The 72,089-nt window shown below is 41.7% G+C and overlaps 3 protein-coding genes across 9 annotated transcripts; 2 read left to right on the top strand and 1 right to left on the bottom strand.

Annotated features, from left to right (window-relative positions):
- Nucleotides 1–6,291: 6,291 nt before the first annotated feature.
- pdcb (phosducin b) lies at nt 6,292–8,112 on the top strand (the record flags this gene model as incomplete). Its single annotated transcript, XM_083766701.1, has 3 exons — nt 6,292–6,319; nt 7,172–7,299; nt 7,600–8,112. The coding sequence occupies 3 exons, from the start codon at nt 6,292–6,294 to the stop codon at nt 8,110–8,112; spliced, it is 669 nt and encodes a 222-aa protein (XP_083622827.1).
- Nucleotides 8,113–22,877: 14,765 nt separating this feature from the next.
- prg4b (proteoglycan 4b) lies at nt 22,878–32,921 on the top strand. Of its 5 annotated transcripts, none has more exons than XM_083766272.1 (16): nt 22,878–23,031; nt 23,175–23,274; nt 23,814–23,930; nt 24,334–24,456; nt 24,914–24,991; nt 25,102–25,173; nt 26,050–26,100; nt 26,335–26,646; nt 26,819–27,109; nt 27,335–27,919; nt 28,468–28,554; nt 29,246–29,382; nt 30,071–30,227; nt 30,594–30,713; nt 30,992–31,120; nt 32,429–32,921. In XM_083766272.1, the coding sequence occupies exons 2-16, from the start codon at nt 23,205–23,207 to the stop codon at nt 32,542–32,544; spliced, it is 2,445 nt and encodes an 814-aa protein (XP_083622398.1). In that variant the 5' UTR covers nt 22,878–23,031; nt 23,175–23,204; the 3' UTR covers nt 32,545–32,921. The 5 variants fall into 5 exon arrangements, with proteins under 5 accessions (XP_083622398.1, XP_083622396.1, XP_083622397.1 ...); XM_083766270.1 differs by having other exon boundaries at nt 24,911–24,991; XM_083766271.1 differs by having other exon boundaries at nt 22,879–23,031; nt 24,911–24,991; nt 26,338–26,646.
- tprb (translocated promoter region b, nuclear basket protein) lies at nt 32,678–66,434 on the bottom strand (the record flags this gene model as incomplete). Of its 3 annotated transcripts, none has more annotated exons than XM_083766267.1 (51): nt 32,678–32,817; nt 33,327–33,434; nt 34,201–34,322; nt 34,489–34,645; nt 35,554–35,652; nt 36,041–36,141; nt 36,399–36,487; nt 36,582–36,650; nt 38,166–38,326; nt 38,873–38,957; nt 40,695–40,844; nt 41,418–41,615; nt 41,742–41,822; nt 41,955–42,106; nt 42,543–42,821; nt 43,167–43,354; nt 43,458–43,534; nt 44,177–44,370; nt 45,081–45,279; nt 45,476–45,622; nt 45,747–45,957; nt 46,053–46,183; nt 46,365–46,496; nt 46,772–46,909; nt 47,360–47,507; nt 47,594–47,781; nt 48,246–48,449; nt 48,576–48,692; nt 48,893–49,045; nt 49,259–49,425; nt 55,295–55,466; nt 55,666–55,806; nt 56,134–56,268; nt 56,367–56,529; nt 58,414–58,562; nt 58,977–59,119; nt 59,246–59,409; nt 59,557–59,783; nt 60,981–61,088; nt 62,190–62,387; nt 62,634–62,737; nt 62,944–63,084; nt 63,277–63,364; nt 63,632–63,712; nt 64,090–64,182; nt 64,360–64,524; nt 64,704–64,807; nt 64,930–65,026; nt 65,301–65,374; nt 65,720–65,824; nt 66,284–66,434. In XM_083766267.1, the coding sequence occupies 51 exons, from the start codon at nt 66,432–66,434 to the stop codon at nt 32,768–32,770; spliced, it is 7,098 nt and encodes a 2,365-aa protein (XP_083622393.1). In that variant the 3' UTR covers nt 32,678–32,767. The 3 variants fall into 3 exon arrangements, with proteins under 3 accessions (XP_083622393.1, XP_083622394.1, XP_083622395.1); XM_083766268.1 differs by having other exon boundaries at nt 41,742–41,819; XM_083766269.1 differs by having other exon boundaries at nt 43,458–43,528.
- Between the last annotated feature and the right edge of the window lie 5,655 nt (nt 66,435–72,089).

Here is a 72,089-nt window from a genome sequence, read left to right as displayed (position 1 = left end):
CCAAAATGTAATTCCTGGAAATGCCACTGATCGTTACACCCCAAATAGGCAAGCAACGAGCTCAGAGAACAAGGTCACACCAGGCAGAATCAATAGGTCCTCAAGTTCAGTAAGCACATATAGATCATTATAATATATTTGCAGAGGTGGCTGGAAGATATGAGTCATGAGGAGAATGATACATGCGCAAGCACATTATCTATATAATCAAGTAGATAATGATAATCTTATGATAATATGAGGTTTGGGCCCTCACACCTATGTCGCCCTGCCAATCTGACTGATGTACTGTACCATTCCTGTCCCCTGATAGTATGGCTGAGTCATGGTGACAAGGTTCAAGGTTCAAGGTTTCTTTATTTTGTCTCCCAAGGGCGAAATTTGTCTTGGACCCCTAGGACCCGCCCTGCAGCATACAGATACAACGACGTGAGTGAGATACTGTAGGTTGGCCCGGCTGCCAGGCGGTCGGCCGGCCGGTCCTCCCTTAAGCCAAGGTTAGATTAAGTCAACATTTTGATCTTGTAGTATCTTGATAAAGCAGTGTAACAAATACGGTAAATATCCCATGAACAACGCACTGGCGTGTTTTGTTTCTTTCTACCACCTTAACTAGTCTCATATGTATATCATGCACAGCATACATCTGCTGCTATGCTCACGCACCTTTTTATATCTTATTTCAGGCACCATGTAAATATGTAGATATTTACACATATTTTTTCTTATTTGATCTCCACCCCCCCCCCCCCCTCTTCTGCTTCCTTTTCGTACTTCTACGAAATAAGGTTACGATGGGCACAAAAACAAATTTCACCCACGTTATCCTTACCGCTGTAAACCTGTGAAAAAGCTGATTCTGATTCTGAAAGATGTGAAAATACAGACAATTGCCAGCACTCACGGTCATGTCTGCCCGTGCCTTGTATATGTAAATTAAAGTACCAGAAGGACTTGTGAGAGCTGGCATTTCTTTGTTTTGTTGCCGTAAACCCAATAATATCTCTGCTGTCGGGGAAGAAACCACCTAACTCCAAAATGTTTTCAGGAAATATACACTTTTCAGGAAATTAAGAAAACAATGCAATACTGCCTCATCAAAGTTGGTGTTGTGACTTTATATAATGTCATTACTTGCATGAGAGGGGGGAGGTGGTGGAGTTAGTTGCTTTAGCACAGTTTGAGGGTCCAATGGAGTTAACGCTATATTACGTTTTTACAACATACCAATTGCTATGATTAGTATTACATATTTGTTTGTTGTTTATTTGACTGTCTCTGTGCCTAGATACATAAACACACATAGCATATCAAACATTACTACGTAATGTCTTTCTGCCACCACCAACGCCGTCATCTTAATGACTAATAGAATAAATATAAACATGGGGTTACAGACAAAGACAAGAGACACACCTTGTCAGCATACCTGTTGATATTCCCATTTACCATGTCACTACATATTTATTATTCTCTCTTCTAACCAAATCCTAGAGGAGACATATTTGCTGTGGAGGCTCATGGGGACAATCAAACATGTCAGACCAGATAATGTTCCGGTCAATCATGTTCAGGAGGTATCTCATCTCCTTAGTGGCACACCTTTCCCGTGTATCACTTTAAGGTTGTCCTATGGAAAAGGGGAGTAAAACTTCCTGTGTAAAACTATGCGAGGAATTCAAATAATTTCACCTGAAAGGCTGGTGAAAGGGGTTGTGTAATTGCCAAGCACAGAGCTGTGAGGCAAGACTGGAAAACAGAAAGCCGCGCAATCATTCAATTGTGATCCGAGAATCAACCAAATAGTAAAATTCACTGTTGTCAGCAAATGGTTTGTCACTTATATCTCAATGTGCCTGGGAAACATATGGAGACAAAAGCACTTTGCACGTTAGACTATAGGATCAAATACCTGTGTGATCCATATCACCTCCCCTTGATTGTATGTATTCTATGTATTATTTATTTATTTGTCAGCTGGCTTTATATCAGTTAATTTCTCAAGACGGGTTTAGCAGCAAAGGATGCAGATGAGTTCCCAGATTACATATCAGTAGAGAAAAGAACAAGACCCCCCTTTCCCATCATAGAACATTCAAAGGCAGCGATAGCTTGTTTGTTTCAATGCACTCCTGGCCATGATTAATAAATACCCAGTTACTTAGGAAGATACACAGTAAAATCCGAAGTGTTCATTTAACTTTGAAAGAGGAAAAATGGACCGGATCCAATGACAGAACATCTAAATTCCAGTGAAGCAGTATAGGTGTTGTGCAAAGTCATTGCAACAGGTGTTCGTGCAAATCTTTTGCAATAGATGTTAATGCAAATTTGTTGACTGTCTGTACACAGTTGTTGACCAAATTACAGTCAGAATATTTAAGTTAGGTACAGTCAGGGACTGACTGTCATGTTATTACAAAATTTAAGTTTACTGAGCACAAGACAAGGCACAAGACTGCCATCTAGTGCTAGAGTGCTATAGGGCTGGACACTGCACTGCTGCCTGCACACACCCACACGTGTGTGATGTGTGTGTGTGTGTGTGTACTGTGTGTGTGTGTGTGTGTGTGTGTGTGTGTGTGTGTGTGTGTGTGTGTGTGTGTGTGTCCAGACATGGACCCTCACAGTACAACAGGAAAAAGCCCTGGATGGAGTCTACACAAGAATGCTACGAATGGCACTAGGTTTCACATGGACCTGGACGGACTGCAGCAGAAATGTGGACCTCTATGGGGACCTACCACAGGTCACGGACAAAGTCAGAGAGAGAAGGATAAGGCTGGCAGGGCACTGCATCAGGCACCCAGAACTTGAGGCAAGTAAATTGACCCTGTGGGAGCAACAAAGGGCAAAGCCAGGAGGGGAAAGAAGCGTACCACCTATGTAGACATGCTGCGGCGCGACAGCTTGGCTGACAACACTGCAGAGCTCAATAACCTGATGTTGGATAGAACATTGTGGAGGGCAGCGATCCAGGAATCCCGAGTTGGTGTTGGCTAGACCTCACTCTCGCAGCAACTAACTAAATAATGAATGGTTATTATTAAAGATGAGTCTTACTTGAATTGGTCCCAAATCATCATCATCATACTATAATTAACCGAATGTCTGTGTGTCCGTGTGTGTCTGTCTGTGTGTGTCTGTCTGTCTGTCAGAAACAGTGCCGTAACTCCTTACTGCCTGCACCAATCACTCCCACTTTTCACACAGGCATTGACCATATGCATATGGAGGGCGTAACGAAGCCCTTTTACATTAATGATTATTAATTAATTTATTAGTCAATTACAAACGCACCCGGACGCAGTACCCTTCACGGCCACAAAGGGGGGTGGGGGGGGGGGGGGATATCTCACAACGGGTAAGGACTAGTAATTATAATTAATAAATGTAAAACATTTCCTCATGTATGTTTTGAACTGATACTCATCCATCTCTGCACTTCTTAGAATTGGAGAGGCCAGAATAGTTGCAGGAGGCTAATAATGGACCCTACAAGGTGCTACAGTAAATAATCTGCTGGATTCTGTAATCTATGTTCATTTAGAGCTTGAGCACAACCTTACTTGCATGCTTAGTCAGCCTTTATAAAAGGTTCACTAAGCCTTTACTAAGCCAATAAATACAGTACACCGAAAGATGGATAAAAGCACTTAGAAAAGTCAAACCCTTTCTATTTTCTCTGCAATGTTTCAACATGTTCAACAAAAAGAAACCTTAAAATGTGAGAATAAAAAGGAAAAGAAGAAGGATTACCAACATTTCTATGACTGTATGCAATGGAAATGTACAGGCTAAATGTGGTTAATGTGTACCTGCTATTTATTTATATATCTGGAACGTCATTCCATGTTAGAATAAAAGTCACGCTAAGAACATCCTCACAAAGAATTTGACTTGGACAGTTGCTTTCAAAGTTCAGACATAAATACAAAATAATTAAATTGTTTTAAAATACAAAATATAAAGAAAAAAAATCACTCTTGTGAAGTGAGGGATGCTCTTATCATATACTGTACATCACAATACATCACATTCCGTGCTCAGCCAAATCATATTTCCATGGTAGACCCAGACACACAAAGCTGGGCATAGGAGGCCCTCAAAAAAGGGAACTATATTAGTAAAGGATAAGAAATGTACAACTGAATTCATAGAGAGAAAATACAAAAGTATTTACAGAATCAAAAATCACACCCGTGTGAACTGTGAAGTGAGGGGCGCTCTTATCAACATACATCATATAGTCATATCACATTCTGTGCTCAACCAATCAAATCATTACAAATGGCAGGGCCGACCAATCACAATTTGAGTCCTCACTTTTCCATCTTCACTTTTGTCTTCAATGTTTGTGTTTACAGACTTCACCATGAACTGTCCCGTCTTCATTGCAACAAGAAGAGGCTAGTAAGAGGTAGAAGTGTCTAAACTTGAGCTGGGGGGGGGGGGGGTCAAATGAAATAATCATGGACTACAAGACAAAGCATCACCACACACACATTCCGTGCTTACAGAGTTTAGTGCTTTGAAATCTTCCAGCCGTGTGCTCGTTTCGTGTGAAGCCCAATGCCTGGGAGAACGTTTAATTCCACAAAAGAATGCTTTCATTTGAACAAAGTTCATCCAGGGGATATGCATGGGGCCCTTGCTTGAGTTGACTCCTTACACATTGCATTGTTTAGCAAGGTTAGGAATTTGATTACGATTTCCATCCAAGTCCTCAGTGGGTCCCAAACTTTTCAGGTCAAGACCCAAAAGAGACATTGTGAACCGCATTGTGAGATTGTAGATCGGCAATTTTACGTCTTTATTATTATTATTATTGTAAATAATAAATTCATAACATTTGTATTATTTTTTCATTAAAAACAATATTTTGAAATATAAATATATATTTTAAATGTAGAGTCGTGACCCATAAAAATTGATCTGTGACCCACAAATGGTTCCCGGCCCAGTGTTTGGGAAACAGTGTTCTATAGTACCTACTGGCACTGCTGTATATTGTGTAAAATAACACAAAATCACATATTTCTTACTATTGCTGGATAATAATTAGGTGTCCGAGTCGAAAGTATTGTATTTTTCACCTATGATTCTTTTGGACAGAGTCAAACCTAATACTTTCTATTTCTGAGCTCTCTTTATTTATGCCTCTCTCTCTCACTGGTGTGTAGTACTAGTTACGCCTTTGTGAAGCAGAGACCTCTAATTCTTGCACTTAAATCCTCTTAGGACCGATACGCTATTTTTGTTTGGTCCAACCGTGATGGCATAACACCTTTTTTAAATCTCCAACCGTCCAACCTCATTGGTTGGAAAAGACACACACATGCACACAAAAATACAAAGCATCTAAAACTAGATATCTCAGTTCAGTGTGCCGACAGTATTGACCAGTCCAAGGATTATTTGCACATACTGAAGAGCTCAACCTAACCACAGGAGGTAAGGAAACACAATGGAGTAGAGATACAGTAGCAACTATTGTTTGGGCTTGAAATACTATAGAGCTACTGTCTAGCTTCTGACTGTTTCTATTAATATGCTTACACCATCTGTAGTAATGGTTTAGCTTATTGGCTTACAAAGCTAAAAAGAAAACAATCTTGGTGTTAAATTTTGTCATTTGACACCATCTCATATTATTGCTGTATGTTTACATGATAAATATAAGTCTATTTATATGTGTGGAAACAAACAGACATATTAACCTATTCTCTCACAGTATACATAATAAAATAAAATCATCTATCAAATCAGAGATGGGGTTGCCACAAACTCAGAATTTGTCCAGTCCAGCATGAAGATTGAATGCACTAGTATCTATGTAATATATCCACATACATTTTAAAACACAATACTAAATCTGGTTGATTTAATGACATGTTGGCTCTATAGGCTACTTTATGTACCCTTGCATTTGCAAACACCGACATTAGCACAATAGACCAGTCTCTTTCAAATGTTAGCTAAAAGGGCCAACAATGTACAACTGATCTGGCAAGGCTGTAATCCTCTTAGAGCACCTTCATTTGATTAATTATCGTGGGACTATGCTCCTTTTATGTATTGGATACTATGGCGTGACATATGGGCAGTTCCTAAAACCTAATGAAAAACCTAAATGTGATGATGATCATAAAATGAGAATCATAAAAATGTAAACATACAGTAGTATTCACTATTAATCAGAATTCATGTAATCATGATATGGCATTTATGATGTTGATTATGTCTTTGATTTCTGACAGGTAACTCATAATGTCTGGCAACTTACTAGAAATGGATCAAGAGATCAAGGCACAAACAGGTAAGAAGCAGCGTATACACCCACTCCAATGTGGGGAAAAGCACCGCCTTCATCAATGCTTGTGCCAAGTTCAAAGGGTTGGGCCTGAGTTTAACGACTTTAACCCATCTATACTTAGTAAACCTGTCAACTAATACTTGGTTGACTGAAGTCGGCAGAGCTCTACCTCTTTTCTCTACAGCCGAAAATAGACAATTTCATGTGACAAAGATCATGTCACATCGGCAATTACAAATTGTTTCTATAAGAACAATGCTGCTAGAGTATGAATGCAATAACCAAGTCAACAGATCTATAGTGCTTAAGCAACACACACACACACACACACACACACACACACACACACACACACACACACACACACACACACACACACACACACACACACACACACACACACACACACACACACACACACACACACACACACACACACACACACACACACACACACACACACACACACACACTCTAATCTTCTTTCTGTACCAGCTCTTATACGTAGGTAACTGTAATGCAATTAATGTTGACAATTGTCGGCTGACTGTGGAATACTAAGCAGAATATAATGAAACATAATATAAATGAATAACCTAAAGGGCAGGCTGCTCACTCACAAAACATATTCATTATAGAGCCCGACCTTACATGATTGGTTTGGATATATCTGCCATTATTTGACTCTTTTGACGACTATGCACCCGATAAATATAGGTCAAAACATGAGTAATCAGTGGTCTAAGACTCTCCAAATTCAGGCTCGGCATCTGACCTAAAACAATCTACCATTGATCATGATCAAATCATTCAAATGTATTACATTTATATTCTAAATATGTTCCTCGTCCACAGGACCAAAAGGCGTGATCAATGACTGGAGGCGATTTAAGCTGGAAAGTATGGAGCACGAGAACTTGCCACCTGCCAAGAGGGAACTACTGAGGCAGATGTCCAGACCCGAGGAGAAAGGAGCCCGCAAGGTATGACACAGTGATAAAGATTATCACATCAACACATGGCGTCATGCTGCTTTTGATCAGCATGGCGCATGCCAGCCTGTCCTGCAGTGCTGTGCAGCATACATTGAGTGCTTCAAACATATTTCCGTAGGTGTCTTATAGCTACCTACTTTGGTCATCTTTATGAATGAAATAATTGTGTCCTACCTAACCCATACAGCTTTGAACAATTAACCAATAAGCATTACATTAGCAAAGTCAGCACACTATCTGATAGACAGTGGAAATTGTCAAATTGATTCTATCCTTTTTGTTTTTCAGGTGAGCGTCCAAGAGTATGAACTGCTCAAGGAGGACGACGAGTCAGGCCTTAAACACTACCGCAAAAAATGTATGGTGGAGATGCATGAAAAGCTCAGCTTTGGACCCAAGTTTGAAGGTGTGCATGACCTGGACAGTGGCGATGCCTTCCTGGAGGTCATTGAAAAGGAGCACCACAGTACGGTCGTGGTAGTCCATATCTATAAGGTCGGCGTGAAAGGTTGCGAGGAGCTTAACAACTGCCTCGACTGCCTGGCCCTGGAACATCCCACTGTCAAGTTCTGCAGGATTGATGCAGTGGCAACAGGTGCAAGTGAGAGGTTCTCAGATGAGCTGTTGCCCACATTGCTGGTGTACAAGGGAGGTGAACTGATAGGGAACTTTCTGGCCTGCACACAGCACCTAAATGGCGAGTTCTTTGCCACTGATGTGGAAGCCTTTCTCAATGGCTATGGATTGTTGCCAGAGAAAGAGCTGAAAGGGATGGATGAAGATGAGAACGAGGTTGAATGAACCATGTGGAAGATCTATGTGGCTGAAAGGGATGGTTTTGGAAGTAGTGAGGTAATTTGAAGAGCCGATTTTGGATCAATTGGCAGACAATTTGGGTATTGATTATAGTGAATGCAGAACATTGCTGCTAGTTCACAAGGGCTTGAGAATGAGCCGTAACATTATTTTACATTGAGTGAACTAAGAAATCGGAGTGCAATGTAAAACATCTGCATGGTCTCATTATTCTATGCCCAAACCAGCCTGTTCTTCAAGGGGAAATATGTTGTAATATAATGTAATGTAATAACATATATATTGGATTGCAATACATTTTATTTATTATTTATTATAGATGTATTTATGTTTCAGGAAAAAAAAGAATCTTTTAAGATTTTATTTAATAGGATGGAATCTTTCCAGGATCAGTTTTTAATTAAGGGTTTGTTCATCTGAATCTTATTTAATTCCATGTTGAACGAAGTATAATGTCAGCAGCTGAATATATTTACTGTGATTAACAAAGCAGTCCGTTTCTACTCTGGCTTATCAATTGAATCTTACCAGCACAGTGCGACGTGCATGTTGCATTGCATCTGGAACAGCTCTACACAAAACACTGACATAAATATTGTTATCAGACCTGAGTGATTCCATTTCCTGTGTATACTGCTGAGGAGGCGACAGACACTCATGGAAACATCCATTCCAAATAGGGTAGTTTGTGAGGCTTTGTTGGTCTCTATAACAATGAACAATACAAACGTGAAGCAAAACAGCGGCATCACCCGACTAAAATAAATACAAAAATGACAGTAATCAATGGTATGGTTGTGTGGTTTGTTTTTCATGTACAAAAAATTAACTCCCCCTTGCAGTCAAAACTGTAGATTCACTCCTCATTTCCCCCCTGCAGTGAAAACTCCCGGTCAAGGTGAGTTCACATCTTTTGTTATTTAGATTTGTTTGACCATGAAGGCTATTTGAATGTTGTTTAGACAGCACGGACATGCTCGGTTTGATAACCTGGTATCCCAGTTTCTTTGGAGAACTGCAGTGTTCTCTTTGCACAAAAATAGCATTCTACAGCATGCTGTAGAATGCCATTTATCTTGTATTTATTGAATAGGGATCGTGCCATTTACTCTGATTTCATTCTGGATAAGAACATGTTGCTGAATGCCTAAATGTTAACTGGATAAAACAAAGTACATCAATACATGTTTTGTTTCCTATAGAAAATGTGACTTAGAAGGAGATAGCAAACAATACAGAGGCAGGTATAGAAGAATACAGAAAAGGTCACCCTCCATTTCTACAATAGGCTGTGACATGTTAACCAACCTCAACCAATAGCCTGAAAACAGAGCAAATATGACTCCTCTGTGACCCTAATGAGGTTTGAACAGTTCAAACATAACAAAACCACGACACAGAAATATGTTTAGTACAGACCTATTAGCTACCCGCAATTTGAAGTGTCACAAATCAAATTAAGCTGCTTCCTGCTTACAGTTAGAATTGACAGACACTTAAGCGGTTAGGTGAATTGCGGCTTATGCTAGTAAACAGAGGCTGGTAGAGATTGGAGAGATTGGGACATTCTTTACAGAGGGTCTGTACTAGGGATGTGTAAAAGTGATGATGAAAAATTATAAATGTTACTATAATTCAATATTAACAATTAATAGATTAATCATAATGATAATTAAACCATAACTTGTATTCTGATATCCATCCACATAAATATAACCTCAATCAGGCTAATGATAACAGATACCATTATCATCAATACCAATAATGCAGGCACACTTTGGTAGACCTGTAGCCCTGTACTCAACATTGCACCATATTCAAGTCACCTGCAGTATAGCCTTCCAGTACAGACACAGACATGTAATGCCATACATCGTGGCCTTAGTTGCCATTGCTTTCCTGGAATAGACAGAAATTGAATCAGACAACGGTCAGGTTACATAATCCTGCATCAAAGAGTGCCATTCAGTGATGGACAGTCCTTGTCTTCACAGAAGACCAAATTGAGCTGATCAGGCCAATCCTCTTAAAAGCCGATTAAGGCTGGAGCTTTGGTGTCTGTGTGCTTCTATATCTGCACGGGCCTGAGAGACATAATAAAAAGGAAAACTTTTACATTTATTTCAATCCTCAGTAAAAGCAAGCTAAGGAACTCTAGTAATACATTTATATAATAATTAATGTATTTGTTTACTTATTTTGACCTAGCATAATTATATACTGATCAGTAGAGGCCTTGATCAGAGGCAAGGATAGAAGACTTTACAGAAAAGGTCACTCTCCATGTCTACAACAGGCTGTGACTCGTTAAGCATGAACCCTCAATCAATAGCCTGATAACAGAGCAAATCTGACTCCTCTGTGACCCTAATCAGGTTTGAACAGTTCAAGCATAACAAAAACCACAACACAGAAGCATGTTTAGTACAGTCAGACGCATATTATTTAGCCGCAATTTGATATCAATAAAACAAATTAAATTAATCTACTTCCTGTCTGTACTTCTGTTAGAATTGACAGAAAATGGGCGTCATTATGTTTTACTTGAAGCTGCCATGATCTTCTAAATCGTTCATCTTCATGGCAATGCTTCGTGGCATCTTTTTAATTCTTTACCTTATTTACCGTTGAGAATGTTCAAATAATCAGTTGACCCTATACCAAGTTGATCAGGGTTTGGACATTTACTCTGTCTGTATATCTTTCAAAAAATATGTTGTTTCTGAAATTCCCCCTACTGCAGACATCTTGTCTGCAATAAGGCCCTTGATTCATAGTACATTTATCTGAGAATCTGTTTTTGCACTGATACATTTGGCATCGCCTGCATAGCCCATAGCTGGAGATGACTTGGTGTGCTCAGAGTAGCGTGTCTAAGATATATCATAATTTCTGGGATACCTCCCACAAGAACCTTCCGTGCAACAAGGCTTTCCCAAGGTGCACAAACATGTCACAACAGTCTCACAAGGCTTTGCACCCAGACTAACAGTGCATGCCCTAGACAAAACATCACAAGGAGCTAAAATATTGCGTCTGGACTCTTCAGGCAGCACGGTACATGTTACTGCTGGCCTTCACATTTCAGGCCAACCAAAAGTGTTTCTACATGTATGTAGATAATGTGGGCTTGCACAGCATCACAGCCATGCATAATAATAAAGTTCAACATATCTGCCGTTCTGATCACAGGGGGTCAGAGTTCAACGAGTGCAGTGAAAGCCTCTGGCTAAGTGGCAGCAATAGAATGTTTCAATTCACGAGGGTTATGAAACAACTTACAACCAAACAAGGTGACTCAACTCTATTTAGAGGAGGCCCAAAAAGGAAAACAACCAACAGCATGCGATCAGAGGACATGTCATGCCTCAATATGCTATAACCAAACCCTGTCAGAAGCAGATGACTCACTGCTGCACCTCACATACAGTAAATATTTACGCCAAAGCACTGACCTTCTGATTCCTCTCATTTTGATCGTACAATTCTGTTGCTTTCCTAATTGGAGAGCTTTTGTTTAGTTTGTTGTTGGGCCCAGCTGCAATGCTCTAGTTCACCCACACAAAAGCCCAACTCACTGAGATGACATCATGGCACAGCAATACAGACCGTATCGGAGGCATCCCCTTCCGGTTACCCAAAATGGACGATGGGTGGGCTGGCACTGGAAAATCCTCAGTGTTCTATTTGTACAGTTATAATAATGGGATTTTAATGTTTATAGGCTTTTTCACAAATAACTTATGGGCCAATTTGTACACTTTCATTAAAGTGAGCCAAATCTCCAATACAATAATATTATATATTCTACGTATAGTGACTCATAGGAATAGACTATGTGACAACCGGGTCTGGGAATAGTCTGGTGACCACCGGAGAGACAGGTGACAGCCGGAATGTAGACGGCACCCGGGAGCAGTATGGGTTGGCGCCCCAGCCTGTGTCCTCCGTGAGGAGGAAGCCCAAAAAACCCACGGCGAGGCCCTTAGGAGCATAGATATTAAAAAGATATAGATGCATCACTGTCCGCTGCAGTTAATTGGAGCGACCTGTCTCCAACGGGAGGAGGAAGTCAAGTTTTTTTTACTACATTTATTATTATTTACTATAGTCCTAGACCCCAGGAAATTACATCTGGCCACAAAAGTTAACAGAATCTATTGAATGTGAAACTGACGTATTGAGCCTACGACACAGTATGGCAGCACCCTAGTATCCAGAGATATAGGGGGAGGGCATACTGCATAGTGATGCGGTCGGTAGAATGCATTGGCTTATTTGGACGCCATCTTGCTGCCTACATGTAGGATAGTAGGACGCTATAGGCTACTTGGCTGCCAGTCTGTAGTTCGTAAGTTTGCTTGTCAGTGACGCTGGTGTGTATACTGTCACTGCAGTACACCATCTTCCATCTCTTTACTAGCCTATCTTTGACATGGCACAACTCTTCTACTCTATGGCTCTGGATCGACGGTGGTATTACTATTATTCACCGTTAGAAAATGTTCGGGTGTTCTGATCTGATCTCCCCTCCCCTCACGTCAAAATAGTTCTCAATGTTTACATCTATCTTACTTGACGAGAAGACATGTGGACATATCCTTATGGAACCAGGGAGATGGGGGGAAAACACCACGAGAGTGTCGAGTGATCAGTCACTCAGATTACGTGTTCTCTCCGCAGTAAATAAATAATCTGTCTGTATGCGATCTGACCATTATTATTTTGATTACACTGTCATGCTTGTTTGAGGACAGGTAGAGAGCAGAGCATAGCCTACATGTGTTTGGGAAATTGGAATGTTGGGTTATGTTATTTTGTCAGCCAAATCCCAAATCAAAGAAACTATACAGCATGTATTTAATTATTTGATATCTCCGACAGTCAATGCACTGCAAGGCTACAATGGAAGCATAATTCTGACCGTGGCGGCCTGTAGTGGAATGCACAAGTTGGAGTATAAAAACGGACAGGGCAGACCCATTACTGTTGTGGATCAAGGTTATGTTATTTTGTCATCTGACCCCCAAACCATACAGTGTTTATTTAATTTTATATCTACAATGGTATATGTCTCCATAGTGAGGCATGTAGCCTCACTGTGTAGCCTAGCAGCCTACTACTATAGCCTAGTACTAGCCTACTGGTAGGCAGGAAAATGGCAACCAGAATAACCCGTTCTGAGTGAAACTCCTCCCTATGCACTGGCCCTATAGATCCTGTGATCATATAAATGCCATAATAAATAACATAATAAATTCCAGGAGGTTCTTTTTTAAGCAATTTTGTCATTGTTAATGACTGCATAAAGTTTTCCAGACAGGACACATGCACTACCAAAACAAAGGTTTGCTGAGCAATATGACAAAGGGGGAGGGAGGGTAAAGGATACATGCCATAGTACATAGTCACAGAAGTATAATTCGTGCAAAAAACTAATTAATGATAGTCCTGCTGCTACCCACACATTTCAGTCCTCTTTTAGGGCAGGTCTTATAAGAGAGGAGTTTGTCTGAAGAAGTAGTGATAGCTTACTGCTGTTTTTCACCAACATTACTGTGGGATGAATCATTCAGCCCATTCATGGATAGGTGTGTGGATGAATGGATGGGTGGGGGAGTAGATGAATAGGTGGACAGATGGATGGATGGATAGATGAATGAAGTGAATGGATACATGACACTGACAGATACAATAAACACTAAATCATTACATATTTCAGGCTTTTTCTGTATTCCTGATTGTTTTAGTACAATCATGAGGAATATGCAGGTCAGTGAAAAAGACAATATTGGTGATGGGTAATAGAAGATATGGCTGGGCCATATATCGATATTATTGATATCATGATGAGACTAGATATTGTGTGGGATTTTGGTCGGATATCATATGTCTTTTCCTGGTTTACTTACCGGTACTCAACATTTTTCAAAAATAGGCAATAAATAGAAAATGTATATTATTGTCACAATGTTGATATCGTGGCCCAGCCCTAATAGAAGAGTACAGGGCATGAGTCAGGTGGTCACAGGTCAGGTGCTACACCTGACTATTACCACACCTTTCTTAAACACTATGGAATGCAACATATGCGGCCACATTTGACACCCACGTATTTACTCTGGGTTTCACTTTTCTAACAAGTGTTGAAACATCTAAAGCAGTTTAAGTTTGCACAGCAAAGTTGAAGCTTCACTGTATCCAGGAGACAGACAAAAAGGAGTACTCTGGTGTTTGTTTGTCTAGACATGGTTATACTGTGTACAGTATGTGTCACAAGGGGCACCGGTGGTGTTGAAACTGAAACTGCGGAGGCGTTTACTTAATAAAGCATCCTCTTTGAGGAAAAAGCAGTAATCCAGGATAATGCAATAAATGCCCCGATCAATTATTAAGAATTAAGAAGTTGCCAGAGGAAGGGCTCAATCATTTTTCTCTGACTTTTTATTTCCAAGGAAATTAATTTTTCAAACTTGTCTCGCATAATTTCCTTGAAATGTGAATGAAGTGATAGTAATTGAGTGGTAGTTCTTATGATGGGGAAGATTGCCATTCAATTATTGTATATTATGTATACTGAATCCATATTTACTTACATTAGGTACTGTAGCCTATATTGTTTTAGGAATGATTAAGTATTGGAAACAATTGATTTCCAGATGTCACTGACTACTATTAACACCTGGCTTCCCTACTTTGAGTATTTAAGCTTGTAGATGGGCTATTTTAGCATGTTTCTTAAATAGGGCTTAAGTGGTTAACGATTGACCTTTAAGCTTTGAGCTTGGTTGGCAACTTGACCTTGCTGGTCTCATTCCTGTGTAGTTCTCATAATGCTAAACACAAGGCCAACAATATCATAATTTACAATATGAAGCTAAAAAAGACCTGTACAAAAAAACAAAAAAAAAACAATTGTCCGGCAATAAGAACAGAAGAAATTTGATAGTATTTAAGTGGTAGTTATTTTGATGGGAAATTATCATATTACAGTATATTGCATCTCTATTTGATCATAATAATAATCATCATCAGCAGAATGTTTAAAAGTGCTATACAAATAAAATGTATATTATTATTATTATTAAGTATTAATTTAATTTAATTAATTAATTTTAACAGTAAAATTATTGACTATATTTTTGAGTGCAGTATGAACATTGCAGTTCGCAGATTAGTCACCATTGGCTGCTGTTTGATACGTACATGGATTGGACACACATTGGTATGACTAGTCCACTTTGTCCTCCATCCTCAGTTCAAACTGCAGTGCTTAACACAATTAGCAGGCGCAGGAACTAATTTGCGTGCCTAAGACTGTCTGTTGACTGTGTCGAGTCAATGAGGCTGTAAGAGAAAACCAGGGATTATCCTTGAAATAGTTTATCCGCAACAATTCCGTGCATCTACATTGCTTTTAATCCTCTTAAAATGTGATTTGGACCTAAAGTCTTTTACAGCTAGTAGCCTTTGATACAATCTGTTTAGGATTTTCCCTGTCTCAGAGTCTTCTATTTCAAGCGGCATTGTACTGTGTTGTGTTGTTGCCATTTTGTGTTGTACCTTGATGTGGTAGATTTGTGATTAGTAGCTACTGTTGTCTCACAGCAAATATGACACAATTATTCTGTTGATACAGGTGCATTGATACAAATAGTTTTGACTGTTCAGTGTTCAAGATCTCGCGTAGCCATTACTCTCGACAATTACACAGCAACAACACCTCTCCACATCCTGTCATCCCTTCACAATGAAGTGTCTCCCCTTTACCTCCCAATGCTGCACATTTTACCCAGGTTATTAACAGTAAATAAGTGTAACTTAACATTGTGGGAGAGAGTAAGGCAGCGAGTGAGCGAGAGAGAGAGGGCCAAGGGTGGCAGGGGTTGACTGACCTGATGGTCAGTCGGAGCTTGGAGGCCCCCCCCTGAGGGTGGAGGCCCGTTTCAATTGAAACTGGTGAAACATAGAAAAGGCCTCCTATGAGTATAGGCCCAGACACTGGTCTCGTCTGGCCTTGCTGAAAACTATAGGTCCCTGGAGTTGCTCAGTGATACTTCTGCTCCTGATACTAAGGCTATCAGGAGAACTGATCGGAAAAAACACGTACATTTTAGAACCCATTTCTAATCACTGCATGAACAATGCGTGATACAAATTGTACCCAATCAAGAGAGAGAACCAGGACCCCAAGAAGATAATCTATCAGTTTCAGTTTTTCAGTTCCAATTTTGTCTGCTCTCTCTCTCTCTCTCTCTCTCTTTTGTTTTCATAAATTCAAATTACACCTGTATTCTGTATAAATTCTGTCCCTGATTGGATTGAAGAGTTGAGACAAAGAACCATTTAAGTCCATATACTAATTGTCAATCATTTATAAATTATGGATAAATAATGGCAATCAACTCTTAGCCCAACTTGAAAATGTATTTTCTGTTTGCTAAAGAGCTGTACGACCCTGAGGCTGTTACTGAACAAAAACAATGGCAATTATTGCAATATAGAACTATGCAACGCTTATTTTAAACAAATAAAAATATCATACCACTTTATTTGCTGAATACTGATTGAATTGATTGCGGGTTGAAATGAAATCGCAGCGCTCCGCTTTTCCAAAGTTATGCATTATCGCCATCTTCTGGGGGAAATGAATAGGTCTACCAAACGACTAGCCTACCTGTGGCTACCTGGGAAATAGCCAAGTGTAAATAATCAGTGCACTGCATAGTCTATATACTATACCTGATTAAATTATGGACAGTTGCACCACCATTCAGTTCAAACTTAGCATGTCCTCAAAGCGAGTTGAAACTAATTTAGTTTAGTTTAGTTTATTTGATCATCCTTCAGTTTCAAATACAATATTTAAAGACAATGAATGTAAGCCGTTATGAAAACAGAACAAAACCGAAAACATGAAGATGATCAAAAGGAGTAGGCAGAAGCTAAAAGCTTATAAATGCCTATCCTACTTACAGAACATGAAACATAATACTCATTACATTAACGAGAATTTCACCCTACACCAAACCCCCCCCCCCCAGTGTCACCGTAGAGATAGCATTACATGACCGTTAGATTACACATTATAATTGTTGTTATTATCCCTATTCACGTTACCCTCATTGCCAATGATCATTATCATTTATGTTGTTGCTGAGTAATGTCATTTGGTTCACACATTTTTTTATGTTACCATAAATACAATAATATTAGTTAATTAATTATTAATAATGACAGCACTAATTACTTACACAAAAACCTGTACAAAAAAGTATCAGTTGATCATACAATAACGTCAACATCCACCATATACATAATTTCCCTATAGTATGCTGTATTTGGCCAAAAGGATTCGCTTGAGCAATTTTTTAAATTTTGAAAAGTCACTACTGTGTTTGACTTCCTCTGGTAGGGCATTCCAGATCTTAACCCCTCGGACAGAGATACACATACTCTTCCGAGTGGTCTTGGCACTGGGTTGTTGGAAATTTAAGTCTCCTCTTAACTCATACCCCCCTTCCCTATCCTTGAAGTATGACAAGATAGTTTTAGGAATTAGTCTATTTCTTACTTTATAAATAATAAGAGCTGTTTTATGTTCAACTAAATCAATAAACTTCAATGTATTTGACCTTAAAAACAGTTCATTAGTATGATCGTAATACCCTACCTTATGCACTAATCTTATGGCTCTCTTTTGTATGATGACAAGTGGCTGGAGGTTTCCTTTGTAATTATTTCCCCAGACCTCCACACAATAGGATAGATATGGTAATATTAGCGTATTGTATAATGTGAGTAGTGACTTATAGTTTAATAAATACCTTGCTTTGCCAAGAACACCAACACTTCTTGCTATTTTGGACCGGATATACTTTATATGGGGTTTCCAAGTGAATTTGTGGTCAATTATTACTCCTAAAAAGGTGTTCTCATAAACTCTTTCCAATTTTACATTATTAATCTTTAATTCAACTAATGTGTTAGAATGTATTTTTTTATTTCCAAAGATCATGAATTTAGTTTTTTTCAGATTGAGTGATAATTTATTAGTGTCAAACCACATTTTCAGTTTCTCTAGTTCTGCAGAGACAACCTCCAATAGTTGTTGGAGGTTCTCCCCAGCACAAAAGATGTTGGTGTCGTCGGCAAAAACAACATACTGCAGAATGTTTGAAACTTTGCATATGTCATTAATATATAATATAAATAGTTTAGGACCTAAAATAGAGCCCTGCGGTACCCCACAGGTGATGGGTGAGCTGCTTGACTTATATTCGCCCATCTGAACATACTGTTGTCTGTTTGTGATGTAGCTTTTAATCCAATTAAACCCTACCCCTCTAATCCCATATCGTTCCAGTTTATGTAATAATATTTCATGATTTATTGTGTCGAATGCCTTTTTTAAGTCTATAAAAATACCTAGTGCATATTTGTTATTGTCAATTGATGAAGTCAATTCTTCGGTTAACTCCATCAATGCCATTGTTGTTGACCGTCCAGATCTGACTCCATATTGGCTATCCATTAATAAATTATGTTTATCTATAAAACTGTCTAACCTTATAGAGAATATCTTTTCCAGGATTTTTGAGAACTGTGACAGAAGGGAGATAGGCCGGTAATTTGTGAAGAGATGTTTATCACCAGCTATGTGTATTGGGATCACCTTAGCTGTTTTCATTTGACTGGGGAAGAAGCCTGTCTTAAGTGATAAATTACAGATGTATGTTAAGGGGTCAGCCACAGCACTAATAACATTTTTTAGAACTAACATATCAATACCATCGACATCAGTAGAAGTGTTATTGTTTAACTTGTGAACAATGTCAAGTATTTCTTCTTTGTTGGTACTTTGTAAAAAAATTGTGGCAGGGTTCCTTTCATCTGACAGTTGATCAACACCACCCCCCGGAGGGGGTGGAGTTATTTCCGCTGCCAAGTCAGGACCCACACTCACAAAGAATTTATTGAACTCTTCTACCACCTCATGCATATTATTGATTGTCCTGTCATTATCAATAAATTGGTCTGTATAATTAGAGTTAGTTCTGTTCCTGATAATAGTGTTTAATATTTTCCATGTACCTTTGATGTTATTTTTATTTTTGTCAAATAGTTTATTAAAATATTCTTTCTTACCTCTCCTAATAATATCCACTAATTTATTTTTTATATATTTTATATTTAGTTTCTTTGTCAATGGTTCTATGTTTCATAAAGTCTATATAGTTTATTCTTTTTTTTACAGGCATTGGCCAGTCCCCTTGTCATCCATGGCTTGTCAACAGTATTATTATTATTTTTATATTCGAGTAATGGACAGTTTTTATCATATAATAATAGAAATATTTCTAGGAACTTATCATTATGCTATATCAACCTCTTCAGCTTCCAAAATATTTTTCCAGTCTTGAGATGTTAAGTCTCTCTTGAATGCATTAAGAGCTTCCTCTGTCCTCACTCTCCTGTATGACGTTGTTGTATGATCGTTTTTAACAAAGTTGTAATTACAATCATAGGCCTAGATCGCAAAGACCGGCAGATGGTCACTGATGTCATTTATAAGTATGCCGCTCACTATATTATTCTCCATATTGTTAGTAAATATATTGTCAATTAGGGTTGCAGAATTAGATGTGATTCTGGTTGGCTTCGTTATGATAGGATATAAACTCATGCTATACATTACAGCCGTAAATTCATCAATTAATCTAGTGCGGCAGTGCCACTGCACTGTGGCTTTGCTGAACGATTTTTTCTGCAAGGGAAACTGTAAACTGCATAGCATAGGCTACAGTATAAGTAGGCCTATCTGCATTCCAGCCAGTATCTCACATGGAAGTTAAAAACCATACTCGCAAACGAGCGTTTCTTCTCACTAGGGAATGCTGTTATATTGTGATATTTGTCTAGCTTCACCTGATTAAGATTTGGTGTCTCCAGGATCCTGGACTCTGGTGGAGGGGCCTCTGCAGCTGCTGTAGCCCTCCAAGCAGAACCCAAATGCTACTGAAGTTTCTGACATTTGTTCGACCCAGTGCATTGGGTCCTGTTCCTCGTCGTCCATGCCACCTGATTAAAACATTTACTGGCTCTGTTTACATGTTAAAACGCCTCCCCGCGGCATGTGACGCCATTATTTTCCTTGAGTTATTCTGAATTCGGTAACTTTAAGTAGCTATACATCCCGGTGCGAATATCTCCTGTGGCGCGGAAGCCGTTAAGTATTTTTAATATATGTTTGCCCGATTTGGAAGCTTGGATTCTTCTTGTTTATTGACACCTCATTGTACCGCCTATCTGGCTAGCTAGTGGCGCTATAGCTATGACACAGCAGATCAGAGGCAGGGACGTAGCCTCACAAGCCAACCGCACACCGGGAGGCGGTACAATAAACGGTAAACAAACAAGAAGAAATAAAGCGACCAAATCGGTCAAACAAAGATTAAAAATACTTAACGGCTTCCGCGCCACAGGAGATATTCGCACCGGGATGTATAGCTACTTAAAGTTACCGAATAAAGAATAACTCAAGGAAAATAATGGCGTCACATGCCGCGGGGAGGCGTTTTAGAGAGAATCTCCACATCCGCATTTAGGAATTTCCATACGAAAATACACTAGCGAGCAGGGACCCAACGTAAAACTAAACAAAATATCAAAAAAGTTTTACGTAGGGTCCCGAAAGGGGCTACAGCTGCTGCATGGACCGCTGGCATAGAGTTTGGTCCAAACATGGTTTGAATTTCCCGTGGCCATGCTGCCTGCATCACAACGTCAGGTGTGTTAAATCAAAACAAATCCTTCGGTGCAGTACCAGTGTAGCCTTTATTATTGAATTTTCATACATTTTGAGTTTAGACTACAATGGCTGGTTAATTTGTCAAACTATCGTGTCGTACTCTCTTTATAGGCTATAATAATATTTATTTCAGACAGAGTAGGCCTACAATAGTGAAATAAAGTAGCATAGCCTACTATACACTTGCTAAAGTTGCTACGCTACCTAATCAGCAGCAGGCTGCAGTGCTGAGCCATGTTTGCGCAGCCTGGACGTGACCTATAACCTCGCGTCTCCAGGCTTTCCACAGACGTGACCCACCTCTATGATGATGCTGTTGTTAGACGCGTCCAGCCAGAGCCAGGCGTTGCATAAAATTGTACATCAGTTGGCAGTTTGGCACACCAACAGAAGTAAACAACTCTGTCTGACTGGCACTGTGACACCCGCCACCTTAACGCTTATGCCACCTAGAATTTAGAAATGAAGAAGTAGGCGGCAGGGAAGCGGCAGGCCTAATCTCATGCATTATTTTAACTCTGTAGTAAGAGGACCATAGTGACCACATGGTGGCGTGTTTGCACTGATTGATTGATTGATTGAAATATTTATTAACAGTTTGTAGAATTTACAGTACATTTTAAGCACAAACTCAATACAAAGACTGTCAACTGTGAGTGGACGACCCAATTAAGCATTACACTTGTTTACAACAGGGTCCACATTGTTCAATTCATCAAAACATTTAAAGACATACAAACATTTAGAGACATACAAATAGACATTTCTATGTAGCTAAATTCATCATATGGGAAGCAAAAAAGGGAAAAGATACAATATACAGTGAGGGAAAATGGGGTGGGGGGGATTCAGATTTTACAGAGGCCAGTTTCGAATTGCAGCCATCCGTAGGTGCCCTTTGAGAGCGGTTTTGAAGGAGTCAAGGGATTCACATGTCTTAACGACTGTTGGTAGGGCGTTCCACATTTTGGTGGCATAGGAGCGAAAAGAATTTAGTCCCTTGTTTGTGCCAAATCTGGGTTGTACATGGTTTGTTGCACTACCTTCGAAACTTTAATAGCTGGAAGACTTCTTGTGAGGGCGTAGGCATAGTCAGTTCTGTTTAAGAGACATCGGATAAGTGTTTCAATTCAAACCAACGTGATAAGGGCTTGTCTATATGCTACTTCCTATTCGCGCCAGCCAATTACTTCCATTAAAGGGTAATTGTTATAGGGTTATTCTTATTTCCCCGGTGGTCAATCAGATCCTGTTTTCTCGAATGAAATGTCATCATGCACCAACGGGCCAACCAACACTAGTCCACTAATGAGCTAATTTCCTGTAAAACCTATACTGACATGATGAGTAAAAACCACAGACATGCTACCATCTCCAACCACAAGCCACAAATAATACAGGCCAAACCTTACAATGAAAACAAAATGGCCATGGGATGACAATTAGGCATATTTGCCTTAAAGAGCACCCCACCTAAAATAACTGTGATTGTATTAGAGGATTTTGAAGATTTATTTTCCTAAGCTTAATATTCCTTAAAGAACAAACTGTGGCCTATACTATTGCTTATGTCTGCCTGAGTTTGACCATGGGTAGCCTCGATACCCAGGCTTTCATTTCGTCTGCGCGAAACCATGGGTAAAGAGTCAACTGAATGGCTATTCTGAACAGTGTAGGCTACATCAAATCAATTGAAATTGCATTTTTTTTTAAGAAAAGTAACTTTAATACAATTAACTTTGTTTTTCAGTGATCTAGCTGTCAGTCACATCTTAACCGTAGTTTTTATTATTATTGCTATTCCAACTTCCAAGACTGAAGACTGTGATGTCACCAATCTGGCACATACGCCTATAGCTATTAGGCTGCATGCGTTGATGTGCTTCCAAAGAAACATTTGTGTGGAAACATATGTAGTCTGTCCTAGCTGAAGGGTGATCCTCCCCACCCAGACTTGCGTGGGACGTCTGTGAACTCATCATTTCACTTGCCCCGATCCTCCAATTAGCGTTAACGGGAATTCGCAGCCGGCCTAGCCCTTTAAAAGGTAACGCCATCAGACATTCATCAGGACTTGGACAGCGGCTGTCTGGGTGAGAGCAGTTTCTTGTCTACTCTTCTTTAGCAGGACACGTTCTTTCTGTGTTTCTCTGAGTGTAGCCTATTATGTGATTAAATATAACTGGAATTTTTCAGTAGGCTATTCGTTAATTTATTTCTGTTATATCATGTTCAGTTTTATAGGGTCGTCGTACAATCTCTAAAGATGTCTCCAACTGCACTTTTCGCGGCTATTTGTATGGCTTGTGCCTTTACATGCAGTGCTGCTGCCCAGGGTGAGTAAAGGCTATTCTAACCTGGATCATTCATAATTATGGAATGTCATAGGACTATTTATAAGTGTGAATTTACACAATGTCAATAGTAGCCTAATGAAATACAGCAAATATTTGTATAATGTATTTTAGAGCGCATTTTAAACATTTAAACTGACCAAAGTCAAGTGCTATATAGGGCTATACACAAAGGATATTACAATATTAAATGCAAATGAAGATGTAGTAGGCTAATCAATATAAATGTGTATTAAATTAAATGCTTTTCCTGGGGGTTAGGCTACCAAACTTTGCTGTGCTCACACTCATTTCTTATTTGCTTCGTTACAAATTATTTACTGAGAGATAAAACATGTATGCACTTATACTTCACCATGAACATTACTATGTTAGTAGTGAAATTTATATTTTATTATTAGGCCTATCTCTAGTTGCAGATAAAGGTTCACTCCCCTGAACAATTATGATTTATGTTCCCCATGTGCTTAGTCGGCTTATGTTTTAGGACTTTCCATGTGCAAAATGTGTTTTAATTACAGCAAGCTGCAGAGGACGGTGTGGTGGTGAATACTACAGAGGTAGTCCGTGTCAGTGTGACTATGAGTGCATAGGTCATGAAGAGTGCTGCAAAGACTACGAATCCCAGTGTACTACAAGTAAGGCCTTTCCCTGGGAATTTGTTGTGGCTTATGACATATACTCCTTACCTGAGTCGTAATGACATAGGCCTAAAGTTGCTTTAACTGTAGAATTGTTTTCTTTTATGCGAGAATATATATAGGCAACATAAAGCTGCACTGCCTGCACAAAGCAACAGTAGGCCTACATTTCCATTAAACCACTGTTCCTTACAGATATCTGATGATGCTATTAATACACATTTCTTTAATGGCATTTGTCATTTAAATTATGTATGTATCATGAATATATGGCATCAATTTTGGGAATCTGCATGTAGCCCTACTGATGCTCTGTGACCTGAATTCTGCTCTCTGTCTGTCTGTCTGTCTCTGCGTGCGTGCGTGTGCGCGCGTGTGCGCGCGCGTGTGTGTGACACAGGAGATTCGTGTTTGGGGCGGTGTGGAGAGCCCTTCAAGAGAGGCAGGCAGTGTACCTGTGATAGTGACTGCTTTAAGTACAACCAGTGCTGTGCAGATTACCAGAACACCTGTGGCACAGATGGTAAGACTTCCAGTCAAACTTTGATATATATCCATCCATCTATAACGAAGACATTATACCATATCATAAATTAACTTCATCATTACACTTGAATGCAAGCATGGGTAAATCATGGCCTGCATGTTAGCCTCAGCTATAGCACCCATGTATTAATCATGGATCATCTTATTAGAGATCTTATTTCATGGTTATGGCGATTTGGAATTAGATGCATGTTAACTATTGGTGATTCCAATTGGGGTAATGGTAGGCCCTACTGTATATTATTATGGCCCATGTTGTTTGTGCATTGGCTTGGCAGTGTACCATTTTGTCCAGAAGAAGAGAGTACCCTCGCATGACAGTCATCCATGGCAGCATGCATGTGCAATATGTGGTACATGAAGTAATCTGCATAAATGCATCAGGTCATACAGTAGCTGACAATCTCTTCTGTCTTGGTAATTTATCACAGAAGCAATGAATGGACCAGACAGTAATACGACTCCGGGGGTGACTAGCTCATGCGATAATGTAAATAATAACAAACCCAAAGGTATATTATTTCATCAAACTAAAGCTTGGATTGGATAGCTATAATAGATGCATTTTAGGGGAAATTATTTTCATCATAGGGCTACCCTAATTCTCAGTTTTATTTCACAGAACCCACTGTGGTTGAACAATCTGAGGATCCAGATGTGACCCCATCCACATTCAGTGAGGGAGATTACCCAGGTGCGTAGACACCATAAGAACATATGAGCATCACTGTAAATGAGAACCTCGATTAACTTGCCTAGTTAAATGAAGGCTAAATCAAATATACATACATACGCATGCACGCACGCACACACACACACACACACACACACACACACACACACACACACACACACACACACACATACATATACATACAAGAATACTGTACATACATACTGTTACATAAATACGTAAGTTAATTATTTGATTTCTTCAGTACAAAATAATAGGATCTGAGAGCAACGTTTCTTTTGAACAGTGATTGAACAGGGAAAAAAATCGGTAATGGCACACGATAGAAAGATGTATCCTATGGGGAGATGTTTTTTAGTTTTTTAGTTGGCTGTGTCACACAGTGGTTCTGTCGCTGGGACATGTTTTGAGGACAAGGTCTTGCCAAGAGCTTTAAGGTCTCAGTGGCCAAGACAAACACAGGGAACATGTGTTGTTGTGATTGGACCATGTGGAGGAGGTTTATGGGCACAAGCCCAGTCACACAAAGTCAAGAGAGGGAAGCACACAAACAAGGCTAATAATGAATGACTGTATGTTTTGACGTTTTTAATGAATTACAAGCTTGGTCTGGGACAGTTTACCGAATTCAGTGCAGGAGACACGCTGCCATCCACATCATTCATCTCCCAGGAGGCTGACATGCCATGACATTTCCTCCCGTCAGCTAATGTCCACGTGCTTGGCATAAGTTGGCAATCACTGAAGCTGAGAAAATAATAGATAAATGTGGAAGGAATATAAATGAAACATAACTGATCAAAATAATAATAAATAAATAATGCCAATTGTAAAGTATTTGCAATTAATGTCTAATTTTACTTCATCTGTTAACAGATGACTATATGCCGCTGGGCGCTCCAGACCCACAAGATGATATTGGAGATGGTGAGAGAGATGGATTGTTTGTTTAACCACATTAATCTTGGCGTCCCTATTTTGGGCAAATTTTACATTTTCACAATAAAATAATAAATAGTGAAAATATCAGATCTACAATGGCTATGCATGTACAGTATATTGGCTATTTTCACTATTTGTCATACGATTAAGTATAGAGCTTGGGCTGATGTTTCACTAATTAAGTAAATGTACTTTTCCTCACTATATGACATACACTAGCAGATGTGCTTGGGCAGACCTTTCCTAATAACGCAGATTCGTATTCTGAGACTGGACTACAGGAGCCAGAGCCAATCCCAGACCTGCCTGAACCTCCAACTGACCTGCCTGAACCTATGACCTCTGACCCTTCCCTGCCAAACTCAGAGGATGACTCTCAGCTGGAGGTGACACCAGAGGAAACGTTCACACACCTCCCTCCAACTGATGAGGCCCCTGGGGAACCTTCAGATAACAGGCCAACACAGCAGGCCAACACCAATCTCTTGCCCTCTGACCAAGCCGATTTAGAAGGTCCCACTGAGAGTACAGGTATGCCAGAGCCAAGAATAACTTGGCAATACTACGTGCTATGTGCTGATAGCACTGTTCTGGGAAATTACAGCATTTAATTACGGTATGTGTTACTCATTGTCACGTCCGTTATTTGGATTCCTGATGATTAAGCTGTTTTTAATCATCTTTTTTAATCATGTTTTTCTAGTGGCAGACGCCAGCAATCCTGAGGAACAGTCTGATCCCACCCATACATCTGAACCAGGAACAACTTCCCCTCAGCTTACTCCAACCTCCGCTGTATCCTCCCAGGTCTCCACTCAGTCTACCCCAAATTCAGAGTCTTATACTGGATCCCCTACATCCAGCACCCCAGAAATCCAGCCTGAAGGCCAGGATGAATTAAAGCCTGAAGGCAGTGAAGCGATACCTGATGATGAACTACTTCCAGAGGGGCAGACTGTAGACCAAAGTACATCCACTACTCTTCAGCCTGAAGGCAGTGAAGCGATACCCGATGATGAACTGGGACAGACTGTAGACCAAAGTACATCCACTACTCTTCAGCCTGAAGGCAGTGAAGCGATACCCGATGATGAACTGGGACAGACTGTAGACCAAAGTACATCCACTACTCTTCAGCCTGAAGGCAGTGAAGCGATACCTGATGATGAACTGGGACAGACTGTAGACCAAAGTACATCCACTACTCTTCAGCCTGAAGACCCGCCTTCTGAGCCAGAAGATGAAGACTCACCAAATGCAGACTTGAACCAGTCATCTATCACAACTATAAATCCAAGCCTGGCCACAACCACAGCCTCCACTGTAACCTCTAAACCCACAACAACAGGTCTGGTATCTACTGGACTCACAGATGGCTCCTCACCATCCCCAGGCAATCCAGAACCAACGTCTGGCTCTTCAGTGCCTCTGACCCCCTCCACAACAACCCCTGACTCCTCTCCTTCAGACACCCAGGATCGCGATACCACCATTTCCCAGGCTGACAATGGGCCAGAGCCAGGATCTGAGTCTGGGCTCGGGGTCAGAAGGGACAATCCGGATAGTTGGAATGGGCCTGGACCATCACCCACAGACCCAGCACAGGACCAGAGAGTGGATGATGCAACACCAGCCCCAACCAGTGTCATGCAATCGAATCCTACGTCCAAACCCCACAGCAAACCCGACCAAACCAAACCACCTCCAAAAAAGCCAGGCCAAGTCAAACCTACATCTAAACCCAAGCCCAAGCCTGTAGAAATAGCACCTCCAAACATAGACAACACTAGAGACTATCAAGCAGGTGAGTCATGCTAGGACTTTAATCCTGTTATTTGAACACTATTGCAAAGATGCAGTTTCTCTTCCACATGTATTACAGTGGTTCTCAAACAGTGTGCTGGGATTGCAGTATATGCAATTATATGTAATCTTTAATTTATCAGTACACTTTATGCTTACAATTCGTTAAAAGAGTTTGTAGTTTGTAGATTTTCACTATGAATAGAGTTTGAAAACCACTGTTCTACTACACTAACTCGTTTCTCTCTCTCTCTCTCTCTCTCTCTTTACGAGCTGGTGTTTATTATGCCTCTGGGTGAACAAGCTTCAAAGTTTCTCCACAAGATATTAAGTGACATGAGCAGTGACCTTTTTCCTCCACCCCAAATTAGTTTGGAAATAGAACTCAGTTATTTTAAATAGTGGAACATAACAGAGTTCGCAGTGTAGGAGAATGCAGGCAGGCAGCTCCGGGAAAAAAGCTATTTCACCAATTAAAATACTTTTTTAAAATTATTATATATATTTATCCTATTAGGGCTCCTTAGTAAAATGCTTATTTTTCTCTAGATGACAACAACGATACCAACCTCTGTAGCGGACGGCCAACCAGTGGAATCACCACCCTGAGGAACGGGACAATGGTTGTTTTCCGAGGTTGGTGCCAGACCGTTGCTGCAGGGCCAGCCTGACCCCACCTACATGACTGACATTGAACATTGAACATGGCTCTCTTGCACGTCCCCCACAGTCAAGTAATATTGCATTATTATGGCTTAAAGCTGCTATAAGCATTAAGCAATAATATGTCAACATTTTAATGACCTTTTTATTTTTTGGTATTCAGACAACCAGCAATGGGTAGAACGCTCCCAATTGTTTTTGTCTCTGTGACACATCTAGGGGCCGCAATCTGCATTCAAAGATTTGGTCCTGATTGGTTATTTCGTGGTTTTTTCGACCAATGACAAAGCTTCAAGGAACATCTTTGAATGCAGATTGCGGCCCCTAGATGTGTCACAGAGATTACATTTTGGGGGGGGGGGGAGCGTTCTACCCATTGCTGGCTGTCTGAATAATAAAAAGGTCATTCAAATTTTGACATATTATTGCTTATAGCAGCTTTAACGAAAACACCTGCCATTTTGTTTGTGTACAGGAGAACACATACAAAGGGACAAAGCAATTAGTTATCATACGCATATATTATGCAAAAGGAAACAAAATATATATTTCAGAATTGCAATTCTTTTTTTTAAAGAATTAATCAAAATCTAAATTATATTTAGAGTAATGAGATTACGATGTAGATGGAGCAGCATTCCAAAAGGATGTTATTTTGTTATAGGACACTACTTCTGGGTCCTGGATGGAAACAGAGTGCCAGGTCCTGCCCGTGGCATCACAGAGACTTGGGGTGTCCCCTCTCCTGTTGACACTGTTTTCACCCGCTGCAACTGCCAAGGCAAAACATACATCTTCAAGGTAAGCCCCCTGTATACAATGAGCAGGATGTTTCTGTCAAGTACTCAGCGGTGGAAAAAGTACTCAATTGTATTACTTAAGTAAAATTATCAATACTGCAATGTACTGTAGAACTACTCCGTTACAAGTAAAAGTCCAGAATTCAAAATGTACTTGAGTAAAAGTACCAAAGTATTGGTTTCAAAATGTACTTAAAGTACCAAAAGTATAAAGTACTCATTATGCAGTTTACAAATGTATTAAAATATTTTGAAAATAGAGTACAAGCTCACAATGTGTTGCATCGCAATGCATTGTGAGCTTGTAGATCGTCTATTTTCACAGAAGACAATGGTGTGTAGGGAAAAACGATGGAACCAGGTATAGACCCCTGGGGAACCTCGGTCAATCAAATATTCATAGGATTATTGTGCCAGTTAATCACTTTCAACCTGGGGTCCCTATTTTGGATGTTATGCATGCCATTATTGTCAAAAGTTTGGTTAAAGGTTCCATTTTCTTTATGAATGTGTTTGTGAGCATGAGTTAAAGTCCGTTGCTCTCCCCAGGTTGGCGGAGGGTGTGTAGAGCCCAGGATCACATTAGATAATTGTCACAGGGGTGAAAAATGGGTTACAAAATCGTGGGATAAAAATTATAAAAATAAAAAAAAAGAATGTGTTTGTGACATAATGTGTGACCCTGACAGGGAGCACAGTACTGGAGGTATAACAACGACATGGTGGACCCTGGTTACCCCAAAGCCGTCTCCACAGGCTTTGACGGGCTGCGGGGCCACATCACAGCTGCTCTGTCAGTGCCGGAGTACAGGCAGAGGAAGGAATCTGTGTACTTCTTCAAGAGAGGTGATTGTCCACAACAGTGGTTTTCAGTTTCAGCATCACTAATTTTGGCATGTCATTATTGTCAAACATTGTAGATTGCCTATTTGCCTATTTGGGGGGGCCAGACAGAGTCTAAATGGCTATTTGGGAGTCCTTGGCATAGAACGTTTTTGGAACCCCCGGTCCAGTCAGTTTTACTGGTATTTACCGTTGCAAAATGTGATAAAGATTAATATAAACTATCTTTAGGACAAAGTCAATATCAATGATAGCTTATGATCATATATATCTTTCCTTTTGTGAGCTCTAATTAATTTCAAATGCAGTACATCTTCAGTGGTGATGGTCTGAGTTTAGACATTGATGTCCTTGTTTGGTTCTGCCCAGGGGGTCAGGTCCAGAAATATTCATACCAGTTTGGCACCCGGCCAACATGTGGGAGGAAGGTCCAGTATGCTGTCCAGTACACTGTCCACACTCGAACGGCCCGCCAAGCACCGCAAGCAGGTGCACTCATTGAAACTGCATATTTGCCTGACCTTGAGAATCCTTTGAGAAATGAGTCATCCAATGGTTGTTGTTGACTGTAAAATGTGGGGGTTGGTTAAAGACATAGGTCCATGGCATGGCATGTGCAAGTAGTGCAGAGAAACAGTCCACATCCTGTTTATATGTGTAACTGCACAAACAGTATAGCCATTTTTTAAATTATATTCAAATCAGTAATCAGAAGACCCGTCTTATCCGAATTTCATCCTATTATTCCATTGCTTTTTTGTTTCCAGCATCTAGCCTCGGATCCCCCATCAACATCCGGGTGTCCTGGAGAGGTTTCCCCACGGCTGTGACATCTGCTGTGTCAGTCCCCACCCGCGGTATCCTGGATGGATACAAGTACTACGTCTTCTCCAGATGTAAGTTTTATCAACGTTTTAAGGCCTAATTTTGCTTAATCGTACAGCTACAATCCATACACTTTACATTTGTTGCCTCTACTGGAGTACAGACGTAACTGCAACAATATCCTAACTACAATAATTTGTGTCCAATCTGGTGCAGTGTCTGCTTCAAGTAACTGACATGGTCAACAAACAGGACTGAAATGTCTTAAGGGAAGAGTAGGGAAATCATCTCCAACTCCTGCAGATGTGCAACCTATATTGTATTAATAGTCATGACAGACAGAATACACGAGCTACATTTAAAAATATGTGGATGCCATTCCTGGTAGTGCTTATAGTACAATAGTGGAGTATTTTACATTGTATATATGGCTGCTATGGTGCAACCGTGCATCTTTTTAACTATCCCTGCTTTCTCATCGGTCACCAATCCCACCCATCTGTCCCCTTTTTTGTCTTGTGTATGTATCGTTACGTTGACTTTTCTGTCATTTGATGTTTAGTATTGTGTGTCTTGTATTTGACAAAAAAATTATATATATTTTTAATCTACCATCTAGATTGGTTAAAATACCACTATGAATTAAAATAAGTCTCAGATAATAGCTTTAAGAGCTTTCACAGATGGACGTGTAAAACTGTTGCATTTATGGTTTAGTAGCTAAAGCCCTCTTTACGTCCCACACATAATTCCTCTGGCCTCAATATAAAAACTTTATTTGAATTGCCTACTCTTGAAAAAAACAAAACACTCTCGCACCTGTCTGCAGTCAGACACGTGTTGTTACCATTACCCACATCATGTCTGACAAAAACCATGTGTGTTTGGGTGGGGTGGTTAGGCAGACCAAGATGAGAAGATTGGGTTCATTCACCAAGTGTGAGAACATTTATCATCCAATGAATAAAGTAGCCTGCCCTACAGGGTCCAAAATAACTATACTACAAAATAAGGGATCCACAAAAGCAATCGTGACATTTAGGTAAAAAGATATATTCTCACAAAAAAAACATTTTCTTTACAGGTTTAGGCTCTTAATGGAATTAATGGAATTTAGTTGGCAGGGGTGGGCTACTGTCCATCTAGTTATGTCACTGAAGCAACATAGTAAACATGACACCTCTTAAATCTCATGGTCAGCCTCGTTTGTGCCCACCAGGCACGTTGAAGAAGCTGCATGTGCTTTTTCCTGTTTCAGTGCTAGTGCCCTAGACTAGATACTGTAAATTGCATGTATTGAAAAAACTAAATGTAATTTCATGGACAACTTTAAAAAGTCCAAAACAATGATCAACTAACCACCCATCTTCCTCTTTTAGCCAAATACTACAACGTAAGAATGGACGCTGAGCAGCCAGTCATTGCAACACCTCAGTCCACTACACCACAGAAGAACTCAGCCAAAGACTTTTTCAAGTGCCCCAAGGAGGTCTGATCAGAAAACACTCACTTATTCACTCACTTTTGTCTCCCTTTGAAAACTTTATTATCTTATAATAAAACAATGCTTCAGCATGGACTGCTTAACATAAAAAATAGGCGACAACACCAAATGAACATGAACTACATCAAACACAGGTGGGAGATTTCACTATAAAATGTTTTTAGTCAGGAATTAATCTTGTATTGTGTCACGGTTGAAACTGTGGATCAGTGCTTCATCTTGCAAATCGTCTCCCATGCATACCTCGAGAAGGGAATGGATGCCCTGGTTTCAAAGAAAAGTTATGTTAGAAAAAGCCTGCTATATTGATGTAAAAAGTATAAATGTGTATACATGTGCTATTTTGTATTAAAAAAAAGATAATCTCAGATGCAGTTTGTCTTTTGATTGTTTTGTTTTACCAATATTAAAATGATAACGTACACACATTGAGTGGTGTGCTGTGTGTAAGATTATCCACAATGCTATTTATCGGTTGCTGGGAACTTGTGGGAAGATATTATATACTCGCTACAATCTAGTGCAGGGTATTGCACATCAACTTTCAACTGCAATTACACTGTCAACTGTTTTTAGATACAAATATGAATATTATAGTCCTCAAATTGCCATATATGTGATCAATACGGAATCAATAGTCAATTTCAATGCATGTGAACCATATGGAAGCTATAGTTATATTGTAATATGTGATAAACATGGAAGCTATAGTTATATAATATACTGTACAGCATGCGAGTATCACTCAATGAGAGAAAAAAAGCGTGCGTTACCTCCTCTCTTCATACGGCCACCACGGCCCTCTGGCCAGCGCTGCAGCTGTCTGCTGGGGGCAGGTCTGCTGGGTGAAGGTCTAGGTTTCGCTGGAATACTGCTGGTATCTAGACAAAGACAAGATGAATATCACAATTTACAAAATGTTAGTGACCGTAGTGCAGTGGTTTTAAACAATTTTCATATCAAGGGCAAGGCCCAATATTGTTTTGGCATTTGAGCCACAGACAACAGTTTGATGACATTTAGCTTAGCAGACCCAAAACGAAAGAATATTTCCACAATTCCATGCTGTACTGATGTGGTACCATTAGGAGAGATAACGGGCTAAAGGAACAAAATAACAACTCTTCTACATTCTCTAAATGTGTAGACTTCTTGTAAATGCAGAAAGAAGTCTTATGATGTAATGTAAGTAATGCAGATGTTTAACAGAAATGTAACTCTTGAGTGTAAAATGAAACCAAATGGACCCACACTCAAAACTAGGCATAGGAAACGGTAGCAAAACAATGTTTGTGTTTACACAATCCCTCAAAGCTGGACATAGGGGGGACTAGTGCATAGTGAACTTAAAAAAGAATGTGCACAATGAAAGTCAAGTTGCTGAGCAGAGTTGGCTGGAGACATACTGAACGTAATGTGTGGTTTTGGTAGCAAAAATCACAAAAGCTAAAACCTCAAAGCTATGCAAACTCTTTGGTGGGATTCTACTGTGGCTGCAGAGCGGTAGTTTACAGACTTTGTGAATAAGAGTCTTTTAATAAACACCAAAAAGTTACTTAATAAACACCAAAGAGTTACTTAATGCTATCAAATCACAAACCCAGGAGATGTGTAACTGAAGCCGACTTGAAAATGCTTCTACTGTACCTGCAGAGCTGGAAGAAGGCTCCTGGCTGGTGGAGGGGAGGCTTGCCTCATCAGAGGGCTGGTTAGGCTCCCCATTGTCCCCCTGGGACACCACAGGATCCACCGAGGCCTCTGCACTGAGCCTGGAACACACAAACAATGATAGTACCAACCCCAAAAAGATAGGACTTGATTCAGAGGATAATAATAATTCAGGCTGCATGAAACATAAGGTTAAGCATTGAAACAAAGCTTTGAATAAACCCAGAAGACCCTAAGTTAGACCCTCTATCAGAAGCATTAACAGACCTGTCTCCATCCGGCTCCAGGAAGTCGTCATCCCTCTCCTCTCCTGGACTGGCTCCTCCTGGTACCACCAGGCCTGGCGTGGAGGTGCTCACCATGGGCACCGACTGGGAGACGTGGTCTGTACAGTCAGAAGAAAGCACCTCTGAGAAGACCGTTACTGTGGGAGTATAAAATGGAAAATTAATTTGACAGGCATCCAATTTTGAATCTACAAGGATCATATGATCTGTGCACTGATCATGTGTGCTGAGCCAAAAGGCACCCCTGACTCCACTGTTACAGCAATGGAGTGCGCCATCTTGAACTGCGCACGCACCCGCACCCACTGTATCCTTTTATTTTGATCGCCTTTATCTCCAATTCCATGTCCCACATGGCATTTCCGGTCAAAACAAGGTTTATTCGACGGCCGATGCTGTAATAGCCACGGTCAGCCATTCTGATCGTCGAGCAGTAGATCCAGATATGGTCCGAAGTAAGTAATAAATGTAACATCGGGTCGCAGGTTTTGGTTCTTCAAAATGAGGGTAAAACGGGTGAAAATCCTGGAGTGAATTACAGCAAATGTATTAATTAATCTTGGCGGCCAAACGGTTTAACAATACAAGAGCTCAGAGTTCTTGGTGAAAAGGTTGTACTTTTGAACCATTACTATATTGAACTATGTAATTAACCTGATACAGCTATAGTCAGGACATTAGTGAGACAGAAAGAGGACCTGGGTGGTACCTGGTGACATTAGTGAGACAGAAAGAGGACCTGGGTGGTACCTGGTGACATTAGTGAGACAGAAAGAGGACCTGGGTGGTACCTGGTGACATTAGTGAGACAGAAAGAGGACCTGGGTGGTAACTGGTGACATTAGTGAGACAGAAAGAGGACCTGGGCGGTACCTGGTGAGACATTAGTGAGACAGAAAGAGGACCTGGGCGGTACCTGGTGAGACATTAGTGAGACAGAAAGAGGACCTGGGTGGTACCTGGTGAGACATTAGTGAGACAGAAAGAGGACCTGGGCGGTACCTGGTGAGACATTAGTGAGACAGAAAGTGGACCTGGGCGGTACCTGGTGCCGCTACTTGTAAAGGTGTGGTTGGAACAGTGCGTCCACCAGACTCCTCTTCGTGAGATACTAGGAACAGAGGGCTTTCATACATCCCCAGACCTGCAACACACACGAACACACACACACACACACACACACACACACACACACACACACACACACACACACACACTTACTAACTGGTTCCTATTGAGATACATCAAATTATGAGACAACAGAATACATAAATTGCCCATAGATTCAAGTCTGCATTGAATAGACTATACTGCAGCAGTGGTGAAAAACAAGACCATTGTACATACATTTGGGAGAGGATCATCCTGCTAATGCTCTACCATTTAACTTGAAGGGGTTAGAGGCACTGCCACCCCACCTATAAGTCTTTCATTATTAGCACATAGGAGGTTTTGTGTTGTATTGTATAATATTTCCCAGAGACCTTTCCAACATGAACATAAAAATACCACACTTCACTACGGTGACGTACCTCCTTGTGATGCAAGCTGTCCCAGATCTGAGTGGGAGGAAGAACTGGCCTCCTCTGGAGGGCCAAACCTGAACCGAGGAACACCTGCCACCTGAGGGGAACTGGTGTGCACACACACACACACACACACACACACACACACACACACACACACACACACACACAGAGGAAAAAGTCAAGAACAATACAAACTCGAGTGGTGTGTTCGTGTGTGTGTGTGTGTGAGAGAGAGAAAGAGAGATACCATAATAATGGTGGTAGTGGCAGAAGTCATATCATAGCAAGGGAAAAATATATATTAAAAAAATCTGCTTTTCATTCGCGATGTCATACTGCGCATGTATCCAGTTTGACTTACTGGATTGCCTGATCAAATCCATCAGAACGGTGAACCACCAGAGTAGGGGTGCTAGGAACCATCCGGTCATCATCATCAAAAAAGTGCTGCTGCAGACAGACAAAGTGATGTGGAAAAACATTAGCACACCTACATAATACAGTAGAACATGTCGGTATGTAATATTGGTGAACTGATACTTACTGCACTGCTGGCCATCCCAGGTGTAAGCTGAGGGACTCTGGGGACAGACTGCCGACGAACGGGGATACGCTGCAAGACAAAATTGTTTGTCAACAACACAGATCTGCAAGTGTTTGGCCACACCAAAGACGCTCTACCAAGGCTACAACGACACCAATATGTTTTAGTTTTAATAACACACATTTTGCACCCAATATCCACACTATACTAGTCAAAACGTACATTTTCTTCCAGAAAAGGATCATGTAATAGGGACATGAGGAGGGAAGGTCATTACATAAGAATCAAACATGGGTGCCTCCCTCATTGTCAAGTCTTTGTTTGTGCCGTCTACCCTAAAATGTATTGGCACGAGTTTTCATACAAAAAAAAATGGTGCCAATGTGTTAAGTTTCCGTTTTGAAAACTGTTACTCAACATGGACAGCGAAACAGACATTACTGACCTTTGTTGTCTATGCTACCAGCTGTTGTGCAGTTAAATTCTATTTATACTGCCATTACCGACTACATGTGCAGGAGGAAAGCTATTTGACTATGTCCCATGCCTGTGGACGTACTTATCAAGATAGCATGCAGTATACGTTGTATTACTAGGGTGATGAGGGAAGACTCACTACTGCATTGATATTATAGAAGTTTCATATTTTGTCAGAAGATATTTTACCTGGCTGACACAGCGGGTACAGGCTTTAGTTCCGACATACTATTGATCCGAAACCTCAATCCCTAACCTAACCATAACCGCAAGCACGGGAGCAGCGTATGTCGGACCATCGCATTCCTTTTTTTTATATGCTTTTGCGGTTTTCGCCTTTATTTTATATTTCTTATAGAGAGACAGAATGTCAGATACAGAATACCAATTCTGCTGACTTTTGCCCACACTGAGCAGTGAGCACCCTTATTACTTGTTCATTACATACCTCCCCCAGTGCTTTCAAGGCTACCCCCACCTTGATAGGAGGAAATCAGGCAAAATTACGGATTTTATTTTTGACCAAACTCAGAGTTTAAGACTTGGATGAATGGAGCAGAAATGCGCATCTCAATTCACAAAACTTGAGTATTATAAGGTTATAAGGAATTTGTTCTTTGGTACGACTACAATGTTCACATGTTTAGAAACGTGTGTGGGAAGTTGTTAAGCTGACACAGCTTCTACTTAGAGAATTGTTCCATTCTTTAAAAGCAACTGCTGAGAAGAAAAAGAAATAAATAAAAGCACACAAACACAAACCAAAACTATCCAGACCGCAAAAAGTCACATTTTATAACCAATCCTGCACGCAACGTAAAATTTACTTGGCCTGACATATCTAGTATTGTATGGACAGAGTGTCAATAGCTGGTCATTTTAAAACAAAAGCAAAAACATATTGGTGTAGATGTAGCCTAAGAAATATATAACCAAGTACCATTATCAGGTGAAAAAGAAAACAATTTATTTCATTCATTTATAAATTTGATTTTATTTAATACAAAATGGCAAAAAAGATAAAACGATAAAAGCAGGGAAACAGACAAAATGGGTGTTGTCAAGGGTCAACTGTGTGGCTAAGGGTTACATTTCTATGCTTTATACCTGGACCTGGGCTGGGGGCCCCAGCTCCTGTGTCTGGGAGGGGTGGATGTTTAGGCGGGGGGGCAGTTGGTGTGGTGGTCTCCGTGGTGACTGGGACATGCGTGAACCGGAACTCGTGATTGGTTGCTCTGTGGAGAAGGCTTCCATCGTGCTTCCTTCAACTGAGAAAAAGGAGCAAGATTTAACAGATCTCAACACCCAAGACGGGTCATGGGTCAATGTCTGGTAGGGCCAACCAGTAAAGTGGTTAACAGTATGTTTTAATATGTCTGGGTCGCAATATCACTGTATCTGCTCAATTTGGGTCTGAGCCCCCAAATGTTTCTGAAAGTGTATACACCACATACATTACAGGGCTATAAAATAATGCAAAGACTGTAAAAAAAAAAAAAATCTTTGCATGCAAGTCATTCAACATCAAACTAAACCAACCAAATAACATTTAAAATAAATTCTCCATAGCACCAATAGGTCTGCCACTCTCTGCCCCAGACAGACAATAACATATTACAGCTTTCTCCGTCATCACAAAGTGGTCAGATAACTAATTCTACGTCGGGACAAGAGAGAGTGTGAGTGTGTGCGCGTCTGTGGGGTGAGGGATACATTGGGGTGTGAGCGTCTGTCTGTGAATGTACGTGTGGAGAGACTGGGGGCGGGTGTATGTGTGCATGCATGCTTTTTGTCAGCGTTTTCCTGGATCTTACAGCTGGAGTCGGCCGGCCGCTGGGTGGAGTCAGTCGCTCCCAGGCTTTCCTCAGTCTCCGTGCCTGGATCAGTCGCATCAGCTCCCTGGTAATGGAGACAAAGAGAGGTGTGTCAAAGTCATAAAAATGAAAGCAGGAAATCCCAATGAGAAAGACAGAAAAGGGTGAAAAATGAAAGAAAAGTAAAGGCGGTGGATGGGTGGGAGGGTGTACACTGTACAGGACACTGAGGACAGTTCCCACACACCATGGCTGCTGCCAGGCCATATTGGCAGGTCCCCAGAAATCCATTATGATTCATTTCCCACTACCCTGGAAAAACAGCAGCCATATGCATGCACGCATATGAAATATAATACAAACAGGGGCTAGGGGCTAAAGTGTAAAAAAACAGTGGCCTCAGACTGTTTGTGACCAAAAATATTTTCCCTGGCTTTTCTTTTGAGGACAGGGAAGTTATGACAGGCTCATTCTTTGATCCACGTATTGACTGATCTAAGTGAAGACCATCTTCATTTCATTTGACCTCTTGGTGAAAAAACCCAAAGAAGCGACAGCAGCCCATGGTACAATTTTACGTCTGTCTCATGTCCATTTAAAACGTTTTAAATATATTATATATAAAAGTTTAAATATATTTTCACATAACATGCTGAAATCATAGGACAATGTATAGTATTATTTGAGAGCATATTAGCTAATTATACAATATGGATTATTCTATACATTTATTGGTTGGTTTTATATCAAAGTTAAATAAAACTGTACTGGTGTGTAAAAAGACTGGTAGTCGTCTATGATGTATCATTGTATCTATGACTTATGACTCCATATTTGGGCAAGTTTTCAGTCTCGTTCCACCGCCACTCACTTCCTTATTGACGGCATGGCTCTGGAAGAGTCTAGCCGATGATGTCACTGGTCAATCGGATCCTATTTTACTTCCATAGTTCCATTCTAAGTGAATAAAAGTAAAAATGTAATATATAATAATAATACTTGTGTGAAGTGAGAGGCGCCCACTGTATTTATCGGCCATACGATGTCTTACGTCGTCATTTAGTGACAAACAAACATTAAAGTCCATAGACGTAGCTGCCATATGACGTATTCTTCAAAAAACAATTTATGTCAGAAAGGCTCTAAAACAAACATTAAAAACCCTAGACGTAGCTGCCATATGACGTATTCTTCAAAAGCCATGCATTGGAGTGGCTAGCGCCCCTCAAAAAATGTAATGTAAACTAAAATGGAATAGTCATACTGGGATTCCACTTAAGCCTAGTGAAAGTGTGCACAAGAAATGTGGCGCTGATTGGTCTAGTGGTTTGCAAGATTCGCTATGGACACAAGAGAGACAGACATTTTTCAGACCCACACAGTTAAAAAGGGGGCAAAAAGCCTCGAGTTGGAACTGGGGAATCCATTCCAATAATTACTGCCATTGCAGATTATGTGTACAAGTAAGGCCACGGTCGCTTTAGTATTCATCTAGACACTGATTCATCCTGTTAAACGTGCGCACGCACGCACACACACACACACACACACACACACACACACACACACAGAAGTAAAGGTAAATAGCTCAAGTCAACACACCGTGTACACAGACGGACATAGTTATGACAAGAGGCATAACAACACACATGTGGCAGGGGGATGAGTGTGTGGAAAAACTGAGTGGGTGTGCAGAGGAGGGTGTGTGTGCATGTTTGCATAACAGACTGTGTGGAAGGGATTCTGGGATATGGGAAATAATAGCTTCGTGGGTGAGGGCAGTAACTCTGGGTGTGTATGCATGTGTGCGTGGTGATCGAACCTCTGTGTCGTCTCCCTCGTAGGCCTCGTTGCCGTCCCCGCTCCCGTCATTGCTGTCCTCCCCTTCCTCTCCCATCGCACCGTCATCCTCATCATCATCTTCCTCCTCATCCTCATCATCATCTTCCTCCTCATCCTCATCATCATAGTCCTACAGTAGCCATGAAAGCTGGTATTTACAGACAATATCGTACAGATTATAGCACTGGGTCTAAAAGTGGGGTCTGGGGAGGGTACAGGCTTTAGTTACTTCATAATATTGGTCCGACAGTCAGACCGACAACCTAACCATAACCGCACGCACGGAGCAGCACATGTCAGATCAACACATGTTTGGGAGCGATGGGTGATTTCCACACATTTTTTAAAAGTCAATGACATGAACAAGACTCAACCACTCGATTACAGTATCCATGCCATTTCATACGCTGCTCGATCAACCTTTCCTTGATTGTATACATTCATCGATTGTATACATCTCAATAATAATAATAAGGTTGAACATGTTATAATTACTGTACTGCAAGTCCAAAGTGTAACAGATTTAAAGTTATGTTGAATGTTTTATAGCTACTTCCATCAACGTGGTCAATACAGACATTTCACTTCCTCAAAATGAAGTACCAGGAATCGTTTTCTTATACAGTACATTGTCAACATCTGCTTTGTTCGCATGTTTTGCAATGTGAGCTCTCTTCACAGCTTCCAGTGGAAGATACTGTACCTGCTCATCGTCTTCCTCATCCTCCTCTTCGTCCTCCTCCTGGTCATCCTCACTCTCCGTGTCAGTTAGTATGACGATAACGTCGTGCTGGGGCTGGTCAGGGGTGTCGGGCTGTGTCATAGTGGCGATGTCCAGCTCCACAGGGACAGACTGGGAGGCTCCCTCCAATTCACCCTCCTCCAATACCTGAAACTCTCCCTGTACGATCACATACAATGTTCAATATATCCATGTCTCTAGGTTTTTAACTGGCCTTAGTCATTAATTAAGAAAAAATAAAATCCTGAAATCATGCATCGATATGATTGAAAATAAATGGTTGACCTGATGTCCATCTGGGCCTTCCTGGCTGTCTGTTGGCACCACTCCCTCTGCCTCAGTACTGTCCTCAGCCAGCACCTCCTCCTGAGGGAGAACCCACAACACTTAAGCCTCACACAATAACCATGATCAGATTACTGGAACCACCAATTACCTTCCAATACTGTTGAATGCTATAAAGGTAAATGGGTAGATTAGAGGTAATTCTTCCCTCACCTCAGGGTCCACCCTCTGAATGATGCGTAACTTTTTGGGAACGGGGAACTCAGAGGGGTCCTCCTGCTCTGTGTCGGTGACCATCGACGAACTGTCTTGCTCCTCCTCACGAGGCCTCTTCGACATGGAGGAGGTGCCTGGTGTAGCTGAAACTAATTTTAGAAACAGATGGTACAGAGATAACATTTTAACTTTTTTTTTTTTGCGGCTTACGCCTTTTATTGGTTTTTTGAAGGGACAGCCAGTAGGCTGACAGGAAACGGGAGAGAGATGGGGGAAGACATGCAGTAAAGGCCGTGTCGGGCTCGAGAGTCGAACCCGCGGCACACTGCGACTGGATTACCAGTCGGGTGCCCAGACTGTTACGCCACAGCCTGGGCCAACATTTTAACTTTTAACATAACTTTTCTCACAGCTATAATAGAAATGATTACCGTATGCCAATTGAATTATTAACCACTTACATACATACCGGGGTACCCCAATCGTCTGTACCTGACTCTCCCCTCCCCCCCCCCCCCCCCCCCCCCCCCAAATGGTTATATTATAACCATTTGTTTCTCTCTTCATAACATGAATGAGTCTCACCGGTGCCGAACACAGCCGAGGACGTGGAAGGTCTCTCCACCTGTGAGCTGGGTGCTGCCTCCATCACCATGGACTGTGGTTCCTGGGTGGCTGGTTCGGTGTGGGTCTGCTGCTGTGTTGGTTGAACAAACGCGGTGGTCTGCGTCTGTGTCTGCTGCACAGTCAGCATGGGGCCAGCCAGTGTGGTCTGGACGTTGGGGCTGGTGGAACGCACAGAGCCGCTGGCACTGCCGTACACGGTCACATGCTCCACCGGAGGACCCTCACTGGACTGCATGGCTGAAGAAAGGGGAAAAGAAAGTGTACTTCTATCACACACCTGTGGTAGAAGTTAACCCATTTAGGCCCGACGTCGAAATTAAAAAAATGTCTTCTAGGGGGCACGGTGGCACAGTCGGTAGTGCTGTCGCCTCAGCTAGAAGGTCCTGGGTTCGATTCCCACTGGGGACGCTGGCGGCGTGTCCTATCCTCGGTGTCATCAGTGCCCATACGTGAGGCAGGGTTGGTGAAAGGGCCTTTCTGTTCAGAGTTTGCATGTTCTCCCCGTGCCCCCTAAGGTAGGTACCCTCACAAATAACATGCAGTAATCCTGGTCTCTAACTGCCTCCCCCTGGCCAGACTTACCTTCCTGGTTCTCCACCTGTGTAGTGGGCATGACAGTGGCTGTGGGTGTTGGGGTGTTTGGAGTGACCATGGGTCGGATGCTAGCCCTTGGGGTGGGCTTGTTGCCTGGGTTGACAGGCTGCTTGCCGCCTGTAGCAGGAACTGGGGTCGGCTTAATGTTGGCGGTCGGAGTCTCTGACGTACTGGCACTGAGAAAACAAAACATCACGCCAAGTAATGTCATGGATGAAGTAAGCAAACCTTTTGTAATGAATGACAAATATACAGTATATACTCTGAATGAGAACATACCTGCCCCTGTCTGCAGCTTGGGTGGTCTTTAGACTGCTATGTCGTTGCTCCGTATTCCTTTGCTGTTCCGACTGTGTCTAACATTAAGACAGGTGGATAATGATCACATACTCCACACAATCAACGTCACAACTACATGGATTATTGCAGAAATAATAGTAGTTTCAGATTGGTAGTAAAAACCCATAGTGGATGAAGTCTGAGCATTTTGTAATCACACATGTAGTTAAAGTTAAAAAAAACAAAACATAATGGCTACACATTTCATGGTTGAGATATTAAAGGGTATACCGGTAATGTATTACATTTTATGCTAAACCTATGATACGTTGATACAACAGAAGAAAAAAAAACATTTAACCCATTCTAGACGGGAACCCCTTTTGGTGTTTTAACAAAGCATTATGTTATTGAAAAATACCAGATCTACAAGCTCATAGCACGCCACCGAGCTTGTAGGTCTGCTATTTTATTTTATTATTTTTTTCTTTTCAGAAGACTTTTTAATATTTTTATTTCGACATCAGGCCTAAATGGCCTAAAGTTTGTGAGGGAACACACTGATAACTCACTTTGGGGTATTATAACTAGCAACTGTAGCAGTCTTTTCCCTTACTTTAATATTATTTTATTATTAATAACTAGTGGTTGTACAAAGATAATATTTAGGTTGATTCCCGTGTGTCCATTCTGTGCTAAATTTCCAGCACTCAGCTCACCTTGCTGGGGCCCGCCTCAGGGGGCTCATCCCTCTGTTCCTGTCTCTCCTGCTGACCCCGGAGCTCCCGGATCTCTCTCTCCTGTCGGTTCAGACGGCCCTCGTACTGGGATTTGAGCGCGCTCACTCGCACCTCCAGCTCCTCGCGCTGCTGCTTCAGCTCCTCGTTTTCCTTCTGTAGAACGTCCTTAGTGGCTGGAGAAAAACAAACAAGTAAGCATTATAATTAGGAACATGGCTGTGACTAATTGCCTAGCAATGCTGGATCAATCAATTGCTGGTAGTTTTCACCATTTATCCGACACTCACTAATTATTGTTGACATAAATTGCCAATTTGTTCTATTTCAAAGGGCAAAATATTGCTCAGTTAAAATGTTACGTTTTTGAATGTCTGAATAAATGGACAATTTTGAGTTTGTGTAAACACAAACACTGAAGATGAAGGTGAGGACGCAAATTCTGATTTCCCGGAATGAGATGATGTATGAAAAGAGCGCCCCTCACTTCACACAGGTGTGAAGATATATTTTTTTTTTATAGCAAATCAATATATAGAGCTCAAGTGGTTAAAATAGTGAATTAACCACTTATAAATCATCTATGCTTTGTTGAGCAGTGTCCCCAGGAGTTTCATCTCCTTCTTTTTCCCTTGACACAAAATCTTTCCTTCAAAATTGTCGATCGACAATGTCACAACGTGTCGCAACACATGTTGTGATCTTGTAGCTATGGTATTTTAACATTATGTTTGTCTATTTTCACCAAATGTTTGCCTATTATGACATGATGCTAAGGTTCAAGTCGTTAGACACATGCTACAAGTGGATATGGCCAGGGATCTAAGATGAGCACTTCAATGCCTGGCTCATATAGGAGGCTTCCACGATTTGAAATCTCCCTTACCGGCAAGCTGGTTGATCTTCTGCTTTGCACCCACAAAAGCTTTCCTGGTCTTTTCCTCCTTGTCTGCCATCTGCTGCTTCAGCGAGTCCTCCTGGGTAGCCTTGTCATGCAATTCCTGCCTCATCCTGCCCATCTCTACCTGCAACCTGGATGACTGATCCTGGGTCGCACGCACCTCTGCATCACGCTCCCCGAGCACCTGGCGTGTGGCAGGCAGACACAGTCATGGTTCATACTTCGATAATATATAATTTTGGCAGATACCAACAGATACTTAATAATCATGAAAATCACATTTTTGCTACTACTCCTCACAAATCGGTACACATCATCTCTGGGGTCATGAGATCAAGATTCAAATAAATAGATATCAAAAGCGTGTCATGGTCTCTGACCGTGTTGAGGTTCTCCAACTGTGCCTCCAGATCTCTGGTTCTGGTTTCTGCCTGGGCCAGGGAATCTCTCAGGCCCTGAAGCTCATGGACTGAGGCTTGATGCGCCTCCTGGTCCTGGGATGGTCCTGCTGCTGCCTCTGCCACAATCTGGAGGAACCACGGCAAATATGTACATCGGTGGAAGTGCACCCATTATTAAACTGAACTCTGTTTCAAATATTTGTGAGGAACTTGGTTAGTACACCAGTGTGAACTGGCTAAGCCCCCACACCTTGTCATGATCCATCTTGAGCTCATCATACTGGGTCTTGTAGCGTCGGCCGATCTTCTTGACCTGGGTGATTGTGCGAAACTTCTCCTGCAGATCCTGGTTCTTGACCTCCACCTCCCTCCTCAGGTTGTTCCTCTCCTCAGTGACCTTGATCATGTTCTCACGCAGGTTCTGCAGCTGACTCTGCAGGGAAGTCACTGACCCACCGGTCCTGTAGACAGATATGATAAGACAATAAGAATGGACAGGAGGAGGAGATTTGGGGACCTGTGTGAGCCATGAGCAAGTTAAAGGTCCCTTCATCACCTGGACACCTCTGCTTTGAGGCGGCTGTTCTCCTCGATGAGCTGCTGGATGCGTTTGAGGTGAATCTCCTTCTCTGAATGCATGCGCTTGTATTCTTCTGGATCGGTGTCTTTCTGCTGGCTCACCAAGGCCTGGTGAAACACATGGGACAAACTTAATATATTGCTACAATCATTGAAAGAAAGTTAAAACTAAATATTTGCATTATCCGTCTTTCAACAAGATACAAATGTGACCAAACAATACTTTGCCAACTTGAAAACGTGACATTTTCCTCCAGTTATAGTGTTCTAGTCTAGGTGTCCAGCTGACCTGAGTGCGGTTCTTCCAGCGTTTGATCTCTTCTTCCAGAATCTTTTTCTCAGCCTGCAGCATGCTGCTCTTCTCACTCAACTCCGAGTTCGCCTGCTGCATCGGCATGATGTCAGACTCCAGCTTACGCACCTGAATGACGCAGGGGGAGAAAGGGTTAAAGTTAACCCCAACCTCCAAGTATAATAAGTGATTAAGTTTCTATAGTTTGAAAAATATAAGTATTCTTATTGATAAAGCTCAGTGTTCCCTCCTCCTCAACAAACTACAACACTACACTAATACTTTCTTTATTTTATTGTTTGAGTGAACTCTATCTCGGTTTCATACCTCAATGAGACTCTCTTAGGTTACATGCATACAAACAATCAACAGGATCCTTTCAATGAACACAGCTCTTACAGTACCTTGGCCTGGGTCTGCTGAAGCTCCTGATCCACCCTGTCCTTCTCCTCTCTCAGCATCTTGTTGGTCTCCATCAGGACACTCATGGTGTCCGTCTTCTTCATCAGCTCGTCGTGCTGAGCCAGCGTCTTGGCTGTCACCTAGTCAGACGACAAAGTTTAACACACCAACACTTGGACGTGGTAGAAGAAAGAGAAATATCTACTTCTAAATGACATGTCTAAAAGGATACAGGAAGGGGAGCAGGCGTCTCAGGCACCCGAGTCACTCATGCTAAATGTGCAAAAGACTTCCACGACACACCACATGTTTGAGCATGCCCGATCGCACCGTGCAGCACATGCGACTTGCACGTGCTGCACGTTTCGGAAATCAACATGCGATTGAGCGAGTGTCACCTCAGCCCCCTGGAGCGAGGAGCAGCTCCCCCCCCCCCCCCCCCCCCCCGCTCCACTCCCTACGATCGTATGCTCTGCGTAGGGCTGAACCTCTAGTTATTTAAAAAGGAACAACTGATAGTAGAATGTTCAGTTTTTACCACGTTTAATGTATATAGGTCAGGGGACCTATACACCTACAGTAACGCTGACCTGCATTCTCTCCCTCACTGCGTTCAGGCTGTCCTGAGCCTCCTTCAGCTCTCGCTCTAGGTGTTGCACCCTCAGACGGTGACGCAGGCTCTCCCCCTGGGCCACTTCGAAACGAGACTCTGAAATCTCCTTCTCCCGACGCACAAACCTGGGAGAGCACAGGGGCACAATTTAGCTTTGAGTTAGCACTTCAATGTTTCTTTCTTGTTATTTTTTTACAGAATTTCTTTTCACCTGAGTATCTCCAGGACTTGGTCTTGAGATTTTCCCTCCTCGGTGAGAGAAATGTTCATCGGGCTCTCGTTGGCAGCACGTTGCAGATTAGCAGCCATCTTGCTGCTCATGGTTTGGATCTGCTCATGAAGCAGTGTGTTCTGTCTCTGCAGCTCCTCAGAGCGGGTCTCCAGTTTTAACATCTCTTCCTGGAAGGCATTCGTAATTAATTATATAATATATACAAGTGATTTTATCACGGTATACATTTATTTTGTTGACCTTTACATCCAGGCTTTTGCAGCATCCAAACTAAAACTTTTTTCGACTCGGCAAATCAGTAGCAAAATGGCAGTGCAGGGACAAGATTTGTCTGGCAGAATCCCTGGGATAGGCATGCATTCCCAAGGCTTGTACCCATTTATAAATAACCCATAGATTGTAATATCTAACATCATTAGTGCTGTGGTAATGAGTACGGCACACTCCAACAACGGGTGGTTGTTGGAGTACAGGTTCAACGGGTATTGCATAACCAGGTGGGCTATGCATTCCAGACTTGCATGGCCAGTGTTGGTATACATAATAATGCCAATATTGTACCATTGGCTGGTATGAGTTATTTCTATAATATTGACCAATCCATTTATCCACTCATCTTTTTGGTACCAACCTTGAAGATCCCCTCTTGCGTCTCCCAAGACACCCTGGCCTCCAGTAGCTGTGCACTGGCTCTCTGTGCCCTCTCCTCCAGCTGGTGCTTGAACTCAGCAGCCTGCAGGGCCTGGGCCTTGGATGCTTGGAGGGCTTCCACATCAGCCGCATGAAGCATCATCTCCCGCTCATATTTATCCTGGGCTTCAGCCGCCAGCTTAGCCTGGGGAACAGAAAATAATAATAATAATAATAAATTTAAGAAAAGTAAGAAACTGTATCAGTAAAGACATGTTAGTCAAACTGCACCAAGTGGTGTTTACAAGCTGTATCAGTTCATGTTCCTGACCTGCTCCTGGCTGTCCAATACAGCCTGCTTCTGCTGGGCCTCAGCCACGGCTGCTTTCTGCAACGCCTCCTTGTGGTTTGCCTGGACACTGCTCAGACTTGTCCTCAGCTCGTTCATCTAACACACACACAGCGATATAATAAAATGCATTTCAATATTCTTGTTGCACATCCCTCTAAGAGGAGATTTAGAGGAGTCCAGAAATGTCAAAGTGAATACTGCAACAATTTTGCCCATGCAAGCTAAAATGAGCTGCACAAGCTAATATGCAGTACAATACTGTGTTGATTAACTGCATTTGTCATTCTTTGCTATACCTGCTCCTCAACAGAGACCAGGGCTCTCCTCTTCTCCTCCTCCACCTCCTGCTTTGCCTTCTCTGCCTCTAGAAGCTTTTTCTCCAGCTGCATGAGCTGCTCCGCGGCCTCCTTCACACGGCCTTCAATAGAGGTGCGCACCTGCTCCGTCACCTAGACCCAGACCACAGGACAAAGTACCATGAAGACATGCAGGCTATAACCCCCCTCCCCATGACAATATCTATAATTTGCATGCATCTCAATGTGATCCTGTAACTTTATTTGTGGTGAATAGGCATACCTGTATGTTTAAGTGGTGGTAAAGTAATGTGGCTTGTTGGGATTGCGTTATCCCCAACAAACATCACAGTATACTAGACCCACCTGCTTCTCTTTGTTCAATGACTCCTCCAGACTCTGAGCCATGGCTCTGTACTGCTCCATGCTGGAGCTAGCCCCCTTCAGGCGCTCTGCCAGGTCCTCCACCCGGGTCTCTGCCTGCTGCAGGCGACCACGCAGGTCCTCGCTGTCCTGATCCGACACCTGAACACCTGCAGGTGATAGGTGGGAGGGGTGTGATGTCACAGCACAGTGAGCAGTGCATAGTTTACATTGGATGGTTGGATGACGTTGCTGTCTGCCAGAAAGCTTGCATCTCCATATTTCCCCTTTGTTTATTTCTGTATTTAATACTACTTTGTTGTATGTCCTACAAAGTAGCAAAAAAAAGAACTGTATGTTTACAATTTAGAAAAAATACAGACACCAGGTTGAAACTGGGTTTGTTTCTACAATGAAAAGTATTAACGAGAACTTGTGCCTAAATAACTACATTGGATCCATTGGAACTGTCTGGAACACAGGTCCTTTTTTCCATTTCCTGAAAAGTCATGGTTTTGGATTTACAAGGCTTCTGCCTAACAGTAACAATGAGGTCAAAGTAAAGGAGTGATAGAGAGCAATACGAACTACGACTAATAAAACTACCATTTTAGTTCTAATTGTGCTTAACCAACCACAACATTTTCAAAGCCGACTGCTTAAATATTTCATTGGGGTCTTTTTCTATGTTTTGCCTCAATAGTCCAGGCATTCTAGCTCATTTTGGACCTAAAATCAAAAGTAATTGTAACAAAAGATTTTTTTTCACAGACCATTTCTATGAGGTCTCCAGAACAACATACTAAAAGTCCCAAGAAATCCCAGTTGGGGAAATATGTTTAATTGGCATCAATCCAAGATGTCCGCCGATAAGACTATTCTCAGAAACTGCATAGACAATTACCAATCTTGGAATAAATTCCTTACCAATAAGTAATTGAAACAGATTTTTTTTTCACAGACCATTTCTATGAAGTCTCCAGAACAACATATCAAAAGTCCCAAGAAATCGTAGTTGCAGAAATAGGTTAAATTGACATCAATCCAAAATAGCCACCAACTGGGACTATTATGAGAAAAATGGCCAATCTTGGAATAAATTTCGGACCAAGAGTTAATTGTAACAGATTTTTTTTCTTCACAGACCATTTCTATGAAGTCTCCTGGACAACATACTAAAAGTCCCAAGAAATACTAGTTGCGGAAATATGTTTCATTGGCATCAATACAATATGTCCACCAATAAGATATTCTCAAAAGAATGCATGGCCAATTACCAATATTGGAATAAATTCCTTACCAATAAGTAATTGAAACTGTTTTTTTTCACAGACCATTTCTATGAAGTCTCCAGAACACAAAGTCCCAAGAAGTCGTAGTTGTAGAAATATGTTAAATTGGCATCAATCCAAAATGGCCACTAACTGGGACTATTATCAGGAAAAAATGCCATATACCAAGAGGTCATCATTTCCTTCTTCACAGACCATTTCTATGAAGTCATCAGAACACCATACTAAAAGTCCTAGGAAATCCTAGCTGTGGAAATATGTTTAATTGGCGTCAATCCATGCAGGATGTCTGCCAATTAGTGGCTCAGCAGCAGAGGCTCAGAGGTAGTGTGGCCGAATGGGAACCGCAAGTTTCCAAGTTCGAACCTGGGCTCCCCCAGAGTTAGTGACAAAGTGTCCTTGAGCAAGACGCTGAACCCCTGATTGCATCTGCAGGTTGGTGCCTTGCATGGTTCCCTCCACCATCTGTGTGTGAATTGGTGAATGTAATGCACAATCTATGTAAAACGCCTATGTAAAACGCGCTAATATTTACCCAAATTATGACGGGCACAATTTTCATTCGTCTGAGATTTCAATTGACTTCCAAATATATTTTGAGCTGAGGATATTCAGATACAATACTGTGTATTTTAGCCATTTTGAACCAATATAACTGAAGGCTGTTATTATCATGTTCTATCTAGACTATAGAACACGCTGCCATCAGTAGGCCTATACACGATCATCATTTTGTTTAGCACTTTGTTCGTTATAAGCTAACAAGCCAAATGGGCATTACATTTATAACTAACATTAATGTTAGATTAAAGGTATATTCAGTGATTTCACTCAAAAAACCTTAGGTTTCGTTTTTGGCTGTGGGACCCAGCCTTTCATCCAATCAGGATAGAGAGTCAAAAACGAAACCTAAGGTTTTTTGACCCCCAGGGGTTAACTGGGGACAGGAAGGAACTCCTTATATGGTCAACACACTCTATAGTAGAGAGGATTATCACAACAAAACAAAAAAATAAGTGATATTTGAATTAAGTGAAATCACTGAATATACCTTTAATGTTAGATTAATAATGTTAGATTAATAATCGTTATCATTTTTCCAGAAACACAAACAATTTAGTTGCCACTCACCTATTAATTACTTTCCAAAACTGAAACTAAATAAGAATAGTTACAAATATAATGATAATAATAATAGTAATAATAGTAATAATAATAATAATAATACTCAGTTCTATTGACTTCAAAGGCATTTGACTCGAGACGACATACCAAAGTAGTCCTGACAGACTGTTGTCCGCACAGACTAGACTAGGCTATGCGGACAACATCAGCCTGCTCTCCGACAACGTGGAACAAGCACACCTTTTTTCCAACAGTACTCCTACAGATGTTGTCCAAAAAACATGCAAATGACATCAAAAACAGCCGATCTACGAGGTCATGCTGCAAAACTGTGTGCACCAAAAACAGCCGATCTACAAGATCACGCTGCTATAGGAGGTTATCACCTATAACATCTCACCAGAACATCCACCTCTGACAACAACAGGAGGCACTGTGCTGAAGGAAGTCAAGGACTTCAAGTAACTGGGCTCATGGGTCAACTGAACGGAGCAAGATCTGAAAGTGAGGAAGGCACTTGCATGGAGGTCCCTGAACGGCATGGTCAGTGTATGGATCTCCCTCCAACCTCCCCTGTGAGATCAAACTCAGCTTCTTCTATGCAACGGTGGAGTCTGTTCCTCTATGGCAGTGAATGCTGGACCCTGAAGCCAACCCTGCAGAAGTCTCTAGACGGGTGCTACACCAGAATGGACCCTGAAGCCAACCCTGCAGAAGGTTCTAGACGGGTGCTACACCAGAATGGACCCTGAAGCCAACCCTGCAGAAGGTTTTAGACGGGTGCTACACCAGAATGGACCCTGAAGCCAACCCTGCAGAAGGTTTTAGACGGGTGCTACACCAGAATGGACCCTGAAGCCAACCCTGCAGAAGGTTTTAGACGGGTGCTACACCAGAATGGACCCTGAAGCCAACCCTGCAGAAGGTTTTAGACGGGTGCTACACCAGAATGGACCCTGAAGCCAACCCTGCAGAAGGTTCTAGACGGGTGCTACACCAGAATGGACCCTGAAGCCAACCCTGCAGAAGGTTTTAGACGGGTGCTACACCAGAATGGACCCTGAAGCCAACCCTGCAGAAGGTTTTAGACGGGTGCTACACCAGAATGGACCCTGAAGCCAACCCTGCAGAAGGTTTTAGACGGGTGCTACACCAGAATGGACCCTGAAGCCAACCCTGCAGAAGGTTCTAGACGGGTGCTACACCAGAATGGACCCTGAAGCCAACCCTGTTGAAGGTTTTAGACGGGTGCTACACCAGAATGGACCCTGAAGCCAACCCTCCAGAAGGTTCTAGACGGGTGCTACACCAGAATGGACCCTGAAGCCAACCCTGCAGAAGGTTCTAGACGGGTGCTACACCAGAATGGACCCTGAAGCCAACCCTGCAGAAGGTTCTAGACGGGTGCTACACCAGAATGGACCCTGAAGCCAACCCTGCAGAAGGTTCTAGACGGGTGCTACACCAGAATGGACCCTGAAGCCAACCCTGCAGAAGGTTCTAGACGGGTGCTACACCAGAATGGACCCTGAAGCCAACCCTGTTGAAGGTTTTAGACGGGTGCTACACCAGAATGGACCCTGAAGCCAACCCTCCAGAAGGTTCTAGACGGGTGCTACACCAGAATGGACCCTGAAGCCAACCCTCCAGAAGGTTCTAGACGGGTGCTACACCAGAATGGACCCTGAAGTCAACCCTGCAGAAGTCTCTCAACATGTTACCAACAAGATTCTGTAGCCAGTCGACTAAAGAGCCATGGCCCAATGGGCGAGTAGTAACGCAGCACTGTATAGCCTACAGTTGTCCGCCCCACCTGGAAGCGCGTCCACGCGTGCCAGCCAGGAGCTAGGCTCGACTGACTGGGGGACCTCCACCCCAGGGAGACTGACAGAGCTGCCGACTACTATAAAGGTCTGTGTCGCCTGCGGGAACATACTTGTAGAGGTTAACCATACACACCGCTGCCACCAATGTAGCCACGGCCGGGGCGGGAGATGAACCCGGGTTCCCCATTCCACAGGCACATACGTTACAAGTCATGGACGAATGAGCCATGGCCCAATGGGCGAATAGTAACACAGCACTGTATAGCCTACAATTCAGTATGAGGGGATACCACCCTGAGCCAGACAATGTCAGCCAGGAGAATGAGACTATACCTGTAGCAGGACATTGGCATCAAGAACTGCCAGCCAGCAAATTGGTGCTGTGGGAACCAATACACAGGCATTGATCACAAGGACGTCCCACACTAACATATGTGGATGTACAAAATAACTACTCAGGAGCGCAAAGTACCAACACCGGGACAATGGAGTCTGAGGAGATGTTCCCCGGTTCCCCCGTTAGTCTAGTCTCTAGACTTGATAGCACTTTAGTTGGTAGGTGGTATAGTTGCCAGGTTCTAATTTGTTTCCAATTTTATACAGAGGATTTACTCTCGGCAGCTTGAATTCTTGTAGGACTCTGACTAATACATTTGTAATATAGTTCGTCAACCAACAATTGGTATGGTGAAAAACATTGCACAAATTCCTATGAGCTGTATCCAATTAAACTGCAACCCATTTTGTATTAACCACTCTGTCCCAAAATAAATCACTTAAAATCATTCAAATGTATGCCATTTTATAATAATGTGGTGGCTATTTTGGATTGATGCCGAGTAAATGATGTGTGGTGAAAGAAATCCTGTTACAATTAGCATTTGGCCAGGAATTTATTCTAATAGGCAATTTTTCTTATAATAGTCTCAATTGGTGGACATCTTGGATTAATGCAATTAAACATATTTCCGCAACCGGAATTTCTTGGGACTTTTAGTATGTTGTTCTAGACACCTCTAAGAAATGATGTGTGGTGAAAAAAATCCTGTTACAATTACCTCTTGGCCAGGAATTTATTCTAAGAATGGCAATATTTCTGATAATGGTGTCAATTGGCAGACATCATGGATTGATGCCAATTAAACATATGTCTGCAACTAGGATTACTTAGGACTTTTAGTATGGTGTTCTGGAGACTTCATAGAAATGGTCTGTGCAGAAAAAAATCTGTTAAAATTACCTGATGGTCAAAAATGTATTCCAAGATTGGCCAAATAAGCCCAATTGGCGGCCATTTTGGATTAATGCAATTAAACATATTTCCCCAACTGGGATTTCTTGGGACTTTTAGTATGTTGTTCTGGAGACCTCATAGGAATGGTCTGTGAAGAAAAATCTTTTGTTACAATTACTTTTGATTGAAACGCTAGTTTGCCTGGACTACAAACCCACATGAGCAAATGAGAGCCATCAATTCGGACCACCATCTAATAAATTAGGACAAACACAAAAATAAAGTAAGACATGTCTAAATACTGGACACAAAATGTACCAATTGAAATAAAAGATTTACTGGACTGTGACTGGACGGATTAAATTGGCTGCCATTTCCTTTGGATGAAAAGTACTAAAACAAAGTTAAGTTGACATTGACTACAGTAACTCACGTGACTCCTACAGACTTTGAGAACTTGACTCACAATAACATCCTTTCAAGCTAAGCATAGCCTACTAAGCCTAGAACTGGGGTCACAGAATGTGATATTTCATCAAATTCATAAAATAACTGTACAAACCTCTGAAGCCCAGAGTGGGTGTGGTCGGAGCACTGAGCACCATTCGGGCCTCCCCACTTCCTTGCTGCCTGAGAGTGTTCATCTCCAGCTGGGTGGCAGTGAGAAGCTCCCTGGTCTTCTGGTACAGAGCCACTTGAGTCTCTAGCTGCCTCTTGGCCTCCATCAACTGGATCTGAGTGAAAAAGGACATGGAGAGGCACGGAGAGATGAGTTTATCATGTTTTACTTCAACCTTTTGATTTTATTTTAAAATCGCCCCGCTTCAAAGAGTGGGCGTGGATGTCAAAAAAGGAGGATGGGAGACAAATCATTCTGTGGTGCAACAGCAGGTAAAAACGGGTGGGTGACAGTTGGCGAGAGTCCATGCTTACATCTTGGTTCCTGTTGAGCAGATGGCGTTGCTCCACCTCGTGCTCCAGCCTCTTCTGCAGTTGAGAGAGCTCCCTCTCCTGCTTCTCCACCTGGCTGTTGAGACGCTGACGGGTGTCCGTCTCAGAGCGATCCAGAGTGGCCTACGACACGTTGGAGGTTAACATTAATGGAGGGGGAGTCGTTTCTCCCTTAAGTATTGCTCCCATGTCTCAATTACTTATGGCTGCCAGTCTGTCAGTGTTTGGGACATTTCTGTGACTGTCACAATATTTAGTTTGAGCCTGCAATAGTTCCGATACATTGAAACAGCAACTTTCTTTGTGCCAGATTCTATGGTGAAAACCAAGGGGAAGGAAACCTGTGCAGCGCAGCAAAGTACAGGCTCAACTACTAATTAATTAATTAAAAGTGTGTGTGTGTGTGTGTGTGTGTGTGTGTGTGTGTGTGTGCACACCGAGGTTAATTACCTGGATGGTCTGAAGGTTGGTAAGCAGCAGGTTCTGGTTCCTCTGCTGGCTGAGGATGGTCTCCTTCTCCTGCATCAGTCTGGACTCTACCATCTTTAGCAGGTCCTTCTCCTTACGCAGGTTTTCAGCGCCACCCTGAGTTGGTAGAGGGGACAAGCCTCAACATTTTACAACACTTCATATGAAAAGCATGGCAAAATAACCACAATGTTGCTTAAAACACAAATAAACACCTCAGCCATGGTGAGTTTCTCCTGAGCAGCCCTCAGGTCTTGTGTCATGGTGTGAATTGCCAGCTCACTCTTCTGGGCGGCAGCAGCCATCTTCTGCCCCTTTTCCCTGAGGGAGGCGATCTCTTTCCTGTAGCCCTCCACATTGTCCTGCAGCATCTCATACCTATTCACCATCATCAGATTGAATGAAGTATGTTAGTTCTCCAAAATACAATTTTCATCCATTTCTAATGTTGGGCAAACTCAGAATAATTTGAGATATTGAGTTGACAGAGCTCTTAATTATCATTGTTACTTTGTGCAGTAGAGAGTCTTTGTGTTTTACGCAATTTCTGTTGAGGTTCATGGCTCAATAAAATACAATACAAGCCTGTGGTCCAATGTCAGGCTTTTTTTACCAGACCAGACAAAAATGTGACAAACCAAAGAGAGGAAAGCAGCAGGAATTCTACTGGAAATTGACCACATGAACCATAACTTCCCATAATATAGGTGAATATTAAAGACCAGCGGATGAGCTTTTTCGTCAACCGAATCCACGCGTGCATATTAATAATCAGCCCGTTATCCGACCGCATTAATTAATTACCGTAATTTCCGGACTATAAAGCGCACCTGAATATAAGCCGCACCAGCTAAATTTAGGGCAAAAAACTAATGTGTACATATACAAGCCGCACTGGACTATAAGCCGCGACGCACAGCCAACCTCAGACTGCCGAGGCGATTTAAAGGCTGCACACACAGGACCGACATCCTGTTTTGGATCTTAAATGCTAAATAAATAGTCAATGCTAGCGAGCTAAAATATAGTCATCCTTGCTCTAGAAACCGCCAATGTTTCCATCTAGACCACCGGATAATCAGCAAAGACCTCCGAACATCGCGCGTTTTATCCAAACCACGGAGAGCTCCGTAGATTGAGTTATTCCCGCTTTTTAAGTCAGCCTGTATAATGAAATGCGGACGGGAGCGCGGTTGCGCAACACTGTCTAGGATCGATAAAAAAGGAAAGGCCAAGACAAAATAATAATGAAAAAATAGGAATCAGCGATCCGGTTTGATATCAATAATAAAGCTCATCAGATGGAGTAGTATTACGCCAGAAGCAGTTGCTAGTTGGATTCCTTCTGGCGGAACGTTACGTCACAAGCAGTAAGTCCAAGGATAGATTTAGAAGGACCCGTAGTGTCCGTTAGCTGTAAAAATCTATAGATTAGTCGCACCGTTTTATAGGCTGCACGGTAATCAAATGTATTAATCCACAACCATCTGCAATCTGCTGCGCAGGGAAGCGTATACAGTATAGCCGATCTACAAGCTCACAACACGTTGCTGCGACGCGTTGTGAGCTTGTATATCGGCTATTTATACGTACTTGTACAATCAACGTATGTCACTCACCACTCTCTCGACAGTTCACCAATGTTACGTAGTGGTTGTATATATCCATTTCCATGGTAACAAGCCGTCCACGTTCTCACATTGCAATTGTCATACAGCATATAAAGCCTGTACCCGGGTACAGGCTTTAGTTCCGACATACTATTGATCCGAAACCTCAATCCCCAACCTAACCATAACAGCAAGCACGGGAGCTGCGCATGTCGGACCATCGCATTTTCGCATCGCATGTCCCCGTGCTTCAGACCTTTGGTGCGTTTGAAAAGCTAAAATAAGCCTATAAATAGATGCCATTAATTTATTTCCCGCATTATTTCACCCGCAGTCTATCCAATATTAATTTATATTGAATTGACCCAAATCCACCCTAAACTGCGGTTACCCGCATCAAAATCCACCACCTGCTGGCCTCTAGTGAATATTCTGCAAAAGCGGTTCAACGTTACAGAAAATAGCAGATCTACATGAGCATAACCCGATAATCGTGAGCTATTTTCAGCATAGAAGGAAAGAATGGTACCAAGTATAGACTTGGTAGTTGACGCTCCAGGTCAACAAAGGTTATACGTTTAAATTGGCTAAGAGGGGTTGTTCATTTATTGTCGCTGGGGGGCCTTGAACATGTTTTGACTTCCACTCTTACCTCTTGGAGGCAAACTCCAGCTGGGTGGATATCTTGGCATTCTGGGAACGTAGGTCAGACAGCTGCTCCTGCATCCTCTCATTCTGCTCTGCTGAAGCCTTGTTACTCTCCACACGCTCCTTCTTGTGGGTGGAGAACACCTCCTGCAACTGCAGATGCAACAAGACACACATGCTCACATACTTATAACATTAAGTTGGTAGTAGAGTAGGAGTATACTGCCCTCTAGTGTACAACACAACATTCTGGTTGATGGATAAACCTGCCCACAACAACTGATCTAGGGAAGGTTTGAGGACATTTTAGTAGTCGATAGTGAAATTCAGAACCTGGTTACCACAAGGTTCGGAAGCAGGGTTTATCCACATCAGACGGATGACACAGAATATGTAAAACATGTTTAATGGGCTCCAGATGTTGCTGAAAGATTACACAGCGTTGTCATCTTCTGGTTAATTAAACATACCCTGTTGTCATCTGCTGTCTTCAGAACTTCCACAATATACACATCACCACTTCCACTCAATCCACCACAACAGACTCACAGTGGAACAGACACTCACCTGTCGCAGGGCGGCCTTAGCCTCCACAGCTTCAGCAGACTCTGGAGTCATGGAGACAAGTGCAGTGGGCGTGGCTGTGGTGGGCGTGGTTGCCGGTGAGCGGCGAGGAGTGGAGGTCAGGGACAAATCCTCTTGTCCCGTTCCTTAGGAACAATTACGTCAGTACAGTAGCTCCAGACCCAATTAAAGTGTAAAGTGCAGTGCACACTAAAGACAATAAAAAAACAATAAGATAGCTGAATATAAATAGATTTCTTGGTGTATGATACCTTGCTGAGGGAAGCTGACTCCTGTGGCCTGGGCCAGGAGTACACGGTACATGTCCCTCTGCCTGACAATGGACTCGGTCAGCTGCATATGCTGGTTACGTTGTTCCTTCAGACCCTCCAGCTCAGACTGGGCTTTCTCCAGACTGCACTCCACCTCACTGCGCCTAGGGTAGTTCATTTAGAATTACAGACTGCTTTATTTTATGGTCTATTCTTGTTGTGTCCCAACATCTCACAAACAAGAGAAACATTTGGGTACAACTAAACAGACATTGTGACCCATTGTATTAACCGTCATTTATCTCTCTTACTTGCTGCCTGCAGTCTCCAACTCCTCTTCCTCCTGGGCTTCGCTGAGATCCCTAATGGCCACCAGGAGGCGCTGGTTTTGCTGCTGCAGCTCCTCTACGCTGCGGAAGGTCACCAGGTGCTGGCTGATCACCTCTGACGTGCTGCTGATGTCAGCTGAGCTCAGCTCCTCTTCATGGACCACATGGTTCCCACGGGCTTCCTCCAGCTCCAGCAGCAGTATGCGCACCTGTAGGTGGGAAGAACCATAGATATTTAAAAAATATAGATGCCTCATTAGTCGCTGCACTTTCGTTTCGTCTCCAACATGAGGAAGAAGTCAAGCGGAATCTCGGAAGGCAAGTGCTACTGGGAAAGGGGGAGTCCTGCCTCTGATTGGCCTACCGAACGTCCCCTTTCGTTCCAATCCAATCACGCCGCTGCCTTCCGTTGAGATACAGACGCCCCAGAGCCGGAAGAGGCGTCTACCTTTATATGTCTATGGGAAGAACAGCATGTGGTTTAACAAGACTAGTGCCACATCATTGTCTTTTCATAAACACTTTTATTTGACCTCAATGGAAAATGTCATGTGGTCAAGGAAAGATGTGAAAGTCTAAATTATTTTAAAAACTTTATTGACATAGGTCTGCCTTGATGAAACTCACTACAATTTTCTTCAGATGGACAACTAAAAGCTATTTCTTTATAGGCTTAGAACAACATTTACAACCAAGTATACATTAATGTTCTTGTCTGTGTATTACACCTAACAAGCAAACTTTCACACACAATTGTATCGATTCCATTTCTGTGTCAAAGTTCCAAACTCACCATTTGTGCTGCCTGCCAAATGCCAATGAACATCAACGCTCTCAAACTAGGGGACTGTTTTACTTAAATATCTATGGTCATTTGTCATCTAGAACAAGGTTTGTCTGTACTATGTATTAAATAAAGCAATCACTTTATGCCACTACAGCATGACGTCACAAAACAGAACTTCTTATGGCCATTATTGAGTGGCGAGTGCTGGGAGGACATCTAGGCAACAGCCTGCAGCATACTGCAAATGATATGTGGTCTCGCATAGCCAGATGATCTGATATAATCTCCGCCTTCCAATTGTCTGGATACATTTCAAATCATTGTATGGGCTTGGACAGTCGGCAAAGACAACCAGTGACAAAGCTATGCCATGTAAAGATTATTACATTCATTAGAAGAAAAGTCTGGAAAAACTAATGTCAGACTTATTTTGGGGCATGCTCTCAGGGGATGCACACGCAGATTAGACACCAACGGACCGACATGCGGAAACAACGGTTGGACATTCAGTCGAACATGCGCTCCTCCCGTGCTTGTGGTTAGGGTTTGAGCATTGTGTGGGATTCTCCCGGCTCATATCACACACGCCACTCCTGACATTGTGCATGCAAAGTCTCACCTGTTGAGCCATGTCTATCAACTGCAGCTCACACCTCCTGTTTTCCCTCTCCAATAGAGAGGCGCACTTGTTGGCCTCATCAGCCTCCTTCTGTAGGCGGTGCACCTCCTGAAGATGTGTAGACACACGGATAGTATAAGAAACAAACCACTGCTATAGCGGCAAAAGGATATGAATGAAATGCTGATGAATGAATACTCCCATCCCCAGGAAATCTGTCCCACATGTTCTGGTCTTGCCCCAAATCGATACCATTCTGGAAATCTTTCTTTGACATAATTTCTGAGGTGCTGGACACAACCATTTTGCCTTGCCCCCAAATTGCAATTTTTGGAATCCCGGAGGAGGATGTAGTTTTACCCAGAAAGCAACTTAATGTTATTGCCTTCGCCTCATTAATCACCCACAGGAGGATACTTTTACAGTGGAAGGCTGAGACCCCTCCCTCGGCTAAATCATGGTTGATTGATGTTATGTCCTTTCTGAAACTTGAAAAAATCAAATTCACGATTCGAGGGTCCTCTGACAAATTTTACAACGATTGGCAACCTTTAATATCGTATGTAAGTAGTTTAAAATCACTTTCACCTGACTGAAGACACGTGGTGTGGGTGTGCGGATCTCTACCTGGTGCAGTATATTATATATAGCATAATATATCGGAAATCATTACATATGAGTCGAGAAATGAGCCAATTAAGCGCTTTATCTCTTTATATATATATATATATATATATATATATAGGTTTTTCTTATTTTTGCTTTTTCTTGTTTTTTTTTTGTTTTCTTATTTTTATTTAATATTACTTTGTTTTATTTTATTTACCCATTTGTATTATTGTTAATCTTATTTTACCCCCCATTGAAGTTGTTTATTAATCATAACCATATGATCCCTTTCTTTGTATCTTAAGTATCTTGTCTACCTGTTTTATACCTGTATATACTGTATGTTGTGTGTATTGTTTTGTACTCAACCTATTGGTTTTATACCTGTGTTTATATGTTGTTTGTATGTCTGGCCTCGTGGGGAAAGATGGTGGGTGGGTGGGGAGGACTGGGAAAGGAGTTGTGGGAGAAAATGTAAAAAAAACAGTCGTATTCTCTGTTTGTGAAAACTACATATGTCATACTCTTTGAATAAATTTACTTATAAAAAAATACTCCCATCCCTTCCTGCACAAAACCAGCTTTGTCTAAATGACTCACCTTCACAGACTGTTCCAGCTTGGCAGACAGGCTAGCAACGGACTTCTGCATGCGTTCGTGTTCATCTCTCTGTCGTTTAAGGATGGGAGCCTTGGCCTCCACCTCCTGCACTATGTCATCCAGGTACTTGTTTACCCTCTTGTTCTCCAAGCGCTCCAGCTGAAGCTGTTCTTGGCTCTCCACATAGGCTGTGTACAGCTGCGGTACAGGAGAGATTATAACACTGGTTCATGATTACTGAGTACAACTGTAAGTTTAGACTACTTTCAGCAACAACGTAACCTGAATGCATTGCAGAGTAAGACAATCGCCACATAAACGATCATAAACGCCATGTCCATTTTCTAACGTTTGTGAACCATAATTAGTTTGGGAACAGACAAAAAAACAGGCTGTGAGATATTTTGGTCAAGTTAGTAAAAGAAAGCAATATGCAATATGAACCTCAGTCAGCTTCATGCCAGGTTTTATCTTGGCTACAGCGGCTGCTGTCGGAGACATGGTGGTCATCTGCTCCTCTGACAGTAATGAGGCTGCACCAGCAGGACCTGGAAATACAATGTTACATATAATAATGTTGTCTTCTATTTAAATTGACCTTAACCGCTCTTATGTTGTAGATTTAATTCAAAACGAAGACAATCATAATGTACCACTAATGTTATCAATACAAAAAGAAAGTTCAGGACAAGATGAAACTGAAACAGTAAGACACCATCAGGGGTGAAAAGCACCTAAAAGAGCACAGACTAACCTCTGAATTTGCAGTCTGACAGCAGTACGTTAGCATTGTCCAACTCTTTCTCTAGGCTCTGTATCCTCTCCCTGAGCTCAGCGGCAGCCTCATCTTTGGCACCATTCATTTCCTCTATCTTCTCCTCCATGGCCTTGTTTGCTGTAGTGGGGAGAGCATTTCTTTGTGTTTTTCCGCAGTATATATGTGAAATAGGGCAACATAGCAGTTACCACTAGCAGCAAAGCAACTAATAATAATTATAGAAAAAGCAGTTAAAACAAATAATTGAATCTAATAATAAATTCGTTTATCAGAAATTGTGAAAATAGCCTATTTATCGCAGCTTCTCACCTTCTCCAGCATCCTTCAGTAGCTTGTGCAGCTCCTCCACCGCACGACTCAGCTCTTCACTCTTCGACTCAGAGTCAGCTGCTGCTCCCTGCAAACAGAGGTATAACTTTAGCTTCCAGCAAATGGCTACTAGTCAATATTCTACATGACCACAAAGGCATTTTCTTCTCATGTAGTTTAGTACTAGTTTGAATGTCAGAAGAAGAAGAAAAAATAGAGATGACATTTACATTAGGCTAGGAAAGAAAAAGAGGCAGGGTGTAGTAGTGGTGATGGCGGCATAATAGTATTAACTTATAAGTATTACGTCTAATTATAATATTATATTCTATATTATACCATATTCTCTACCAACCTTGTATAAATTAGACAGCTTAATGTTCGCATTCAGCTCGTTCCTGAACTTCTCTTCCATGTTTGCCTGTTGTTCCTTGGCCTGAAAGGAAATGTCAAATCAAATGAGATACTGTATCTCACAATGCTGTCAAAGAAACATTTACACAGGGACAACAAACTATTTTATTTTGAAGACATATGTGATCCTAATTTCTGAACTGCATCTTATAGTAATTGTAGCTGTCACAATTGAAGGCAAAAAAGGAAATTTTGTCCAACACCGAAAACAGCAGACCTAAAAGTTCAACACGTTGTAAACTTGTACTGTAGGTTGGCTATTTTCGCTGTACCATTCTTAAGCCTGATGCATCTGCGGGTGCAGATCTTGGTGGTAGTAGAAAATATTCAAACTGATTTATACAAAGTATAAATCATATACAAAGTATAAATCAGGCATAAGAAAAATCATACACATACCTCTTTCAATTTTCCAATTATGTCTTCAGCCTGTCTCTGAAGGTTTTCATTTGACGTCTTCAAGCTAGCCACTTGGTCTTGCAATCTGTTCAACTTCAAACGGAATAACACTTCTTGAGAGCCTTATGTGACCATATTAACACAACTCGCATCTCAAGTCAGCTCTTATATAGTACTAACCATATTATTATTCATATAAATTACTTTTTCCAACCGAAATCATCTGATAAAAGCAGATACAAAAAGGGACAGGAGAAAACAATGACATACCTCATCCTCTTTGTTCTCCAAGTTGCATTTAAGTTCCAGGATCTCATTACCCTTCTGGCGGGACAGAGACAGCAACATCTCGCTCTTGGCTTTTAGCTCCTCATTCAGCCAGGTTATCTGACCCTGAAGTAGCTCCTTTTCCTGGTCCATACGCTTCTCCCTGTACTGAACAGCCAATCCAAAAATAGAAGTCAGGGGTGGGTAGGATCGGCAATATGGTCTCTTCTTTTCGGCAGAACATTCAGTTTCTGTGGATTTCACTGGGGCATCTCAGCCACAATGAGCAAGCATGGGACTTACATCCATCCAATAACAAGTGGTCTGAATTTAGACCTATGGCTTACCTTTATGTTCACCTCTGCTGCTTCAAGCTCATCCAGGTTCATTTGCAGCCCCATCTTGGAGGCACTGACTTCCACCAACCTGTCACTGAGCTTCCGGGTGTCCTCTGGTGAGAAAAACAAATTTCTCAAGAGTTGAATATGTTATGTGCAAAGGTCTGCAAATTAACTTGAACTTGTTTGTCAGCACTTATAGGTTCTGATACATTTCAAATGCAATCATCAATACCATTAAGATTGTCCACTTCCAAGGACCTCCTCTCCAATGTTCGCACAAGCTCTCGTTTTTCTGCCTCCAGTTCTTCTTTGGCTTTTGACAGCAAAGTCTAAAAGAGATGTTTTAGCTTTAAGCAACTGTACATAATATTGGTACTTGTGCTGGCTACAACTGGTGAGTTGTAATTGTAACTGGCATGGACATTCAAGTTATCTCTAATGCAAATGTTGACTTCATAACTTTCTATGGTAGTACACAACAAACGTTAACAGATTGCTATAGTATTTACAGAAAATACATAACTTTGAAAACCAAACAAATTTGCCAGAGCCACCATGGTCATGTAGCCAGCTCTTAAAATAGATAACTTCCATTTCCCTTACCTGTTCTGATAATAATTTATCTTGAGCAACTTCATATTCCTTGTTCTTCTCCCGAATGGTATTTAGTTCCTCCTCTATTTAAAAAAAAATGTAATCAAAAGGGAAACATTTAAAACCCTATCGTGATAAAAATGGCTAGCCAGTAGCCACATCGCTTAAAATTAAATAAATAGTAGTGGTACTAGTGGAGACAGCATTTTTTATTCTCAGTGTAAAGGACACATGATAGAATCAATAACTATAATAGTCTACTAACATAATATGCGTTTATGGTTCCAATCTGCTGCTGGAGCCAATTAAAATGAAGCTATGATAAACTGATTCGTTACAGGAAATGGGAATGTCACCTTGTGGAAAATGGGATTACAGTCATGCAGAATATATGTGTTAAAACATCATTAAATTCAAGACAATCTTACGAAGCTCAGCGAACGCCTTTTTCAGTGCATGGTGATCATGAGTCTGGTGCACAAACTCTTCCTGGCAATGTTCCAGCAGCCTCACTTTCTCGAAGAACTGTTGCTCTGGGGACCGAGGTAAATAAATAAAGACACAAAACACACATTGAAATGTGTCACTGTCTGACACAAAGTGTCTGTTGAAAGTTCGTGTTCTGTGAGCTGTGACTTGCATGTGTGACTTCAATTGTGCCCAAATTGTGTACAAATAGTATTAGATAGTAAATACTAGTTAGTTAAAATGTGACGCTTTATTGATCGATCAGGCTTCGTTCACGCTATGAAAAACGTTATTTGTGACTACTAGCTAGACAACTAAGTCCGAGTTGGTTGCGCGCCGTGTCGCGCATGGAAAATAGCCGATCTAAAAGCTTACAACGCTTCTCATCGCGATGCGTTGAGAGCTTGTAGATAGGCTGTTTTTAATGCGCGACACCGGCGCGCAGCTAAATGGATATGCCAAAACAAGCTACAGCTACCTCAGCTTTCTACGGTTGGCATATCCTCAAACAGGCTTTAGCTTACCGTTGTCGACTCTGGATTGCTCCTGCTGTGCCTTCAACGAGTCTATCTCATACTGCTGGTCCAAAAGGAACTTTTCGAGTTTATTTTGAACCGCTTTTGGTAATTTACTTATCTCCGTTCGTTCCAACACTTGCAGCAGCACCGCCGCCATTTTTTCTGTAGCAGTGAAACGTGAGTCGTGAGCACGCGCAGTTGGCGTTTTTCACATCAAAGGCATTATGGGATCTGTAGTGTTTGGAATTGGTTTGACAGCCCCGCCCCCCGCTATTAATTTCAGTGGAAGTTGCTCAGTGGCGTGGGGTTCAAGGGTTCACCGGCGTTCAACCGTTCAACCTTCCAATCTGGTTTCAGAACATCCCACTCCACTGACACATGCCTCCTCTATTTGAGCGACCACATCAAACACGAGGTGGACGCTGGAAAATACTGCGGCATGGTCATGCTGGACCTCCAAAAGGCTTTTGACACCGTGAACCACTCCATACTGGTTAACAAGCTTAACCCATTCTGACCGGGCACCCATTTTGGTGTTGGCATCATGTTATGCTTTAGCTATTGAAAAATAGCAGATCTACAAGCTCATATCGCGCCACCGAGTGGCGCGATATGGTGGAGGTGAACGGAACACTGTCCCCTCCCCTCCCAGTGAGCTGTGGCGTCCCACAAGGAAGCATACTAGGGCCTTTACTGTTCCTAATATATGTTAACGACATGACTTCAGCTTGTGACTGCAACTTGTTCCTGTTCGCAGATGACTCAGCACTGCTGGTCTCGGACAGGAACAAACTGCAGGTTGAAAAGACCCTCAGCTCTGAACTCGGTAGAATCTGCACCTGGCTCGCTGATAACAAACTATCCTTACACCTGGGAAAAACTGAATCCATCCTCTTCGGATCAAATAGTAATCTCAGCAAGGCAGATGGCTTCTTGGTTAGAGTGGGTGACAATATTATCACACGAAAAGATCAAATTACCTACCTAGGTTCCATCCTGGAGGCCAATCTTTCCGGTGATAAGATGGCCACCAATGTAATCAAAAAAGTCAATCAAAGAACAAGATTCCTTTACAGGATCTCCTCACTGGTCAGCAAAAACACCTTGAAGACCTTAACAGGAGCCCTCGTACAAGGTTTCTTTGACTATGCATCCACCTCTTGGTACCACAGCACCTCAAAGGCCCTTAAAACAAGGCTCCAGACCTCCCAAAACAAACTGGTCAGGCTCCTACTTGGCCTCACCCCCCGAACCCACCTCACCCCTGCCCACTTTGACAGGCTGGGATGGCTTAGGGTCGACGACAGAGTACAGCATCTTGCAATGGGTCTGGTCCACAAGATTCGATACACCACCAAGATACCCATGTACCTGTCTAAATACTTCCTTAATGTAAACGAAGTCCACACCCACAACACCAGAGGGAGTGCAACAAACCATGTACAACCCAGATTCGGCACAAACAAGGGACTAAATTATTTTCGCTCCTATGCCACCAAAATGTGGAACGCCCTACCAACAGTCATTAAGACATGTGAATCACTTGACTCCTTCAAAACCGCTCTCAAAGGGCACCTACGGATGGCTGCAATTCGAAACTGGCCTCTGTAAAATCTGAATCCCCCCCCCCCACCCCATTTCCCCTCACTGTATATGTATCTTTTCCCTTTTTGCTTCCTATATGATGAATTCCTGTTTCTGTTCTTTAGCTACATAGAAGTGTCTATTTGTATGTCTCTAAATGTTTTGATGAATTGAACAATGTGGACCCTGTTGTAAACAAGTGTAATGCTTAATTGGGTCGTCCACTCACAGTTAACAGTCTTTGTATTGAGTTTGTGCTTAAAATGTACTGTAAATTCTACAAACTGTTAATAAATATTTCAATCAATCAATCAAAAACCTTCAACGCAAAGCTAATGCGAACGAAAATAAAACCCTGGGTACCGAGTCGACTACCGAGGCTAACCAGTTCAGAAAAGAAAGAAAGATGAAAGTGATGTTCCAATTATGCCACCACCTCCAGTCCTCACCCTATGCCCAACTTGGTATTGATTGATTGATTGATTGATTGATTGATTGATTGATTGATTGATTGATTGATTGATTGATTGATTGATTGATTGATTGATTGGTTGGTTGGTTGGTTGATTGATTGATTGATTGATTGATTGATTGATTGATTGAAGTATTTAGTTAGCAGAATTACAGTATATTTCAAGCACAATTGAATACAAAAACTGTTAACTGTGAGTGGACGACATCATAAAGCATTACACTTAATTGTTTACAAGAGGGTCCAGTGGTCCACCGTTTTCAATTCATCATAACATTTAGAGACACAAATGTACACTTCTATATAGCCACAAACAGGAAATCATCATAAAGGAGGTAAAAGGGAGGAAAAAACATACCGGTACCCACATACAGTGAGGGGAAAAAGCGGTGGGTCAGATTTTACGGCCGGGGGCCAGTTTCGAATGGCAGCCATCCGTAGGTGCCCTTTGAGAGCTTGAAGGAGTCAAGGGATTCACATGTCTTAATGACAGTTGGTAGGGCGTTCCACATTTTTGTGGCAGGAGTAAAAAGGACATTAAGGTACATGGGTTTCTTGGTGGTGTATCGAATCTTGTGGACCAGACCCATTGCAAGATGTTGTACTCAGAGATGGGCAAAATACATTGAAAATGTATTTTGATACAAAATACAAATACTGGGTCAAAAAATGTATCTAAATACAAAATACAAAATACATCTTCCATCCCCATCGAAATACAAATTACAAAATACAAAAAAGTATTTCAAATACGTATTTCAAATACATGTATTTCAAATACTGCCCATCTCTGATGGGCAAAATATATTGAAAATGTATTTTGATACAAAATACAAATACTGGGTCAAAAAATTTATTTAAATACAAAATACATCTCATTTCTTCCATCTCAGCGAAATACAAATTACAAAATACAAAAAAGTATTTCAAATACGTATTTCAAATACATGTATTTCAAATACTGCCCATCTCTGGTTGTACTCTGTATTGTACAGCCTGCCATTCCAGACTGTCAAAGTGGGCAGGGATGAGGTGGGTTCGGGGGGTGAGGCCCAGTAGTAGCCTGACCAGTTTGTTTTGGGAAGTCTGGAGCCTTGTTTTAAGGGCCTTTGAGGTGCTGTGGTACCAAGAGGTGCATGCATAGTTGAAGAAACCTTGTACGAGGGCTCCTGTTAGTGTTTTTGTTGACCAGTGAGGAGATCCTGTATAGGAATCTTGTTCTTTGGTTGACTTTTTTGATTACATTGGTGGCCATTTTATCACCGGAAAGATTTGCCTCCAGGATGGAACCTAGGTAGGTAATTTCATCTTTTCGTGTGATAATATTGTCACCCACTCTAACGAACCAAGAAGCCAGCCATCTGCCTTGCTGAGATTATTTGATCCAAAAAGAATGGATTCAGTTTTTCCCAGTTGTAAAGAGCTGAGGGCCTTTTCAACCTGCAGTTTGTTCCTGTCCGAGACCAGCAGTGCTGAGTCATCTGCGAACAGGAACAAGTTGCAGTCACAAGCTGATGTCATGTCGTTTACATATATTAGGAACAATAAAGCCCCTAGTATGCTTCCTTGTGGAACGCCACAGCTCATGGGAGGGTGGGGACAGTGTTCCGTTCACCTACCCTACACCATCTGTTCTCTCCCCTCCAGGTACGATTGCATCGGATTGGTGTGGTGAATAGTAAAGTCTGGTGACGTCACACCCTGATCATAATCATCAGTCCTGTTAATACGCTTAAACTCTTAATAAACTAACTAATAAACTGTGTTTTGTAAATTAAGATATGCATCTCTAATAACACCCATGTTTTTTACTTGCTCACAGGATTTCAGCCAGTTTAGCCAAACAGGTATGTGTTGGACGTGGTTCATATCTTGCATCTGACCCTTGTCATCTATTAATCTGTCTCCTCTTCAGTGTTGATTTCGTTGACTAAAACTAAGATGAAAAATGTTCGTCGACTACCTTTTTTCACTGACGAAAACTAAATGAAAACTATAAGCTATGATGACTAAAAGACTAATTATATTGACAATTTTGTCAACAACTAGACTAAAATGTTAAGAGGCGAATAGTTGACAAGAGATCCAGTAGAAGTCATTTTACACTTGGTTGCATGCTGAAAATAGCTGATCTAGATTGGCTATTTTCAGCAAGTGTCATTACGACAGCATCAAGGCCCGTCAAAATACAAATTTCTCTACAAATTTAATCAACTGTAGATTTAGTCGACTAAAATCTTATGACATTTAGTCGACTAACACTAAGACATTCCAGGTGACTAAAATGTGACTAAAACAGACATTTCCTGCCAAAAACAACACTGCTCCTCTTTGAAGGTTTGGGGACATCTAGTGGCTGGTGTCATCAGTGTAGAATCTGTAGATTATATATTGCATATTGCGCTTGAGGTAAATAATATAGTCAGCTGATGATAGAGGATTTTAACTGTGCAATATGCTTACAGTCAGTTAACTCTACTTAATGTTTATTGAGGCATGTTAAACAAATGTATTTGTCTACTACAATAATTTTGTTTATTATAAACATGAATCATATCAACCTTTAGGGGGAGACAAATGAGAACATTTGAGCCAGTGTATGAACTCCAGAGGACAGAAATAAGAACATCAACACCAGGTGGCAGAAACTGACACATAATTAGTGTGGTTGCCCGAATGGGCAACCAGACTCTTGTAACTGTGACACTTTATTATTATTATTATTATTAGTGTGGTTGCCCGAATGGGCAACCAGACTCTTGTAACTGTGACACTTTATTATTTCACTGGAGTAGTCTTTATTTTGATGCTTTATACCTCCCACACTGTACGCTGTACGCACTTGAGCCATATGTCAAATTGACCGGAAAAATCGGGAATCGTGTGCTTGTATTTTGTTAAGAGAAATGTTGTATAGTTTAATTGATATGAATTTATTAGTGAATTAAATTTCCCCATTGACATGAATGGGAAAAGGCAAAAATTCACATTCAAGTATTTGTTCCTCGGAGACTGTAATCACTATAGTTACAAAACTTTTAGGGATAATTCCACATTATCCCTAAAATTATTTAACCTTAAAATTTTATCGGTCGGCCTCATGGTGGCGCTATAACAGCCCACTTTACCTTTTGGCTTATAACTCTTGAACCATAGGTCGTGGCTGGATTCCTTGGGTCATGACGCATCTCCCCATATAGGCCACGCCCATTTCCGCCATGATAGATTTTCCGCCATTTTGAATTTTGTCCAAAACACACTTTTTGCTTTTCCTCCTACAGATTTTGTCCAAATCTCACAGAAATCGGCACACGTGATCTCTGGACCCATCCAATTAAAACTGAACTGCAGAATTTTGAAAGTGTGTATCGTTCGGCCGTAATCGTCTTCCGAAGTTAGTAGGAGGGGCCTATATCACAAAAAATGCCATAAATCACGAACGGAATGTCCAATCCATCCCACATTTCAATCACATGTCAAAGCAATTCCATTTTCATCCATAGGGGGCGCCGCAAATGCGAGAAATGTAACCGTTTGTCGCAAAAACATGAATTTCGGGGGTTAAATCCCCTCCGAATTACTTACGCATGATCTAAGGCGTGACTTGAAATTGTAATTGGCTGGCAATACTAGTGGGAGGGGCATATGTAAGCCACTGCGGCAACCACACTCTGCAATTTTTTTAAATTTGTGATGCCTTTGACAGATGTTTGTAGAAGTCGTTCAGTTATTGTTACATCATTTTGTAATTAACCT

This window comes from Protomyctophum parallelum (genome assembly GCF_964188405.1).
Source record: "Protomyctophum parallelum genome assembly, chromosome: 6".
NCBI lineage: Eukaryota > Metazoa > Chordata > Actinopteri > Myctophiformes > Myctophidae > Protomyctophum > Protomyctophum parallelum.
The sequence above is the reverse complement of the archived record's forward strand: the minus strand, read 5'-3'. Positions and strand labels throughout refer to the sequence as shown.

Excerpts from the sequence above, each read along its gene's own strand:
- prg4b (XM_083766270.1), top strand. The coding sequence starts at position 23,205 with ATGTCTCCAACTGCACTTTTCGCGGCTATTTGTATGGCTTGTGCCTTT. Across the intron at positions 27,920-28,467 it reads CACTAGAGACTATCAAGCAG|ATGACAACAACGATACCAAC; the intron begins GTGAGTCATGCT and ends ATTTTTCTCTAG. Across the intron at positions 30,228-30,593 it reads TGTGTACTTCTTCAAGAGAG|GGGGTCAGGTCCAGAAATAT; the intron begins GTGATTGTCCAC and ends GGTTCTGCCCAG.